The sequence below is a fragment of the Miscanthus floridulus genome, chromosome 9 (assembly GCF_019320115.1).
Source record: "Miscanthus floridulus cultivar M001 chromosome 9, ASM1932011v1, whole genome shotgun sequence".
NCBI lineage: Eukaryota > Viridiplantae > Streptophyta > Magnoliopsida > Poales > Poaceae > Miscanthus > Miscanthus floridulus.
This window is the reverse complement of record NC_089588.1, coordinates 47,601,113-47,673,201: the sequence shown is the minus strand read 5'-3', so window position 1 is coordinate 47,673,201 and position 72,089 is coordinate 47,601,113. Positions and strand designations below refer to the sequence as shown.

Below are 72,089 nucleotides of genomic sequence, written 5' to 3'. Positions count from 1 at the left end.
TCCCCACAAAACACAATGCGGACGAGTGAAAGATACCAACTCCAAATTATATGACGTTTTGGTTTTTCTAGATACATCACTTTTGTTATGTATCTAGATGTACACTATGTCTAGATACATAGTAAAAGTAATGTATCTAAAAAAACAAAATATCTTACGGATTAGAACGGAGGGAGTACATTGTGCAATCAAGCAGGTTACCATGTTTATTGGCCTATACCAAGTATACATTCATATCTATTTAAAAAAAATACTTTAGTAAAAAGATAAACTTGAAAACCGATCGTTGGGCCAGGTTGTGTTCTTTCTATTTGTGGTGAAATAGGGATGTGAAAGATACAATATTTATTTTCTCAGATACTAATATTTATTTTCTCTGCCACAACTAGTTCATTAATTACTACTGCTAGGTGGGCAGATCTTACCCTTTTTGTCTGTGTGCGGCGGTGGCCGGTGTGGGGGGGTGGGATTTCAGACTTGCAGGCGTCGTGACAAATTTGCATTAATGTTCACTTTCATGGAGCGGATGGAGAAATACTAATATGATGTCCAAAAAATGCGATGGAGAAATAATTTCAATCTCTACTACTGAGCAGTCGAGATTACAGTGTGTATTCCTCCAACTTGCCACATCTTTTCCGTCCAAAAAATTTGTTACATTTTGTCATGTCCATCAGCAGGATGCATTCCTGTGCTCTCCTTTTTATTTTCAAAAAGGTAGCTAGGTGGACAGACACATTTTGTATTTATCTAGGACACAACATGTGTATAAGTGTATTATAAAATATGTTTTGCACTAAATCATTTTTTCTAAAAAAATGGCATTGTTCCGTATTTATTTATTTTTTTAGGAGAGTGGAGATGAGTTCTGTTGGAGATCAAAATATGAAGTGGAGGCATGTGACAAAGACATACAATTAGCACAGAAGAATTCGATACTACAGTTTGTCACGTACTATGCAGTGGGCTGGGCCTACATCAGAATTTGATAGCGCTGGATGTGGGCTTCGGCCTACTTCGTCCTCGGTCTCCCTCGCTGATCCCATTCCCTGCTGTTGCTGCTGCCCAGCCCAGTCTCGCCTCTAGTTGCCCTCAGATTTTTTTTTTTTTTTTTGTCTCTTATCTAAGTACAACTGTAGTATCTGTTCGGATACAAACACACCATCACACACACGCACACCTCACACACACACGGTATACAAAAAAACCTACAGCTATACTAGACAACGAACGCAGCTGAAAGATACTCGAAGATCAGCAGACTTCGAGCGTGACAGGCACGTCACTTGACCATTATGGTATATCTGCGAGAAAGGCACCTGAAGAAATTGGGGAAAAACCCCGGTGGAAATCATGCACCGAGCAGCACTCGAACGCATGACCGACGGCTTCCGTAGCTGGAAGACCGACCGACCGAGCTACGGCTCATTCCCAGTTGCCCTCAGATTTTATACCCAAATTGTATCCGAATTTGTACCACAACCTCCATTTGTTATCGAGTTGAGGTGTGAAGGTTCGTAGCAGACCAATTATTGGAAGGGTGGCACATATATATACAACTTGACGGGATGCCTGGCCTGCATTTAATTCCCATCCTATACATACATCGTCAGTAGTACGTTGAATCACAATCATCAAACCCATTATTAGCAACTACTCCTGATAATATTAACAGCAGGACTAGCGCATGGACGTTCGCGGCTGCTCGTGAGCGGACGGTGCCGACTCAGCTTACTGCGAGGCCACCGCGGGCATCACACCACCGTTGGGCCCACCTGAGGCCACCACCTCTGCGGGCGCCTACGCGTTAGTCGGGTATGGTTTTCTTGCTGAGCTCGAACTGCCGCGGCAAGGAGATGGAGGGAAGGGAAGGGAAGAGAGGGGAAGGGAGGGGAGGGGAGGGAGAGGCGGGCGAGGCATGTCGGCGCCATTGCGACATGTGCAACACTAGAGTAAAAAACACGTGCAACACCAATCTATTTTTGAAATATTTAGATAAAACATTTGCAACATACGTCTAAAAGCAGATGAAACACTTGAAACATGCGTGTATAGCTATTGCAACATGTGCAACACCAAGATCTACTTTTGAAACATCTAGATGAAACATTTGCAACATACGTCTGAAATACGTGAAACACTTGAAACATAAGCTTGTAACATGCGTATATGTCATTGCAACATATGCAACATCCTAGATCTACTTTACAATATCCATATGAAACACTTGAAACATAACTTTAAAACGTCTGAGAGACTTGAAACACAGTGTTCGCCACGTGGCCACGCCTACCTGGTATGGATTGGAGTGGCAACGTCGGAGAAGGAGGAGGTTGAGGAGGCCCAGCCGAGCGGGAGGGCCACCTCCTAGAGGGGACCCGCAAGGAGCGCCATCTCCTAGGCCGCCTCCATGTCGTCCGCTGCTGCAGCACCCTCGTCACTGCTGACAGCACGACGGAGCCCACCGGCCAGGCAGCGACGGCGTGGGGACGGACGTGGCCGTGCCTGTGTGGGTGGTGGTGGGGTAAGGGAGGAGACGGGGCCCGTGGCGCAGCACAAGATGGAGCGCGGCGCGGGATGGGGGAACCAAAGCGTTGCGAGCGGCATTGGGCTTGAACGAGTGACGGGTGAAGACAGCAATAGCGTCGCGGGTGAGATGGGGCTTGAGCGAGCGACGAGTGAAGGCAGCAGTAGCTAACATGGAGTGGGGCACGGTGTCCGGGCGGGAACGGGGATGGAGACGCCACAGGGAATATAACGAGCGGACAATGATTTTATTTTAAATTTTTTCGCAGGAGTACGTCTAGACATGAGTCACGGGATGAACGCCCTTCGTATCAATATCGTAATATTAAACCATGTGAATTACAGTACTAGCAGCTGTGCCGATCGGCCTCGCCGGCCGTCTCAATCTGTGTCTCAACAAAGCGCAGTAAACATGTCCAACAACTGCACGGCTCAACAGGCCAACAATCCAATCTTCATAATTATATATCAAACTCTGCCTCTTCTTATTCGCTTGGTAACCAAAATCTCATGTACACGTTTGCTAAGCAAAAGATCCTTGAGTCGAGTGATTTTTTTATTATTTTTAATATTTTTTTAAACTAATTTTAAATCTAACACTGTTTATTTTTTTCCTAAATCTAACACTTTTGACCGCACCTATTGTCATGGCGTGACGAAACACCTGTGTCGCGTCATGTATGGTGGCGCAACAGGAGGATGATATGACGAAAACCAAGGACACTAACGGGTGACTTGATAGAGTCTATCGCGCCACCTATGTTGCCGTGACAATGACGCGCCGCGCGCCGTGCGCTGTGGCGCAGCAAGCAGCTGATTACCACGGGAGGTGCAGTAGGCCTTGCAACGATTAGCGGCTATAGCCCTGGCCTGACGTGACGGACAGAAAGCCGTGCATGTGCAGCGAATACTTATCGGCCGGCCAGTGACATTTGTCCGGTCTATTAGTACGTTCGGTTGGTTGGTTTCTGAACTGATTTGAATTAGCGGGTGTTAGTTTATTATGAGAGAAAAATACTATTGACTGGTTGGTTTGGGCTGACTGAAACCGGAGCGATAAATGTAGTCAATGAGGTGGTACAGCAACAGCAGCCTCCTCAGTGCCTGGACCCACAACAATTGAAGGCTTTGCCGTGCCTGCTCTGCTCCGGATATGTGTATGTGTGTTGGTCTGGTCAGATCCGCGACACAAAAGTAGATTACTCCGCATTCTAGGTACGGTTGCATTGTTTGGATTTTCCGGTTACAATACAACAGCAACGATTCGAGTGGAGACACAACATCGCAACCCCGCCCTAAGTACGACGAGAGACTAAGTTGGGCAAAAATTGCAAGCTTGAGAACTAAAATGCACTTGATAGTTTACCGATGAGATCGATCCCAAAGGAAAAAGTTGAGAACTTATTAAATTACACTTTGAGCCAAACTTTTATAATTGGCAAAAGTTATAAAAAATATTATTAATATTTGCATCACCTATATTTATTATGAAAACATTTTACTATTAATCAAATAATACTTATTATGTATTATAAATATTATTAGTATTTTGTATATATTTGATTAAATCTAAAAAACTTGGCTTCTCAAAAAATAAGATGTACAGTTATTTCGAAACAAATGGAGTACGTTTGCAGTATGCACTGTACTGTGTTAAAGCTGAGGAATCTTGGCTGCGTTAACATGACACTATTTTCAGATTTGTCATCTGAGTACTCCCCGTCCCAAACCTTCGTGCACGCAGAGGATGGGAGAGGGAGTACTCGGATGCAACTCAACAACGAATTGGTGAGACGTGGTTGTGTGTCATGCGCACGTGAACAAGAGGAGAGCGCCGCCTTATGTAGCCCCAGGGACATGAAGAGACAGATGTAGTGATTGATAAATGGTCGTGAACACAATGTAAGTTACCCGTAACTGACAAATAAATTGTCCGTTACTAGTAACCCACTAATCAACCCCGATGATGATGGCACGAAGACCATATTAGTTACTAGTAACTGACAAATCAATTATCCGTTACCAGTAACTCACTAGTCAACCATTAAGTCTCCTTGAAACATCCGCCAATGGTTGTTAACATGTCATGAGTTTCACCTAGCATTAATCCTAGCCATGAAATTTCTTTTAATTTAATTGCTAAATGTAATTGGTTAATTCCAATTAAATCCAACATGTAGCACCCGGTTTTAAGAATAAAACCAGATACACACCATATGTGAGCCCAGGAAGTCAAATCTCACATATAGCTATAAATAAAGGTAATATCAAAAGACAATGCTTAAATACATAGCGTAATAGTATAAAGATTATAACCTCAGAGTATAAACAGCGGAAAGACAACTCCGATCCTCAAGCAAAGACTCCAGTTCCACAGGGACAACTGACTGGTTGATCACAAGCCTAATTCCTCCAAACTCTAGCAATCTGGTATCCATTCGAGATTTTTATCCAAATAATTGAAAAATAAAGCAAGCGTAAGTACATGTCGTACTCAACAAATATAACATGAGGTTCATGAGGCTCAAAAGGTTGACACTGGTTTAACTGCGATTAGCTTTTAATGAGTCATCTTTTAGCAATTGGGTGGCAACAAGTTTATCACAAGCCCATAAACACATGATCAAGTAAACATGAATAATAAATAGCATAAACAATTAACCATTAGTGAGCATCTTCATCATCAGTATCATCTGTGTTCATCATCTATTCTGTAAATGTTCTAAGGCCGCTCATGACCGTGAGCACGGCTGATATACCAGTTTTACACTCTGCAGAGGTTGTACACTTTCATTGTGAGTCATGATTTACCCTTTCGCCTGAGGCGGCCAACCTCTTAATCCACTTCCAAGGAAAGTCGGCAGGGTTCACTATGAAGCCTTTCAAAGGTTCGTCTAACAAGTTAGGGCCGCTAGGTTTCTGTGGCCTGCGAATGTAGGGCTCCCCTTCCGGCAGGCACAATGACGCGCAACCTATACACTGACGGACAGAGGCCGCACTATATCCAATCCGGAACACACCCCTCTTGCGCCATAAAGGTAACCACTAACAAGCTAGAAAAGGTCCTCATACTGAGCTAAAGCCAGAGCCATATAGCCCTCACAGCTGTACTGTAAGTCCCGGATGATCACTTACAGATAAGTCCTTAGGGAGAGGAATCTAGAGCACCATAAAACAGCCCAATGCTCTAGCCCCCTTGTTCCATGTTGCTAAAAACATCTTTTAATGTTTATTGCATATAACATTAGTCAAGTTACAAGATCATGGTCTTTAATTGAGCACTAGCATCATACTACCCAATGCAATACCCCATAGATATCAAGACACAAGGTATAAAGTACTAGGAAATCCTTAGTGGTAGTCAAGGTAGACACATGCAGTATGAATTAAATAATTAAAAGTGTATAGGACAACAAGGAAGATCCCATGCTATACTTGCCTTAAACACCGATCCTTCGGTAAGCTTTAATCTTCAACGTTCTTCTTGTTCTTCTTCATCACCACGTATACTCACCGACTGGACGAAATTATAAAGCACCACACAAGCATCCATACAATCATACACGAAGCAAACAATAGATCTAAATTAGAACAGTACATCAACCATAGAAAAATAAGTCAAAGAGTTTGAAACACGATTCTACGCATCGCTACAAACACACAGACGCAAGAGGTACGCTAATCAGAGCTACGGTTAAAAAGATACAACTACCGAAAGATCTACTCATAAAACTATTAGCTTCATGTGTTTTAATTATATAAAAACATATAAATGATATTGTATAGAGATTATAATTTAAGTCAAATTTAGATTTGATTTATAAAACTAAAGTGAAACAAATCATATTCTATTTATAAAATTCAGTTGCATAATTATTAATCAAGATATGATTTAAACATGAAATTTCAAAAATAGTAATATGGTAACCACTGTTACTAACATGTAGATCTCATCGATATGAATCTAACGCAACTTGAATGGGTCAAAATGGATCTAAAACGCAAAAGATATGAAATAAACAAGATTTCCTTTATTAAAATAATAGATTAAATCTAACCTCGAATTTTAGAAGTTGAAAACCTGCTCAACAGCAGTATGAACATGTAGATTATGAAATTATGAACCTAACGCAATTTGAACGGGTCAAATTGGAGTTAAAACGAAGAAGTTATGGCTAAAACAAAATCAGTGGCAATTCTGTAAATAGCTGAAAACGTACTTTGGATCTAAACCGACGAAACTACGCTTTTCAAAGAAGAAAACAGATTCTGAAAAAGTGCTATGGGCTGCGGGTTTGAAAATAGAAAACTGGAGGGGCTCTTTTAAAACAAACCAGCGACGACGGCGACGGCAACGGCGACGGCGAGAGAAAGAGGAGAAAAATATAATTTACTATACGAGGAATTTCCCAAACTAGGGGCTCCCCATACGGTAGTTTTGGTGTGCTTTTCCCAAGGGGTTGGTTGATATATATAGGAAGAAAAACTCCCCACATCTCCGTCAACTAGCGATATGGTACTAATTGACATTGCACCATCCGCCTGTACTAATGGGCCTAAATAAACATTAAGGCCCGTTAGTAAATAAATGCATGGGCCTTTGAGATTTACTAGGATTATTGCACATGGGCTTTGAGCATTGGGAAAAAAGAGAGATTTATTATTTTCGGAATTAATTAATTTAATGGATAAAATAATTCTAGAAAAGTCCAAAATTAATAATTAAGCCACGAAAAATACTCCGAGACCTCTGAAAATTTGAGGAAAATTTCCAGAGATACTTTGGAACATGATGAACCCAAATAAAGTATTTGGAGCTCATAAAAAGATTGTTGAAAACTTAGAACATAAAGATTAAGGTGAAGGAGGTAGGAATTAAATTCCAAAAAGAAGCTGAAAAATTCCTAGAGAGGTAGATATTCGTCTCCTAAACGTATAAAAAACACACATTTTGCACATAGAAACACGAGGTGCGACCAGCATGAATGCAACAAACACGTTTCTACCTTATGATAAATTTTAAAATAATGAAAAATTTGATTTTCCTATATTTTCATGTGCACAAAAATTCACAAATAAATTATTTTAGCTCTATTTTCAAAAGTGGCAAATTTTGGGGTGTTACACAACAGGATATGGATGGAAATAGATTTAGAAATAGAAATAGAAATGGAAATATAATAATGGATATGGATTATGCTATGCGCCACCAACACCATATCGGGCGCGCAGGACTCTACGTAACCTGCTGCTAGTATCTCTTAAGTAGTATAATCCCTGTTAATCGTGTAGGCATGGTTTTTTCGATAAAGAAAACTTTATTAAAGTCAAGATCGCGAGTTGATACGAGGACCTTATAAAAATTTTGAAAAGATCAGACTCACCAATAACACTCAATTCGAGAACTGACTGTCACCCAAATGTAAGTAAAGAATTTCTTGTCAAAAATAAGGCTTTAGTTGTAACTTGTAACGGTGCGCCGTCTGCACAAGGATGGGGAGGAGAGGGCAAGCAGCGTGTGTGCGTGTTGGCGGAAGCAGAAAAGAAAAGAGTAAACATTGCAGAAGAAGAGCAGAATGAACTTGTTCCTGGAGCCCAATGCAAGAGGGCCAAGTTGTATGATGGCAGTCGTATAAGAAAGCGAAAGAAAAAGACGCTTTATACAGGTCGCCTGGTTGAAGAATTCAAATGCTGTTCACAAAAAGAAGAAGAAGAAGAAGAATTCAGATGCAGATGCTCCTTAGATAAGGAAACATTTGTGGCTTCTAGTGATGAAATGGATCGGAGGTTTATACCTATACGGGTGCAAGAGGCGGAAGAAGGATGGATACCGAAGAGTCAGTCGCCCGTAGCCCATCTACTATCTATGTGGACTGTGTGTGGAGTGGAGGTTTGCTTGATAAATAAATTTATAAGATTATCTTAAATTAGTATTTTAATTTTGATCGAATTTTATAAAAAAGAAGAGAGCCAAGACTTAGAACACAAAATCAATATTATTAAATACATCATAAAATATGTTTTTATAATATGTTCATTTGATGTAATAAATATTTTTTATAAATTCAATCAAACATAAGAAGCTTGACTTAAGATAACTCTAGAAATTAATTTGTTGAGAGACAGAGAAAGTATTTGTTTTGAATGTTGATGTGAGATATAGAAGGGCTGCTAAAATCCTCATGTCGCCTGCCCGCCGTCAACTTTTGTCGTTGCCCCTTTTAATTTACTTTAGAGATTAATTAACTTTATTAAAATTAATTAAAAATGGTGGCGGCGTGAACTTTGGCTAGAGGTTAAGCTTGCTTTCCGCCGGGTAACTTGAAAGGCCAATGCAAGTTGTTATTGTTGTTGTTTTGATAAGGCCAAGGTGTTGTTGAATTACTAAAAGCAGAGCAGACCTGTCATTGATTCGATCATAACTAAAGGATTTGACGAGTAATGCGACATTAAATGGGGGATGCATGCGGTCAAAGTTTGAGATACATAGGTCAAGGATTATAAATTACATGCGCATGTTCGCTTGATCGTTTATGTGGCTTATAAGCTGGTTAATGTTGTTTTATTGTGAGAGAAAAATACTATATCATGACTGATATGACGATGGCCGCACATATATAATAGTGATGTCGCATCGTCCATGTGATTTGATCCTATTTAGAATCAATTAAATAAACTAGGGTATACTCCAACTTTAGCAGTAGCAAGTAATAACAGATTATATTTTAATAATCTGTGATCCTATTTAGAATCAATTAATAAATAAACTAGTAGCAATAATAATAATTTATAGATATGTAAAATTAAACGGAGGATCGTAGAAGGTTTACGTACGATGAATGAATAATTAAGCAGGCAATATACGGAACACAATAATAATGATACTAGTGTTTTATTGGAGTACAATAATACTAGTGGGTTGCAGTAGTACAAGCCGAATAATAACTGTACATACACGTATCCGGACCAACACACATACACATATCCGGAGCAGAGCCGGCACGGCAAAGCCTTCAATTGTTGTGGGTCCAGGCACTACCACCTCATTGACTGCACTGGTACTATTGACCGCACCACATCTAGTTACGTTCGGCTGGTAGAATTTTAACTAAAATTGACTGGTTTTATAAGAGAGAAATATTACTTGACGGGATGATTAAACAGTGAAATGTGTGGGGAACCAGCCGGCTGGTCTGAACTTTTCAGACCAGCGAACGCCATGATAGACCGGACAAATGTCACTGGCCGGCCGGTAAGTATTCGCTGCTGCACATGCACGGCTTCCTGCCTGTCACGTCAGGCCAGGGCTATAGCCGTTAATCGTTGCAAGGCCTGCTGCACCTCCCGCGGTGATCAGCTGCTTGCCGCGCCTGCTCAACGGGTTGGTCTTCGTCACGTCATCCTTCAGCATATATGGCATATTATAGATGTTTTACCACGCCATAACAATAAGCGTAGCCAAAAGTGTTAGATTTAAAAAAGAAAAATAATATTAAATTTAAAATTAGTTTAAAAAAATGTTAAAAAATCAATCGAGTGACAGAAAACCCAAATCCTTTAAAAATAAATAAGAGGTGTGCCTCTTCAGAGGGAATCAAGTCAGGTGTGCTTCACCTAATCACTATAATTTACTTCTGCTACTAAACATAACAACTTCCGGATCGACACGGGGTTCATAAAAGAATTGAACTTCCACAAACGCTGTGTGTGGCCTTAATTAAATTTGTTGCCAGCGACTTTCTAGTTTTGCAATGTGGAGTCCTTTCGTTTAACACAAATTCCATCCTGTTTAATTAACTCATTTTCGTTTGAGGAACCACCAGAGACATAACCTCAACTTAGCGTGCCTTCTACAAAGTTTTACGGCGTGCAATATATGTATGTTATTTATGAGAGCAAGATTGTCTCATGATACCATCATTTAAGACCAACCCTAAATCTCCATCTGATATATACTCCTACACAAAATAGTTGACTAATCAAATTGATTTGCTACGGAAACCGGGATGAGTGAGATATACTCCTGGTTAATTAGACACAACTACAAAAACGATTTGTGGCAACTTCTCCCTTTCTTTGTAGGGGCGGCTCTATATTGAGTCGCCCCTACAAATGGTTATCAAATGAGCCGCCCTTACAAATCAGATTTGTAGGGGTGGCTCTATTTTCAGCTGTCCCTACAAATAGACGCCGAGTATTAAAAATTAAGCACTAAAATTTAAATTTTGTAAACGACCTTGGATGGAGAAACAACCAAAACGAAAGTTGTAGATCCCGAAAAGTTATGAAACTTTGTAGTTGACAACTTTTTTATTTGAAATCATCTTGTCAAGGAAAACTACGTTTGAATTTCTAAAAATTTAAAATTTTAATTTTTTAAACAACCTCGTATGGATAAACAGTAAAAATGAAAGTTGTAGATATTGAAAAGTTATAAAACTTTGTAGTTAATAACTTTCTCATTTGAAATCATCTTGTCATAGAAAGCTACGTTCGAATTTCTCAAATTTGAAATTCAAATTTTATAAGTGACTTCAGATGGAGAAACTACCAAAATGAAAGTTGTAGATCTCAAAAAGTTATAAAACTTTATAGTTGATAACTTTTTTATTTGAATTAGTTTAGGGCCTCAAACAATCAATTTATGCGTTTTGTATAATATGTAGAGAACCAAAATGGATTGTTTGGTAGAGGAGTTTGCGCGCGAGGGAGATGTTGCTGTTTTGAATCCCGACCGACACAAAGTGTGCAAAAATTATGAAAAAATGCTACAACCATAGAGTGGGGTGTGTGGCTGCCGGTGGGGACCTCCTCCGATTAAAAAAAATTATTATTTTTTGCCCTTTTTTTCATAATTTCTTATAATTAATTTATAGGGGAGGCTGATAACACCAGCCGCCTCTACAAATCGATTTATAGGAGTGATCTAGAAACCACCCCTATAAATACATGATTTATAGAGCCGCTTGGGTAAGGACGGTTGGGCAAACCGCTCCTATAAAGCCTCTAGAGCCGCCCCTCCAAATACTATATGACGTAGCGAGACTAACTGGTTCTAAAGCTAGTTGTTTTACAAAACGTATTAAAGCAAGCGTACAAACCGATTGTGATGGCCATTTTTATATACTTCTTTCATCCAAAAAGAATGTAAATCTCGTTTTACCAGGAGACGAAGGATCGTAAGTTTGACTAAATTTATAGAATATATTATCAATATTTGAATCTCTAATTAGCTGGTTTATGTTATGAAAATATATTATGTGGTTAATTTAATAATACTTATCACGTATTTTAAACATCAATGTTTATTTATATATATTTGGTCAAAATTAAGATTCTATGACCCCTCGAGAAGTGAGATTTACATTCTTTTTAGTAGTATTATAGTATATTGTTGCGTCCGCACAGCTGTATCAAAAGATAGTTCTCTCATAACAAAACTGCTTTATAAAAGATCAACGTCTTTCATAAACAGTGCTAAACTGCAAAACCTATAACTACTGTATGCTAAAATATCAGTAGTTTCTTCCTCCGATGCTCAGGTGGCACTGACCTGATGATCAAATCTAGCTAGGTAGTAGGTTTCTGATCTCGTACGAGAAAGAACAAAACCAAATGGTTGGGAGTGTCAGATCTTAGATTCCATTTGGTTTTTCAACCAGCCAATAGTATTTTTCTCTCATAATAAATCAGTATTAATTAGTTCAAATTAGCCCAGAAATCAACCAGCGAACAGACCGATTATAAGATCACGTACTACCGAAAATTGAACACTCGAATAGACAAACTCAAACGGAAGGGTATGTACAACAACAACAGTACTGCAATGACTGGTTCGTACAACAAAAAGATCTGTGCAAATTCTCCGTTTTAAGTCTTGTATCACAAGTACACAGACCATTGTACCGATAGTTAAGGCTTGTTTCGAATGCGCGGCAGAATTTTTCCATTTCTGCATAAAATTCCTATAAAATTCTTGTAGTTCAAATAGAGGCATACTAGCGGCCGGACGCCCGGATGCACATGCGCGTCTGGATACCTGCACGCACACCCGCGTGCTTCGCGCCCCGCTCTAGCTGCTGTTGGGTCCGTGCATGCTGCTGCTGCACCTAGTGGCTTGCCGCATGTGCTGCTGCTATGCCTACCCGCGTGCTTCGTGGTCTGCTCCTGCTGTTGCTGCGTTCGCGCGTGCTGCTACTTCGGGAGAGCATGTGCGTGGAGCCCGCCCAGCTGCATGCGAGAGAGGGGGGTGGGAGCACAGTGGGCGTACCCGTGTTGACCCCAGTTGTATGCTCCACTGTGGGGGACTAGGCCTGGTGTTGTAGGGGCGTCTGGTTCTGCTTTTGTTGGGTGCAGACCCACTCTGGCGCTCTGCATATGCGCATGCACTTTGACCAGGGAGTGCTCGGCCATTTGGCCACTGGCCCTTATGACAGAGATAGGCAGTGCTGAATGGGTGCGTGTAGCGCGTGCATGCCTGCAAATCAAAGCGCGTGGGGAACAGCACCCGCTGCAACATACTGAAACCAGGTGAAACAATTGAAAACATACGTTTGTAACATATGTGTATAACCACTGCAACATATAATAACATCCAGATAAAACACTTACAATACGTCTAAAATAGGTTAAACATTTGAAACATACATTTGCAACATATGCATATACCCACTGCAACATATGCAGCATCCAGATGAAAACATGCAACATCACATTTGGAAAACACACTTGCAACATACGTGCATAGCCACTAAAACATATGCAACGTCCAGAAGAAACACTTACAACATATGCTTGAAACAGCTGAAACATTTTAAACATACACTTGCAACACACATCTATAGCCATTGTAACATATGCAACACCAGATCTACTTTTGTAACATCCAGATGAAATATATGCAACATATATCTGAAACGCATGAAACATACGGTTGCAACATATGCTTATCTACTTGCCGCCGCCCATTTAAGGTTGACGTAGGTGCGGGGGTGCGCAGCGCGAGGCATGGGCGGCGCGTTGCGCGAGGCACGAGGCGCTGGCGGCGTGCATGAGGCACTAGGTGCGGATGACACGTGGCGCGAGGCACGGGCGAGGTACGCGGCACAAGGCGGGTCCAACATGAGGCGTAGGGGCCCACAGCGCAAAGCAGGTCTAGCATGAGGCGCAGGGGCACGCGGCACGAGGTGGTTTCCGTCCCTGTGGAAGCATCCAGTTTTTTTTAATAATGGGCCGGTCAGACCTGGTCCGCAGGCTGAGTGAAGCCGTGTGTCTAGCCGGCCGGACGCTCGGTCGAGAGTATCACTGTTTCAAATAGGCTCTCTTAAAATGGATTTCTACTAGCGGCGGTATTGGCCAAATGACAGTACAAATTTAGCATTTTCATTAATGGTTTGGTTAAGCCGATAAACAAAATTTTCACTGACAGTTCTCTTTACAACTGCAATAGAAACTAATTCTAAAATGACATCACAGAAAAATAAGAAACAAATTAGCGCCCAGGAAGCACCACTGAAGAATCCCACACACCACACGCTTCATGATTTTCTATCCGAAAATATGCACTTGAGTGTTTTCTGATACTTAAATAAAACACAAACTAACTGTTAAACTCCAACTGTTGGGGGACGCCCTGTGCGCAACACCCCACCCTCGCTTTGTAGAGGTGGCTCTAGAAACTTGACTTCTAGATGTGGCTTTTGTTTCTAGCCGTCTCTACCAATTAATTTGTAGAGGTGGCTAGAAAATCACATCAACAAATCGTTGATTTGTAGAGACGAGCAAATAGAGACGTCTAGGCCAACTGCCTCTACAAGTGTTTTATATAATAGTGAGGGGTTTCGGTAGGGAGTGATGCAATGGGAGGGGAACTTGTGGCAAGTGGGGAGGTGCTCGACAGGCGGCGATAGGGGGTGCCACGACAAGGAGGGCGGCGGTAGCAAGGAAAAGTATCCTGCGCACTGACGAAAGACAACCAACCCCGAATAGGTGCTACAGTCGACGCCCACGGGAATGAGGGTCGAGGGGTGGGTTGAGGGCCTGCCTACTTTGAGGGACTGGACAGGGATTCTACTGGACCTTTGTTTTTGGCATAAGCTTTGATATTTGGATTTCGGGACTTATTTGGGGATCTTGCTAGAGTTGCTCTAAAGCAAAGTATCTGACAATCCAAATGAAATCGACACAAAAATAAGTGACTCGATTTAAAATCGATGCAACTTTATCATGTTTATGATTTGAACCAGAAGAATAAGAAATTTGTTACTATATTTATCTTGTATATATGATAAAAGTATTCAGTGTACCTCTTTGATGAATCAAGAAACCCAGAAAACATACACTGAATACTTAGAATAATGCACATCTATAGTGTATCCAGATGTGCATTGTTGCAAAAGTTGACATCCAAACTCCTGTTGTATGTTCATATGTTATTTTCATATATTTTCTACACTATGTTTGCATCTTACCTTTTTTTTTGACAAAGTATATATACATAGACACATTGTGAATATACATCGCTTTATTAAAAAATTCTACATTTGCTTTTGTGTGTTTACGTTTTCACCGAAGAGATGGATTTGTGTGTGTGTGTGTGTGTGTGTGTGTGTGTGTGTGTGTGTGTGTGTGTGATGATATTCAATACAAATCCATCTCGCTTGAAGATTAGTACGACGATGGAAAGTGGAGGCATGTGCTTATAGGTGGAAAAGATATGCACACACTCGGCTCAAACCAACAATATTTTTCTCTCACAACAAATCAGCATAAACATCAGTATAAACCAAATTTCAGCGAAACGAATAGGGCTAAGATTTTTTTTCAACAAATCACAACAAAGTAGCAAAGGATCAGAGTCGCATCCCAATTATTGACACGGATTAAACACAGGAGTCGGTACACTAAGCGCATTTCGTGTGATCCTCCTCATCATGAGGAGTGTTAAATCCTTGAATTAGCATGATGATGTTGCTTATTAGACGGGTAGTTGAGCCGAGGGCATCATATGGTATCGCCGGCCGTCGCAATCACCCCTGAAAGCAGCCGTGACCAGGAGCATATCGATGACATGCGCATCAGCAAGTTGCACTTGCGAACAATTCAGATCAGTCTTGCTAACCATTTGTCGTTTGGTCAGATGGTCCCCGAAACTAGACGTCACAATGCAACAGCTTTTGGTCAAGTATCTTGGCATGGTCTTTAAAGCTAATTTCTTTTTCTTTTGAGACAAATGATCCTTTCCTTGATCAATAACAATAACAATGGTACCAGGGGCGGATCTAGGGGGGCTGGGGGGCTCCAGACCCCCTATAGCTGGTGCATCAATGGAAATATGGAGATGGTAAGGGAGAAGAAGAGGTGGAGGAAAGAAAAAAAATGGAGAGAGAGAAAGAAGAAGAGACCAGCCCTTCCTTCAATCATGTTCTGTATCCGCCAGTATACGTACTGCAGTGATGACTTGCTGTGGCAATCTTTCGTGCATTGAAAATGACACCGCAACGATCTGTGCCAATTCCCAGTCGGGTCACCGGAAAAAGGCACTAATTAAACATGGTACTGTACTTGCATGTGCCATTTCTCCGTTGACTCATCGGGTGACATGACAATCCTGTACTCAATACTCAATACTAGTGCAGAACAACAACGTCGCCTCGCCCATTTTCTTGGAGCTGTTTTTCGTTTGATCGTATCTAACAAAGCTGCACACGTGATCCACTATGACAATAGTTAGTCTGACTGAAATGATTTGAATTTAGCAACAAGAAAACAACACAATTGGTTTTTTTTTACCTCTAAGGCTGCTTTCTTATATATATTCATCATATTTTCAACTTAAACAAAATTGGAGCCGTTCCGTTATATTTTCCATAGTCTGCTCCTTTTTCCTTACTAGGCATAGTGTTAGGAATTTAGGCATTTTCATGTTAAATTTAATCCAAAAAATCCATAGCAAATTGGGGACAACATGTATGTGCAGCCGTGCACATGTGTGATATTACTACTTGCACTAGTAGCAGATATGAACATGAACGACATACATATCATAGCGGAAAAGATATTGAATTTAACAAATTCAAGAATAGAATTATACCCAGCGGAGGGACCCATGCTCAAGGCACCGGCGGCTCCATGCACACTAGTCGACATAGTGTGTTGCTCTATGTCGCGGACCACAGTTGATACAGGACGATGTTCGCAGTGCAGTCCCTCGAACGTTCTCTGGGAAGTAGATAATCCGAGAAAGAAGAAGACGTTGACAATCACCAGGAAGATGCGAGCAGTCGTGAAGATGCTCCCTAAAAACCTGATCACCCGCACACCCGAGCAGGTGTCACAGATGAAGACGGCGGATCCGGAGGCTGCTCTCCCAACTCTCTGTACGCGCAGAGGATCGGGACGGGGAAACTTAGAAGGCAGCATAGTAGTGAGAAGTGAAAAACACTAATTGACTATCGTAGGATTTTCCAAACTAGGAACTTCCAATGATAGTTCTATTATTGTTGTATCTTTTCCCAGGAGGAATAGTACATATATACAGGGAGGAGAACTCCCTACCTTCACATCAACTAGCAATATGGTACTAATTGATGTCGCACCATCCACCCCTACTCATGGGCTTAGAGAACATATATATTGGGTCTTTGAGATTTATTAGAATTTCTTCGTATGAATTTAGAGAATTTTATCCATATAAATTCTAACAATCCCCACCAGGTCTCAAAAGCCCAGTATAGATATTTTCCTTCTCCCACTATTGTTTACCAGTGTTTTTCAGCAGAGACTGTTAAGTTGAACGTCCGCATAGAGCTTCAAGCTACACCCATCCACAACTTGAATAATACACTATGCCTTGAATTGCAAGTTTCGTGTGAATGAGTTTCACCTAAACTCTTTACTCATACTAGGTTGCCAAAAGCATCTCCTCTGCTTGGAGCATATAAGTCATACTCCTGGGCCTTTCATGAGCATCTAGAGATCACCCAAATCTTATAGACTTTGACTAGTAGTCGAACTCATATAGGTGTATTCCTTAGAAGATGTTATGTAGGACAACATCTTTGCTTCAGTATGCCACTTGGAACATATTAAGGCAAAAACCAACCTGCCTTACATCAAAGGAAAGACGTGTATCTAACATGGGCCAAGTTAAGGGTCTTTCCTCACAGTCGACCACTGGCTTGTTTCACCATCCTACATCACGGGATTTCTGATCACATAGAACATGTTACCACCATGATAGACTTTATGTGGGTCTCAAGCCCATCTCACTCGATGCACTATCTATCACATTACATGATAGCCCCTTAGTGAATTGATCTGTCAGATTTTTAGACGTATGGACATAATCCAACGCTATCACTCTAGAGTTTCTTAATTTTCTAACAGATTTTAACCACCTCTTTACATGTCTTGTAGACTTCATGCTATCCTTAGAACTGTTCACCTTGATTATCACAGTCTGATTATCATAGTTCATAAAAATAGTCGGTATAGGTTTTTCTACTACCGGTAAATCCATAAGAAGTATACGAAGCCACTCGGCCTCAACAGTGGCTGTATCTAATGCTGTGAGTTCTGCTTCTCCATGGTTGACCTTGTTAAGATAGTCTGCTTGCAAGACCTCCATGAAACAACGCCACCTCCAAGTAAGAACACATATCCACTTGTGGTGTGAACCTCATCAGCATCAGATATCCAGTTCGCATCACAATAACCCTCTAGTACCTTTAGATACCCAGTATAGTGAATGCCATAGCTCATAGTACCTTTCAGATAGCACATTACTCTCTTAAGAGCACGCCAATGATTATTTCTAGGATTTGACATAAATCGGCTTAGTTTGCTCATAGCAAGCAAGATATCAAGTCTCATAGCGCTAGCTAAATACATAAGCGAACTAATGATTTGGGAATATCTCAATTGATCCCTTGCTATTCTCTGATTTTTCCTTAATAGCACATTAGGGTCATAAGGCGTAGGAGCAGGCTATCAGTCACTAAATCCAAAGTGACTCAAAACATTTTTCACATAGTGCGATTGTAAAAGTGTAACCCCACTATTGCCTTCTATTAACAGCTTGATATTAAGAATAACATCAGCCTCTCCTAAATCTTTCACCTCAAAATTATTGGACAAAAATTTCTTCACCCCCTTGACCACATCAAGCTAGTTCCTGTGTCGTCAACATACAAACACAAGATTACACCTTCGCCCCCACCATATCGATAGTACACACATTTATCAGCTTCATTCACAACAAAGCCGACAGATGTTAAAGTCATGTTGAACTTTTTATGCCATTGCTTAGGAGCTTGTTTTAGGCCATATAAGGACTTCAACAATCTACACACCTTGCCTTCTTGACCATTTGCTACAGACCTATTTGGTTGATCCATATAGATCTTCTCTTCTGACTCTCTGTTTTGGAAAGCTGTCTTAACGTCCATCTGATGAACGAGAAGACCATGTGAGGCGGCTAGGAAAAGTAACACTCGAATTATAGTTAATCGAGCAACAGGTGAATAAGTATCAAAGAAATCTTCACCTTCTTTTTGGGTATAACCCTTGGCCACAAGCCTTATCTTATACCTCTCAATAGTACCATCATGCCTAAGCTTTTCCTTGTACACCCGTTTGCATCCTATAGGTTTACATCCATAAGGACGTTCAACAACTGCCCAAGTTCTATTAGACATAATTGAATACATCTCACTCCATATTGCTTCCAAAGGTCAGCATCAGAAGAGGAATATGCCCCTTCAATGGTTCTTGGTGTGTTATCCACAAGGTACACAATATAGTCATCACCAGAAGACTTTGCAGTCCTTTGTCTCTTACTCTTTCGAGTAACTATGATGTCATCCTCCTCAGGATTTTGCACATGGGGTTCCTCAATATGTTCTATCGGAATAAATTGCTCATTGGGTATTATAGGTTCATGACTAGATGTGCTAGGTGCATTTTTCATAGAAAATTCTCTTTTAAAAAAATGTAGCATCTCTAGACTCCATTATCGTACAAACATGCATATCGGTTACTCTAGAATTTATTATTAAGAACCTATATCCAACGCTGTGAATAGCATAACCAAGGAATATACAGTCAACAGTTTTAGGCCCAAGTTTGCGCCTCTTGTTAATTGGCATATTCACCTTGGCCAAGCAACTCCTAGTGCGCAAATAAGAGAGATTTAATATTTTCTTCTCCCATTCCTCGAATGGTGTGGTTTCTTTATTCTTTGTAGGAACTCTATTCAGGACATGATCTACTATCAAAATAGCCTCACCCCACCATTCCTTAGATAGTCATGTTGTCTCCAACATGATGTTAACCAACTTAGTTAGAGTGTGGTTCTTTCTCTTGGTAATCCCATTGGATTGCGGTGAGTATGGCGATGTCCTCTCATGAATAATTTCATGTTCTATGCAGAATTCAGAAAACTCACTTGAAAAGTATTCTCCACTACGATCAAACCTTAACCGTTTAATTTTCCTCTCAAGTTGATTTTCTACTTTAGCTTTATAGGTTTTAAAATAATGCAACGCTTCATCTTTTGATTTTAGCAAGTACACATAACAAAATCTAGTACAATGATATATAAATGTCATGAAGTATCTTTTGTCACCTTTAGTCAACTCGCCATTCATCTCGCACAGATAGGAATGAACTAGTTCTAATGGCGCCAAGTTCCTCACCTCCGTAGCCTTGTGAGGCTTGTGAGGTTGCTTAGATTGCACACATATATGGCACTTAGAACCTTTGACTAAATTAAAATTCGGGATTAAATTCAGATTTGCTAGCCGCGATAGACAACCATAATTAATATGACAAAGCCATGAATGCCAAATATTTGACTCATTAGGAATAATAGCATTGTTCACAACCTTATTACACACATCATCATGCAAAGATAAGCGGAATAAGCCTCCACAATCATAACCTTTACCAACAAATATCTCATACTTTGACAGTACACATTTATTTGACTTAAAGATAATTTTATAACAATCTCAACACAATTGATAGCCGCTAACTAGATTCCTTTTGATGGAGAGGACATGCTGCTTGTTCTTCAACAACACCATCTTTTCCGAAGTGAACTTTAGAATGGTCGTACCAACACCAAGAACACGTGCATGGGACCCGTTTTCCATCAGCAAGGCTCCACTTCCACCTACCTGATAAGAAGAAAACAAAGAAGCATCAGCACATACATTTATGTTAGACCCAGTGTCCATCCACCACTTAGGCGAATGATAGACTGGAAGAACAGTAGGTAAAGAATGACCATACCTAGATGTTCCTCCTTCAGCCTCGCTAACAACCATGTTTGCTGATTTCTTTTCTTGCTTAAATTTATGGTCTGGGCACGCACTTGTCCAATGCTCATCGCTCCCGCAAATAAAGCAACCACCTTCTTTGTTATTTTTCTTCTTAAAAGTAATTGTTTGCTTAGGCTTCGAGTTGCTCTCTTGCTTGTTCTTTTTTTTTCTTACGAGATGCATTTGAATTTTCTTTTGCGCCATTATGGCACTATTAGACTCAACTCCTTTTCCACAGTTGTCTTTTGCTCTCGCCCTCTCCTCAACATCAAGAGAACCAATATGCTCAGCTACGCTAAACTCTTTGTCTCTTGTGCTTTAGAGAAGTAGCAAAATCCCTTCAAGAAGGTGGTACCTTAGCCATAATACCGCAGACCACAAATTTGTCGGGTAACACATGGAAACTGTTTGAGTTCCTTAGCCAGTGCCTGTATCTCATGAGCTGGTTCCACTATCGAACTGTTATCAACCATTTTGTAGTCATACAGCTGCTCCATGATGTACTGCTCGCTACCAGCATCAGAAACACCAAAATGAACGTCAAGTGCATCCCATAATTCTTTGGCTATCGTGCATCTTATGTAGTTGTCCTAGTATTTGCTATGCAGAACACTAATCACGGCGCCTCGAAACAGGTTATCGGCAGCCTACCTTTGCTCCTCCTCAGGAGTAAACTGTTCGGGTTTCCCCTATGCGGCGTGATACCAATTCATAGCAGTTAACCATAGGACCATCTTAGCACGCCATCTCTTATAGTTTGTGCCATCGAAATCATCTGGCTTCAATGCAGTAGCGAAACCACTAACAGAAAATTGCCTAATGTCAGGTTTTTGGATTATTAGGAATTTAGGTATTTTCATGTTAAATTTAATCCAAAAAATCAATAGCAAATTGGTGACAACATGTATATGTACGTGTGTGATATTACTACTTGCACTAGTAGCAGATATAAAAGATATTGAATTTAACAAATTCAAGAATTGAATTATACCCAGCGGAGGGACCCATGCTCAAGGCACCGGCGGCTCCACGCACACTAGTCGACATAGCGCGTTGCTCGATATCGTAGACCACAGTCGATGCAGGTCGATGTTCGCAGTGCAGTCCCTCGAACGTCCTCCAGGAAGTAGATGATCCGAGGAAGACGATATTCGTAGTGCAGTCCTTCGAACGTCCTCCGGGAAGTAGATGATCCAAGGAAGATGATGTTCGCAGTGTAGTCCCTCGAACGTCCTCCGGGAAGTAGATGATCCGAGGAAGAAGAAGAAGATATTGACAGTCACCAAGAAGAAGCGAGCAGTCGTGAAGACGCTCCCCAAAAACACAGGTGTCACAGAGGCAGGCGGCGGTTCCGAAGGCCTGCTCTCCCAACTCTCTGTACGCGCAGAGGATCGGAATAGGAAAACTTAGAAGACAACGCAGTAGTGAGAAGTGAAAAACACTAATGGACTATCGTAGGATTTTCCAAACTAGAACCAATCATAGTTCTATTATTGTTGTATCTTTTTCCAGGAGGATTGGTACATATATATATATATATATATATATATATATATATATATATATATATATATATATATATATATAGGGAGGAGAACTTCCTACCTCCACATTAACTAGTAATATGATACTAATTGATGTTGCACCTTCCACCTCTACTTATGGACTTAAACAATAAAACCCATAGAGACACATATATTGGGCCTTTGAGATTTATTAGAATTTCTTCATATGGATTTAGAGAATTTTATCCATATAAATTCTAAGAGATAGCACCACCAGAGTGGCAATAAAGTGGAGGCACATGAATACATGATACCAGATTGACTGGGATACCTGAACTTTAGCTGCATTTCCATATCGTGTACTAATCCTCATCATGAGAAGTTTATGAATCATTGAGTCCATTAACTAGTAATTAATTAACATAATGATGTTGCTCCGCCGGGTGGTCTAGCCGCCGAGGGCATCGCCGGCCGTCACAATCATCCAAGAAATCGCGCGCAGCCGTGAGCAGATAACCATCATGCCCAACAACTGCACAGGCACGGCCCAACAGTTCATCAGTCTTGCTAATGAGCTGTCGTTTGGTCAGAACTCAGAAGATACATAACATGGATATTGCAACAACCCGATCGAGCTCTTTAGCAAAGGTCACTGAAACTAGGACAAAAAACACCATCACAAAAAAAGGACCAGAGTAACTCTCCTCTACGCTTTAGATATTCTGCAATAACTGCCTTAATTAGAAAGCCTTAGAAAATAGGAAAGATTATTTTATTTTTGGCCATTCAACTATTGCTTAATTAAGTTTCTTTTCGATCATGCAGCTCTAAAATCAGGAATCTTTACCACAGATCTATTAATACCAGATAATTTGGTTATCTAGAATAGGAAAGATTCTATTCTACTACAGTAGTTTCAAAGGTAGTTTTATATTTTCAAACAATTCATAACAAATTCATTTTAAATCGGTAAAATATGAAACTAATATATATTTTCTCCTAAAAAAATTTATCCATTGGTGCTAGATTTTGAGCAATTTAGATTGTATTTATGCTTATTCCTAGTGTTTTATTACTTGTAATCGTGTTCGGTGTTTATTTAAATCATCATTTGTGCTATACTAAACCTAGAGATCGGCAAAAGAATCCATGCTCCGAATAGAGTACCAAATATGTTATAGCCAAATTTTTTTTAGGGCTAATGATGTTAAACTAGTTGCAAGACATAAATATGATCTCTGTTGGGGAAGGCCTCAGTTTGGAGGCCCCTAACTCGCTCTTCTTAGCTAAAATCCGTTTTTTTGATAGGTGACTTCACAAACCGACTTTGGAAGGAACACTTCGAAATGAGATTGACCACTCCAGCTCGGGGCTTCACCAAGAATTTGGGAAGAAGCCAAAGAGACCACTGTAGGCATCCAGCCTCGAAGGTGTCGACGAAGAGAACCCCAAGGATGGTCGACCTCAAAGACAGTGGCGAAAGAACGTAGCACACAAATGGCACCTGGCTAAGTGGGACAGTTGCCAAATTTTACTTGGCTTTGCATTCGTGGATGTTTAAGGACCATTTTAACCCAGTCATGGTGGAATGTTTTAGACATCAAACCCAAGGGGAGCATGGGAAAAATAGTTTGTCAGTTTGTGTGTTGTAAATAGTGCCACTATAAGGAGTGTGCTTCTACGCTATGAAAGCAAACCAATTGGATGGTGCAGACTATCATTTGGTTCTCTTTGCTACTTTTCACCCTGATGTCGGAGACTTTAGGCTCTGAAAATAATCTCTATGTAGTGGAGTTCGGCACATGTGAGGTTGGTATTTACTTCTAGATCCTTAATTTGTTTGCTGATAGTCTACTATGAATTCGCTTGGTCAATCTGAGGAGTGTAGAATTATTATTTAAATATAAATAGTGGACATGACTATAAGCAATAAAAAAATAGGAATAGGAAAATGTAAAATATAAATAACTCTAAATTTTTGTACCAATAGATAAGTTATCTTTTCTGATTAAAAATTAAGTGCTAGGTTCATACCTTTCTATTTAAAACGAATTACTAATGGTTTTAAAAATAAAGTAGTTTCTTTTTTTTCATAAAATACAAACTACAGTAAAACCATCTAGAACATCAGATTTGTTCGATATTGATAGGTCAATGATCAAAGATTCCAAGTTTTAGAGTAGAGAAATCAATATTCTCTTGTAGGCAGTGTGACGATGGGGTGATGACAAAACTCTATTCCATCTAGATCTGGCCTCTTTCATTTTGTCGTCTTTGTCTGTGGATACTTAAACGGCTACCAGATTGTTTGTTTGGACCTGATGATGTGGAATCTAGCTAGCAGGGTAATTAAGATGGTTTTATAGGTCCCGTGTTGTCTGATTGTCGTACGAAATGGAATCTGACGTACACTGCGGCTGTTGAAAGACTACTACTACTAGTCCTACCGTGCATGCATAGCCAATTGACCTATCCACCTCACCCAACAAAGCAAGGAGCCGTCAGTCCGTCACCTTCTCTAGAGACTAGTACAACGTAACCTGACAAGCTAGCTAGGCTGCGGGGTGGTCGGTGGCCCATCAGGCCATCAGGGTCGAGGCCTAGTTAACAGGCCAAGAACAGCGAACCAAACAAGCCCGATATGCCTTCCTAAACACCTAAAAAAACTAAACATGCCCATAACGATCTAGAGTAGACATGTTTGAATTTGAAAAGGTAAGCTCATTTTAAGTGATTATTTAGTTTGGTATATAAGCCAATGCTTTATGCATGCATGATTCTGTTGGTTCGTCGTAGACTCGTCGGCTATGATGACGATATGGTCTACCAAACACGTAGATTAAAGGAGACACTTTTATAAATCAGCGTCATTGCCTTGCCTTTCTGCTTGGCGTGCAGATACGCCCTTCTATTCAAAATCATCCGTACGGTACGTTTGAGCCACGCGTGCCTGTGCCTCGATCGACCGGGTTGCAATATCCGTATCTGACTCTCTGTGCTTCCTTCCGCTACGCCGCATGCGAGTTAATTGACAATTAGGACTGTTAGTTTGGAGCTGCCATTTGAAACATCGGAAGGCTAGTAGGTTAGGGTTCCTGGCATGGCGGGAATGGGGAGAGTTGCCAACAGCCAGGTAGTCAGCCATCGGCTGAGCTGGCCCAACACGTACGTTTCTTGCACGAGTCTCCAACAAATATGGCGTTCGGCTGGTGCACTGCTCGCTTGTTTCAGCTTGTTTCAGCTTATTCTCCCTCACAGAATACTATTAAATCATCCGAAACCATCCGAAATTCACTGTGCTGGGCACCATCCGAACACGGTGAAAGCCTAATTGACCACATTGTCACATACTCCTCCTACACACATCCATGATCCATCCTTCTCTTAACCTGTCACCAACACTAATAATAAACCAACAAGTCCAATCATGCATCCCATTCCATATGTCCGTATATTATATATTTGCCTCCATTGTGTAGAGTGTAGAGCACGTCCACACGCACCTAATTTAATTTAATACCTAGAGTAGCAATTAGCCATGGGCCTAGCTAGCCCATGCCTATGTTATGTACCTGTGTCTACGTTTGATTTTGCTTTGGGTATGGCAGTAGCTATAACTATGCATGCATGCACATATGCTCTTCAAACTCGTGTCACCAAAGCGCACTCTCAAGTCTCAACGACAGAGCAAAAGTTGTACACTGCTTCTGTTTTTCAGTTTGTAAGGTGGGCTAGAAATTTCCCAGGCTAGCTCCTGCTCCCAACTGACGAGAAGAACAGCTTGGGACAAGGAGGTGGTGACGCGGTGATCGAGGAACATGCCATTAGCCTCCAACGAACATGCTTGCTGTGCTCGGTTTTCAAGAAAGGCAAAAGTGACCTAAACAGTGTCGTAGACGATGACCTACTATCTGTGTGCTCGATTTTCGTCCGTGTCATTAAGGCCAACCAACAATCCAACATGATGTGTGCTCGCCCTCGCTTTCTTCTCCTTGATCGTTGTTATTCTTTCTCCCGGCCGGAATATCGGTTACTTCTCTGCTCCATTATTTCATCCCTTGAGAGCTCGTTTGGATGTAAAAAAATTCCTACATTCCAAACAGGATCTGAGTTTATCGGCGGACTGTAGGATTACGAATGCATTACCGGAGACCAAAACGATACTAAATCATGGTAAACAGTTTGAAGCAGTCCTCTGTTCAGGAATACAATTTGCCTTCCGCAAAAAAAAAATGCCTACTCATATTTAAATCTTGGATTTGGTATGAATATTCACAATTCAACGTATTCAAGATTCAATGGCACTATTCTTTCAGTAATAGATGACATGCTCGTCGAAAGTGAAATGTCTACGATGACTTCATTAATGCCAGACATCTGTTGGTTCTTTGGAACGTGTTTATAGCTACGGGTATGGTGTACATTAGTGTTTTTAAATCGTGGGTTATAGTATTTAGCGGAGAGGTCTGCTCAGCCTCTATAGCTCGGCTATATCTTGCTATAGCACGCTATTTAATACAACATTGATCTAGTGGCAACTAGCCGGAGTCGCTATTGGCTATTGCGCCGCTATAGCCCGCTATTTAGAACATTATGCGAAGTGTATATATATATATGTGTGTGTGCGCGCGCGCACGCTATCTGGTTGAATGTCTTTAAGCTAGATATCATGAAGGCTTTTGACTCAGTAGCTAGATGGGATTACTTAAATCACGTTTTACAGAAACTAGGATTTGGCGCACGGTGGCAAGCTTGGGTATCTGCCCTTGTGTACACAACTGTTGTTTTTGTTAATGGTTCAAGAGGTGAATTGTTTGATGTCATAGGAGGGGTTTAAGGCAGGCCGACAATATCACCTTTACTGTTTGTTCTGTCAATTGACCCCTGCAGAGGCTCATTGATAGAGCCATCCAATTCGACATACTACAACCAATTCAACAAAGATCTGTGAAGCTAAGGATGAGCCTATATGCTGATGACGTGGCAAGTTTTTTGAACCCAACGATGCAAAGAGATCAGTGCAACACTGGAGATTTTATCAGACTCCGGTGGGGCTTCTGGTCTGGTAATCAATCTTCATGAATGTGTGTTCTACCTAATTGCTTGTGATCTCTCGTCTCTAGTTTCTCTCCTAGATGGCATTCCGTGTGAGGTCAAAGCCTTTCCATGTAAATATTTGGGCCTGCCTCTAAATGTCATGCCACTGCGGTGGGTTCAGGTCCAGCCGTTGATCGATAAAGTGGCTACAAAATTGCTGAACTGGAAGGCCAAGTTCTTGGATAGGCATGGGCGGCTTACTTTGGTAAACTCGGTGCTATCTTCATTTCTAGTGGACTTCCTCACAGTCCTTCCAATCAAGAAATGAGCAATAAAACTGATCGACGAGACTAAGAGGAGGTTCCTTTGGAAAGGGGAAGCTAATGTGAATGGGAGTTAGTGTCTAGTGCAATGGCCAAAAAGCAGCAAGACCAAAGAACCTTGGACCCTGTTTGGGACTACTCTGCTCCACCTTTTTCAGCTCTGCTCCACCAAGTCCACCACAGAGCAGCTCCACTGTAGAGTTTCTGGAGCAGGTGGACCTGTTTGGCACGCAGTTTAGCTCCAGCTCTGAAAACATGAGGTTTGTATAGGAAAGGTCTACTATGCCCCTGATCGATGTTTGGTGTATGTTCTGTTGTATGCAGAGCATGTGTAATTGAATTTAATTTATTGGAGAATAGTAAAAAAAATATTTCGGCCAAATAATTCCATACTTTTGTCACGTAAATTTCAAAGCGCTTGATCGATAATTGACAAAGTTCATATTTCGGATACAAATAATTGTCCATACATGACTAATGATAAATAAGATAACAAAGTCCATCATTCTAATAGAAATAGTTGTCCATAGATAACTAGAGAATAGTGACTAATACATAATTCTAGTTCCAAGCTAGAGAAAGAGCGGTGGCCAAGTCATAACGGAATTTGTCCATAGTAGGAGCATTCGGTGCATCAGTAGAGCCATTTGATCTAGCCACATATTTGAAGTACCTTTCCAGAATCTCTGGAACATAATTTGGATCACGGTCGCACCGAGCGAAGTCCAAGTCTTCACCGCCATGCTCACGAATGAAGTTGTGAAGGACCATAGTAGCCACAACAATCATTTTTTGCTTGAACATCGGGTAGGACGCCGTTTTATATAGAATCTACCATTTCATTTTTAGCACTCCAAATGATCGCTCAATAACATTGCGGATGGATGAGTGAACACGATTGAACCTTTCTTTAGGAGTCTTTGGTTCCATTCCTCTATGCCACTCCGGCATATGATACCTCTCACCTTTATAAGGACAAAGGTATCCCGGACGATTAGGATATCCCGCATCGACAACATAATATTTGCCTATAATTATTAGAAACAAAATATCAGATCACATTTTTAAGCATTTGATCAAACAATGAAGTGCATGGTCATATTTTTAATGCCTTTTGGAGGGTGTGGAAAAAAGCTCTCGTCCACTCTAATTGCATTGTACAGGACACTAGTATCATGCATAGAGCCCGGCTGTCCCGTCGACACATAAGTGAACCTCATATCAAAGTCACAACTTGCTAGAACGTTTTGAGTAGGTATACCAGACTTTCCAATATATCTTACTTGATCGTCGGGTGGCAACGAAACTCGGATATGAGTACCATCTAGAGCACCAATGCAATCTTTGAAATGTGGATATGCTCTACGGTCATCTCTTATCCTCCTGTGAACAGTTCAGAAGTTGGGGTCCTTTGGTCTAATAAAATCTCTAGACATATCCATGAAAGCATTCAGTACCTCATCAAATTTCCTATGAATAGTTTCACCCGAGTGCTTGAACCGGTTTTGTGCTTTTCTATTAGATTCATTTCCAGATAACACAAATAAGAACACTGCCAACATCTCCTGAGTGTTTATATGTAGGGATGGTTTCAGACCATACCTTCCAACCAATAAATCATGAAGGTCGTAGAACATCTGTGTGCTCATCCGAAGCTGCGAATGACATTCTCCCGGTGTGTTAAGCGTCTCTAGCAACCAGCCCATACCACTATGGAGTGATGTCCTAGGTGGATTTTTGTCACAATATAATTCAACATAAGCTGCAGCAAGTTTAGCACCAGCCAATACAAGATTCCAAAATGCCATGCTCTCATTGTCAGAGGTATCAGTTTCATCATCAGTTTCATCATCACTCTGCATAGAGGTAAGAAAAAAGACAATGCAGGATGCCAATTAGAGACAAAACAGCAACACAGAGAGAAAAAAGGACCAATAGTAGCAACAACAGTAGCATACAGCAAACATGAACATGGTTCCAGGTTCCAGGTTCATACAGCAAACATGATTCCAGGTTCCAGGTTCAACACAGAGAGACAAAATAGCTACCTGTTCAAGCACTACAGAAGTAAAAAAATATGAACATGCACCAGAAGTAAAACATGGTTCCAGGTTCATACAGCAAACATGGTTCCAGGTTCCAGGTTCATACAGGTTCCAGGTTCAAATAGCACCAACAGTAGCATACAGCAAACATGAACATGCACCAGAAGTAAAAAATAGTAGCATACAGCAAACATGAACATGGTTCCAGGTTCCAGGTTCATACAGGTTCCAGGTTCAAATAGAGAAAAAATAGCAATACTTGTTCCAGGTTCAAATAGAGAAAAATAGCAATACATGGTTCCAGGTTCAAATAGAGAAAAAAATCTCATTGTGGCAATGTCATACAGGTTGCCAGAAGTAAAATAATAGCATACAGGTTGCCAAAAAAAACTAACTTCCATATTTGTCATTGTGCCTCTTCCTAAGCCAATTGAGCCTAATTTCTCTAGTAGGCAAGGTCACAAACATTTCTCTATGTTCCTTCTTCACAAACAGCTGGGTGGCAATGTCATGCTCATCTGAACCATACGCCGCACCACAGTCCTTCACATGCTCCATTATTTCCCTGATGGTGATCCCTTCTTGCTTCTTTGCTGTAAATGAACTTGATAGTCAGATATCTTCGAAATTGCTTCAACCATTAGAAGAGCTGTGCTTGACTTTGCCTTTTTCCTATCCACAGCAGCAACACGAGGTTTTTTATTTGGAACCGCACTTGGAGTGACTTCCTAAACCTCCTCATCCCCCTCCTTGTTGGCATCAAATGGGTCACCTGGGGCATTATTCTCTCCATCAACATATTCACTGTCGTCTACATCAAAAGGTTGCTCTTGGCTAGTAGGGATAATAGGATTGTCACTAAAAGGGTTCCAATGATCTGCTTCCTCATTTGTAATATTTCTAAACATTTCCCTAAGCAAATCCTCATTTTGGATAGGCTTTTTCCTGAACTTGCCAGACCCTGGAATATCCTGGAAAAACAAAAACACTAGTGGTCAGGTCTATTCCAAATTAAGCTAGCTCAATCCCACTTCATTCAAACAAGACAGCTATGGTTCTGGAAAGAATAATGTGACAATGTGCCTTCCTGTGATTTTCCAAATGGCACTTGATGCACAAGCTTATAGACAGACAAGCCAGAGGTTTCTAAATGTAACACCTTAACCAAGTTAATTAACTTCAAAATAAGACTGTGATGCAATAAGCAATACAGAAAGACATCTGTAACATCGAGGGACAACTAGATGGTCTTCACACCTTAACCAAGCTAACTTGAAAAAAATGTGACAGACTTGACACTTGTTTATAATTTACATCTTTTACTTTGGTGGACAACCAAAAGTGGTAGAAGCCCAGACAAGATTTATCAATGAAGAATGACAGATAGGTTGATGCCCAATGGTGAGTCTGATAATTGCATACACTGATTGATCTTAACTCTGTATTGTCAATTTCAAATTTGCATTTTTCATTCAACTGGTTGGTATGAGCTGTGGAACTACATTAATAGTGATAAAGCACGTGACTTTGGGGTTATTTGGCATATCTCTAGACCTGGGATCTATACATGATTTGTAGTTTGCAGGATAAAATAGAATGTTTTACAGATATGATCTAAAATAATAACAAAGTTGCTCAATCAAATATGTTCTAATGCCCAGGGCTCTAGATCTAAGATTAACAGCATGTTAATTAACAGCACATCAACTACAGATACATCAACTACAGATAAAATAACCCAGGGCTCTTCATCAGTAAAATTAACAGCAAATCAACTACAGATACAGATAAACATGGAAAATTAAATGCCAAGTTAAATTCTTCAAGAAAAGATCAGAATAAAATTATCAGCTGATAGCACTCACATTTTTTACTTTCTTCCACCACTCATCCTCCATGTCAATTGTTTGGGTTGCATTGTTCCAACCAGTACATGTTTGCCTCCTCTTCAACTTTAGCCAAATGGTCCAATCAGCCTTTAATTTATCCCACTTGTTCTTAATTTGAGTATTTGACAATGAGATACCAGTCATTTGCAAAAACCTAGCTGAGACCTCAGTATAACCTACAGAGTTCAAATGAGTATTTGGGCGATTGCCTCTACTAACTTGTTCAGCCATCAACTCGCAGACTAATTGCAAATGTGCATCGTTCCAGTCCATTTGATCACCCTGATCATGACATTGCAATAGTATGTTCAAGCACTCAGGACAATCTATTGAATTTTGCTACCACTGTTGCACAAATACTATCTATTCAAGGCATCATGAAGCTCATTTTGAAGTTTTACAGCAAGGAGCAATACCTGTTCATCTTTCTTCTTCGCTGGTAGTGGTCGTTTGCGTGAAGCACATGCCAGAGGGCGTTGGTCGGCCGTGGCTTGTGGGGCGACCTGCCCTGATTGGCCAGCAGCTGGTCCTAGACGGCCACCACCCATGTCACAGAACCGACCAATTTATAAGAGCACAAGTACAAAAACAATCGCCGAAACGATCAAATTCTCGCACTTGAGCCCATATAAACCCGGTAGTCAACTGAAACCTCGAAGGATTTCAAACCAACTTGCATACAACCAAGATCACAGTAATTCAACATAACATATCGTACGTTACAACATTTCATAGACGGTTGCAAATAGGTTACAACACCTCAAAGTCATCGTTATTACAAAACAAGTCTTGTAAAGTACGTGGAAGCAAATAGTTTAACTTACACACCCGAGTTCAAATACAAATACTGGTTTACTGATCACGACCCGCAAAAGCATTTAGATAAGAGAAACAGAGATCATGCCCATGATCTAGTCTTCATCACCCGCTGGGTGGAGACAATACTTACAGAATCCCTGATATAGAAGGTCATCTGCAACAAGAGGGAATAAACCTTGAGTACGGGAATGTACTCAGCTAGACTTACCCGTCGGAAACCAAAACAAATGACACCAAGGATTATGCATAGCTTAATTTAGTGGATCTGGCTGACACTTTCTTTTTGCGAAAAAGCATAAGTAATAAAGATCAACTCTTAACCTGAACTAGCAGTGACTTTTAGCCATTAACCTGTCATCTATATTAGCACCTGTACTAAGCAATCATTTGATTAAGATGCAAACATTAATAACCATATCAGGTATAAATTGTGGCAACACTATCATCATCATCCATTTAACCATATCATTAAATTAATTGAATCTACGTTGCCGCTGCTTAGTCAAGTTCTCACTATCCGGGAGAGATGGCGATTCGAATCGATTCCTATCCAACTGGAGGGGTATTCCTAACACAAACCTTGCTTCCCCCGTCAGGGTCGCAAACAAGTCACCGTTGGTACAATTCAGAAGTCGTGAGTCCGAACAGTGCCGCAAAATCAGAGAACCACTCTGCCATGAGTGCTCGGTGACTTAACCCGCCCTTGGGCTTACGCCAATGGCTCCCTGCACATCCTTACTTCCATCCAGATTGCGGACCCCTACTCGCGTCCTCGGCCTGAATCGAGCTACTAGGCTTCGCAGTCGGAACGACTTATCCGGCCAGCTAAGTGTTAGGCTACGTTCAACATGACATAAGGACGTACAGCGTATCGGTCCTTAAACGACTTAGACGGAGTCACTATGTCCACCTACACAAGACTCCGCTCGGTCTTAATTCATTATTAACATGGTTCTTTTCCACGATAGCAAATATAGCCAACCGTGATCCACCTCATCCTAAAGCTCGCAGGTGACAGGAAATCACCTGACTTCTACCGTACTAAGCATGACTAAGCATTTAACCCGTTCCTGAACTTAAATAGGATTCCAGTATGATATCTGGACAAAGAGGGATATATAATGCAACAATTGGTTCCAACCAATTCCTATACTTAATGCATCATCAACGAATAAAAGATACTCAATGTATTTGTAAAAACATGGGAGGCTTAATATGCTCTAGGGCTTGCCTTTTAGGAAAGAGGACGGTTGGTGGTCAGGGCACTCGGGCAATTCCTCCTTGGCGGCTGCTTCGTCGATTTCCTGCACCTCGGGCTCCTCCTCCTGGTTGGCTCTCTCGAATTCCAGCAGCGTCACTCCCTCCGGCACACCTATTGCATGTATGCGCACGATAAATATCATGGATGCATATGAATGAAGTTAGGGATGCTCGGGGAATGCACATGCTCACTGCAGTCCGCATATTCCAACTTAAGCTCTATTCAAATCACTTTAACTTACCAAGTTTATACAACCTAATGTATAATTCCTCATTTTTAGTTAAGGACCTAGCACCTGCACCTAAGCATGTTCTCAAGTTAGGCTAGCCCCTAAACAATCAACGAGAACATTGCAACAAAGCATACACACAAGCATTTGTATTTCAGCAAAATAGAGACTATATAGCGGTACGGTAAATTGACCATAACTGAAGATCTACAATTCCAAATGACATGCAACAAGACAATCTGAAAAGATTATGAAATTGTCTACAATTCATTTTCAGACCTCAAGGCATGATTCTAACCTTTACCAGGTCAAATTCTTTAATCAACAGAAATCTGTCTTCACAAGACAGAGAGTAGGCAAAACTGGAACCTAACTTTGAACAGCTGTAGTTCATAAACTACTGGGTCAAATGCCATCAAATTTTGACAGGAGCTAGATACATAAATTATCTACAACTTTTGTATTCACCACCTTCACAGCAAACCAAATTATCATGGGAAACTTTATAAAGTCCCCAGAACTGTCCAGAAGGACATAATGCAAACAAAATAATTATTAACTTATGATGTAAACACATAATTAGACAAAACTAACTTTACTCACTCATTACACATATCACAAGAACACCAGAAAGTAAGGTGTTTATCACCAAATCATTTCTTTTAATACATTTCTTAATTTATTTAATTAATTAGGGGAAATGGTAAACATATATGAAACCTACACCATTAAATCTACAAACATTACAGTAGGTACTACATACTCTAAGTAGACCACTATAAAAATTTCACACCATTTGAGCAAGTACAACAGCCTACACAAAAATGATAAGGCATAATGGCTTAAAATGACATAATTAGGAAACCTTAGTGAAAAGTGTTAAGCAACAGATTTTATATTTTTCCTAGCATCCCTTAGGTACTGGGATACTCCCCACAAAATTTCATGGTCATAGGATTCCTAGATAATTTACAAAAATTCACACAAGTATCAATCAATGATAAAAGGAAAATTTATAACTCAAAAAACATACATGCAATGACTCTCAAATTTTTACCAGAGCTTCTACTAAGCAAGAATAGCTTACCCACAAAATTGCATAATTTTTGGAGCACCAAAACTCAAGATATAATTTAAACAAGTTTGCATGCATTTAAAAACACATTTCAAGTTCCTATTTAATTCATCCAAAATTTCCACTTCAAGTGTTCATGGCATATTTTTCCTAAATACTAGACTTCACTGTGATTCTACCAAAATTAGAATCACTCCATTTGGATCTACCAATTTGGAGATACAAAATTCACAAAACAGCATTCAAATCTGCAAATTTGAACTATCCTACAGTTAAACAGTCACTGACGCGTGGGACCCTCGTGTCAGCCAACCCCACTTGTCATCGACACCAGAACAGGGGAGGCGGCTTACGACGGCGCGGCAGTGGCCTAGCTCATCGACGGCGAGGATTCCGGCAACACCGAGGGCACCTACATGATCTACGTGACGAGCCGCGTCGGATGATGCTACCGGCAAGACCTAAAGCTAACCGGAGGTAGCTCATCATCGGCGAAGGCGGCACGGTGGAGCTCCGGTGCGAGGTACAGACGACGGCGAGCCCCCAATGCCTCATCCGAGCTCGGTACGAGCTTCACGAGGTCACCACGGAGCTAACCAAGCAGAGAAAGGAGGACGAGAGGGTCCCGGTGGTGGTTGGCCGCGGTGAGCTCCACTCCGGCGAGGTACGACCATGGAGACGGCGTTGGAAAAATGGCTAATGGCCCTCACCTACGGTTCGGCTGGCTCGGCTAGAAGGGCGACGAGGTAGAGGAGGACATGGTGAAGCTGTGGGCTAGCTAGAGGTCGCGTTTTTGCAGCGGCGAGTGAGCTAGGCGACGGCAGAGCTCGCTCGGCAATGGCGGAGCGGTGGTGCGCTACTGCTGTGAGCGAGGAAGGCGAAGGAAAACGAGAAATGGAATGGCGAGCAAGTCGGGCAGACGGGCGTGGGTTCAAGCAGTGGCCAGCAGCGCCAGGACGGTCGCGGCGCATGGCCTACGCGGTCAGGCGGCCGGCGACGGGTGGCCTCCACGCGACGTTCATTTTCTGAAATCGGTCAGGCACTATAGCTGTGTTTCAGCGTTGCCGATCGAGCCTGATAGCAAAGATTGACAGAGCTTGATCTCCTAAACCGCGAAGAATCAGTGGAAATAATATACATGAAAGTTATAGAGCTATGATAGGGCTGCAACAATGTTTTAGAAATCATCAGCTAATTCTCAACGGATCACGAGTTATATCAAGCCAAAGTCAGCTCAATCAAACTGGAATTGCAATTCAGACTTAGAAAATTTTCTAAGTGTTGAATCAGCCCTCAACACTGACTTGTGGGCCCTTTTTGAGCATGTTGTGCACATTTTCATGACTTGGCTTCTAAACAAAGTTTGTTCCTTATAAAATTTGCTACAACTTTGCTTTAGATTGCTCAGACATGCAAATACTCTAAGTTGTACTTTTTAAATAGTCAAACAAAAGAGTTCAGGGGTCAAAACAAGTCAAACTACTATTTGAATTCATAATTAGACAACATGGTCAACATGAACAATGTTCCAAATGACACTCTAAGTATAACTAAGTTACTTAAGAGGATTATTTGCCACACCACACATTGGTCACACAAAAATCAAGCATTGCAAGTACTGAAACAAGGAAAAACCAATGAAATGTTACCTTTGTTTCATAGTGATGTTTCACATGTTTCATGATTTTGTTGCATAGTACTAACTAACCATGTTTCACTAAAGTGAGTTGCACATGTTGCACTTGGGTGTTGCACACTATTCATTTCATAAAAACAACACACATGAAATATCACAATATGTTGCAATGTTTCAAAAACATGTTTCATTCAATATAAGCTCATGAATGGATGAATGATGCTCATGTTCATGAAATGCAAGTGCAAATGTGGAAGCCAAACACCTGGGGTGTTACAACCCATCCCGACCCTAGGCGCCGGCGAGCTTCCTCGACCCACGGACACGCCGGCAGCAGCTTCATGCGAAGTTGGGGGAGGAAAGACGGAGGGGATTTGGGGGTAAGAAAAGAGAGGATCTAGTTCAGGATCAACGGATCTATCTTCTCCGTCCATCACCTGGCCGGATTTCTTGCCGTGTTGTCCGGAATGAGCGGCGGCGTCGATAGGGTTTGGGGAGGACGGGCTGGAGCAGAGGAGAGAGGCGACGGGAGTAGAGGAGGATGAAACGGTTTTTGCTGCGTCGGGTGGGGGCGACGGAAGGAATAGAACGAAACAACGAAACGGTATTTGTGTAACGAGTGGCAATTGCGGGTAATTACCTCCAACTCCACGAGGACATACGAAACGCTGGTTTGTGGAGTACCCTCTGAGGAGCTCCGCGAAAAACATGGAGTTGGACCAAAACTCCATCTTTTTTGGGAGCAGAGTTTGTGGAGTTGGACCTGTTTGGCAGGAAAGTTTGGAGGCAGAGCTACAAAAGTTGGAGCAGAGCAGTCCCAAACAGGCCCTTGGTGTGCTAGGGATTCTTGACCTGGAAAGATTTGAAAGGGCTTTGAGACTTCGATGGCTTTGGTATGAGTAGGTCGATCCTAAAAGATTGTGGGTGGGAACTGTTCCGCACTACGATCAAGTGAACAAAGCTCTTTTCCATGCCTCGACGGTAGTGAGTAGTGACTATTGGGCGAGGAGGCAAAGCAAGTTTTGGCAATCATCATGCCTAAATGGTGCCACCAATTGACATAGCACCAAATCTGTATCCCGTTGATTTGGAGGAAGAACCAAAAAGTGAATGATGAGCTTCTGAATATGAACTGGACACGAGGTTTATGGAGGATTGAATGTATACAACAATGGTGCAGTCTGTGGAGCTTTGGGCAATCCGCTTTGCGCAATAACAACAACAACAACAATACTCATGTACACGACATGGAATATATGGAAAGAGCGAAATCAAAGAACTTTCTAAGAAACAGCGAGATCACCTTTACAACTGATGGGATTAATAAAGGAGGAGCGGAGGCTTATTAACGAAGGCTGTGAACACCTAGATGTTCCCTAATGTTTTTTCTGTTTTTGTATTGTGTTTGTGTCCATGTTTTTCCATGTAATTTTCTTATGTAAGACTTTGACCTACTTTCTTCTTATATAGTATGACAGAGCTCTTGCTTTTTTTTTTTCAGAAAAGAAATATAGGTATGGTATAAACATTGACAATAAATTTTCTAGCATTATATGTCAGTATAACGGTACATTATATAAATGCTCCTTTTTCAGATTACATCTAAAAAATCACATTAATATGATTTTCATTGTGTGAAAAATGTTAACAGTTTAATCCTGAATTATATTAGTGGCCAAAACTCAACAATTTTTGGCCATTGAGATACAAAATGATCCTGATTGACACGCCATTTTACATCGGTGCCCTCAAGTTGTTCCCAACCCAAGTATCTGTCCAAGCACATAACCACACAACACACCGAATATATACTATATAAGAACATATAAACAATAAAAAATTGGTAAAGTGGTCAGCGTAAATCACGCAAAGTTGTTTTCCGGAGATGTGGATCCAAAGATAAAGTTAAGAATAAGAGGGGGTGAGGAGAATGTACTTATTGGACTTTATAAATTGAGTCTAATGAGTGGCCATGGGCATGTGAGCAAAAAAAAAAAAAGAAAAAAAAAGAATGGAATGTACTTGTTGGTAGATAATCACCGGTAAGCCGGCATGCGTGAGCAGACGAGCGAACCAGCTCATCTGTCACTTTGCTTCTACAGTCAATCCGTTCAGTAAGCTGGCACTGTCAGCCGTCCAAAACCGGATTAAAATTAAACTTGGCGTGCACAGGGAAGTAACTAACGCCAGGTAAAGTAATCTGTCGCCGACGAGGTTGCATCAGACTGGTAGTCGGTAGCTTTCCTTCCCAGCCAGATTCGCATCCACAGAGAGTCGAGGAAACAACCATGATCCTCTTGCCACATGCGTCGCCAGTGCTCCCCTGACAACGCAATCTTGTCCTGCTCCTGAGTCCTGACACTGCACCTGCCAGGAGACAAGAATTAGTTAAATTTTACCGACTCTAATCATCACCTTGATCATCGTCCAACCCACTAACGAGCGATGGAGATGGTCGATGGACGCCAAGCATGCCCGCCGCGGCCAATGAGAGTGAGCTGAGCTGAGAGCAGTTGAGGTGAGTGCCAGAGCAGAGCGCGCAGGCAGAAGCAGGATTAGCCACCAAATTCACCACCTGACGCGGCCGGACACACCCGCTCACACCTCGGCCTCGGCTGCCTTACCATGTCCTCCCGCCTGCCGTTCCCCCTCCCCCTTCTCCCCACACGCTGCCGCGCACTCTCATGCCGCCGCCGCGCCAGCTCCGGCTCCATCCCTTCTTCCTCTTCCTGCTGCCCGTCTTCTCGCTGCTCGCGACGCGGCGGCCCGGGGCGGCGGCGTCGGCGCTCTCCCCCTTCGCGCTGGCCAAGGCGGACGCCACCACCATAGTGTGCGCGCTGCTGCCGTCCGCGGCGTCGCCGCTGCTGGTCGACCTCAACTGCACGGCGGCCGGCGGCGACCACGCGCGCCAGGAGACGTACCCGTCCTCGCACCCCTTCGCCGCGCTGGCCGGGGGGGAGGACTTCCTCTGCGCCGTGGGGCCCTCCGGCGAGCGCGCGGGCGACGTCGACATGCGCTGGTGGGACCTGTCCGCCGACGGCGACAGCAGGTCCAAGCGGGTCTACATGGGCCCGCCGCTCCGGGCGCTGTCCTCGGGGGAGTACCGCGTCTGCGGGGTGCTCGACAGCGGGGAGCTCCACTGCTGGCGCTGGCGCGGCCTCAAAATCTCCCGGGACCTCCGCTTCGTCGCCGCCGCCGTCGGGGACGGCTTCGTGTGCGGCATCCTGAGAGGGACGCCGGCCTCCATCCGCTGCTTCGGCAACGACACGGCGGCCGTCGCTGGCGCGCCGGCGGACGGGAGCTTCGACGTCGTGGCCGCGTGCCGCCACCGCGCGTGCGCGCTGTCCACGACGGGGGCGCTCAAGTGCTGGGGCCGCGACCCACCGAGGGTCGACGCGGCGGCCACCGGGGGGTACGCGGCGCTGGCATTGGGGGAGTCGGGCGTCTGCGGCCTGCGCACCAATTTCACCATCCGCTGCTTCGGCGACGGCGTCGCCCACCCGCCGGCCGGCCTCACGCGCGCTCAGTTCCTCGACGTGCGCGCGCAAGGCGAGGCCTTCTGCGGCGTGCTCATGGCCAACTACTCCCTCGTCTGCTGGGGCGGCGCCGAGTTCAACGCCACCAACCGCCTCGTCTTCGGCCGCGTCATGCCGGGCCCCTGCGTGCCCATGTCCTCGTGCCAATGCGGCGTCTTGCCGGGCTCCGCCAACCTCTGCGACGCCGGCAGCTGCGTCTGCGTCGACTGCGCGTTCGAGCTCAATGTCGCCAAGCCCAGCGCGTCGCTCGTTCCCGGGAAGGGCGGCAGGAGCAGGAGGACCATGTGGATTGCAATCGCCGCGGCGGCCGCCGCTTTCCTCGTGTTCTTCGCTGCATTGCAGTTCGCGCTGTTCCTGTGGTGTCTCCGGCGCCGGCGCCGCCGCCGCGGGAACGAACAGGATACCTCCGGTGGCGCGCAGCAATCGCTGATGCCGGCGAGGCTCGGGTCCAGCAGGAGCAGGGGCCCGGGCAGCGTGGTGGAGCACTTCACGCTGGACATGCTCTACGCCGCGACGGACGGGTTCTCCGACGACAGCCGGATTGGGACCGGGAGCTTCGGGTCCGTGTACCGCGGCACCCTCCCCGACGGGCGCGAGGTCGCGATCAAGCGCGCCGAGGAGTCGGCCAAGGCGTCGAGCTCGGCGGCGCGCCCGGCCCGGCGGCGCGACCGCGAGACGGCGTTCAACTCGGAGCTGACGGCACTGGCGCGCGCCAACCACAAGAACATCGTGTGCCTGCTGGGCTGCTGCGCCGACTCCGGCGAGCGCGTGCTGGTGTACGAGTACATGGCCAACGGCACGCTGCACGACCAGCTGCACAGCCGGAGCCCCATGGCGGCGGCCGTGTCGTCGTGGCGCGGCCGGCTCACCATCGCGCTGGGCGCGGCGCGGGGCATGGAGTACATGCACGTCTACGCCGTGCCGCCCATCATGCACCGCGACGTCAAGTCCGCCAACATCCTGCTCGACGACGCGTGGACGGCCAAGATCGCCGACTTCGGGCTGTCCTCCGTGCTCGACCCCAGCGCCGGCGGCGACGACGGCTCGCCGCAGGAGCCGCTCTACACGGGGGGCACGGTGGGGTACATGGACCCGGAGTACTACCGTCTGCAGCACCTGACGGACAAGAGCGACGTGTACAGCTTCGGCGTGGTGCTCCTGGAGCTCATGTCCGGCTGCCGCGTCGTGCAGCGCTACGCCGAGAGCGTGACGCCCAAGAACGTGGTGGAGTTCGCGGTGCCGCACATCCTCGCCGACGACGTCGCGCGCGTGCTGGACCCGCGCCTGCCCGCGCCCACGCCCGACGAGGCAGAGGCGCTGGCCTACGTGGGCTACCTCGCCGCCGACTGCGTGGGCCCCGTGGGGTGCGACCGCCCGTCCATGACCGAGGTCGTCGACGCCCTGGAGCGCGCCCTCGCCGCCTGCGGGGCGGCGCCGCTCTCCCGCGCCGGCACCGGCCGCCGACCCGTGCTCTCCCGCTCCGGTACCGACCAGTTCGACCTCACCGACACCGACTAGCCGCCGTCGCCATCGCCGTCCCAAACTCTACAGCTGCTGACGAAACGTAGCCATTCGCATTGCGTCATCGGCCACTTCCATGGACCATTGTGCGGGTGCTTGCCAACAGCAAGCCGCCGCACGCGCGTCGCCATTGGGGACACCCCTGCCCCTGGGCCATGGTTTTCCGTTGAAAAAGGCGATCGAGCAGGAGCGGGATCAGAAGGCACTCGACGCCGACATCTCCGATGCCGCCGCTGCTGCTGCTGCTGCGTGATCAACGGTTTGATTTATTGGTGAGGTAACCTTCGATTGACTTGCGAACAACCCCCACAGCGACAGGGCAGCGTGCACACATGGCCCGTCCGTCCTGCAGGTGAAAGATTGACGAGACCAGCACGACGGAAAAAGATCATTCATTCTTTCTTTCTCTCTCTTTCTCCTCACTTTCTTCTTGCTTGCTGTATTCGTTGTATACTTGTATCTTTGCTTTCGGCTTTTCCTTGTTGGAAGGCTTCCATATTCTTTTGCCAATGTGCATAGATAGATCAGTGACAAAGATTGAGAAGAAAAGGATCACGATTTGCATTTGCTTTCAATTTTCTAGTGAGGATTGTGGCATGTGTATTATTCATCATCCTGTTGCAACGCCAACAACTGGAGCTATAGAAAAAAAAAACTAAATTGCTGAGACCTACTCTGGTAGTTTGAGGGCTTGGATCTGTTGTAATAGGTGCCGGCCTGCACAGGATGCACGGATGTTTAATTTGAAGTGAATCAGGGGGTGTTTGGATCCACGGTTTAAAGTTTGGTCCCATCACATCGGATGTGTTGGATGCTAATTAATAGAATTAAATATGAGCTTATATAAAACTGACTGTACACATAGAGGCAAATCTATTAAGCCTAATTAATTTATTACTAACACATATTTAGTGTAACACTACACTGTTAAATTATAAATTAATTAAACTTAATAAATTTGTCTCGCATATTAGTCTCGATGGCCCCGTTCGCTTCGCTGAAAAAATAAGCTAAAACACTATTATCGTCGATTTGTTGTCAGAAAAATACTGTTCCGACTGACAAAATAAGCTGAAAAGTACGGATTATAAGACACGCGAATAAGGCCTATGTCGGTGCGAAATTTGACCAAGAAGTAAATATTTATAGTTTTGTCGTGCGTTGAGATCGGATGTGGCCTAACACTCAATGACACATGATTTATACTGGTTCAGGCAACGCGCCCTACATCTAGTTTCAGTCGGTCGGTGACTTTATTCCTAAGCCTAGGTGCTCGAAGTTTGTTGTGGGGTTACAAACGAGTGAGGAATAAGAAGGGGGTGTTAGAGACCTGATCGGACTCTGAGCCGAATGGAAGAGAGTGCGAGTGCTCTAACGTGCGCTAAGTATTGGAGCGTATGCTCTGTGTAGCTGTCGAGTTCTAGAGCTGTTGAACTATTCGAGTCCTCAGGTTGTTGAGTCCTCGAGTCGTCTAGCCTCATTTTTTCCGAGAGACACCGGGGTTTTTTAGAGAGAGCTCACCCCTTTTTATAGTTGAAGGAGATGGACTTACAAGTCAGAAAGAGAGAGTGTGTGTATACATGTGCTACCTAGTCTTGTTGTCCGCGCTGTCGGCTATGAGACGGCTATTGGCACCCACAATACTGGTTATGTTCAGACGCATCTAGCAGGCTCTACCGTGTTCGCCTGGTACGGTAAACGTCGACGCCTACAATACTGTTTGTGCTCTGACGCATCTGGAAGGTTGTATAGTGCCCATCTAGCATGGCCTGGTGGCACCGTCACGCAGGTGCGTAGGGCATGGCAGGGTACGGTCCCTGGTATTACGGTTGACTTGAGCGCCTTATCTTATCTTCTTCGCCTGATCCCCAGGCCCTCACTGAGCGAGCGTCCCCGGTCAGTCGTTCTCAGTCGATTCTGACCGTGTTGGTTGGAAAAGACCAGCGAGCAGAGGTCTGGCGTATTCTCGGTCAAAGAAAGAGGTCGGAGCCAGACCACGGTCCCACCTTGGCTAGGCCTTCCGATCGGGAATGGGATCGTTGTCCTGGCCTGTCATTATGTATCTGGGCCGACCTAGGTACGCGTTGTCGCTGTGCCGCCTCTAGGGCCGGGTTTTGCAGGGAAGCAGGTCCATTGGGGACCCATGTTTATGAACCCGACAGGAGCCCCCGAGCCCCTTTGGGACTTTTGTGAAGTCGTGAAGGAGTTGTTTACACTCGTTTCATGAGCGCACTCGGTGGGTGTAAGGTTGTGGGTCGTCGTCGGACGAGACGGAGTGCGAACCCGAGGCGTTGGGCGAGACAGAGCCCACGGCGTGGCCTTGGGGGTCGGGCGAGACGGAGCGCGAACCCAAGGGTCAGGCGTGGCCGAGGGTCGGGCGAGACAGAGAGCGAACCCAAGGGTCAGACGAGATAGAGCGTGAACCCAAGAGTCAGGCACGGCCGAGGGGTCGAGCAAGACAGAGCACGAACCCAAGGGTTGGCGCGAGATGGAGGTGGGTGTAGCCCTTGAGCCTACAGCCGGCTGGAGAGTCAGTCGGAGGCTGAGCACCTTGGTACTTTTCTAGGGCTGCGGACTCCTGTGTTCTTTCCGGTCGGGGCGTTCGCCCATGTCCATTCCGACCGCAACCTACGCAGTCGGTTGGGTTCCTAAGTAGGGACCTGGCAGCTCAAGCCCCATAGGGTCGGCTGAGTTTTATGCGTCATCCTGTTCGTGATTTCTGCAACCAGATGGCTCGAGTGTCGCGCTTGGCGAGCTCGCTAACGGGCATGTTCGAGTATAATCTAGGTCTGTCGTTCATGATGAGGTCGGCATAGCCCTCATGTGGCATTCCATTGCTCCTTAACCCTCCTCCCAGCAGATTCCTGAGTCGTTCTAGAGACCGACTCAGGTGGCCCGCTAGCCTCCCCTCGATGGAGATTCTATGGGCTTGGCTTGAGGTTAGGATCAAATGAGAAGGTCCAGATGACTCTGTCTGCTTCTGAGTGGATTAGACAAGGGCCGTTGGGGCTCATATATGTTTTCTCCCCTGGCTCTATTTAACGCAAGGTGGCCTCGAGCCCTTTGCGGGCCAGCCTTCAAACCCCAGTCGGTCGTCGCTCGTATCGAATGAGACGACTACCGCTTTGTGACATGAAGCAAAGCGTTGTGATGTAATAATTGCACATGCAATGCTTGGATGTATGGGATGAATGTATGAGGATGGATGAATAAATGCTCATGCATTGGAAAAGTAGAATGGGGGTTGGTAAAGTTACCTTGATGGCTCGAGTGATGGATCTAGGGAGCTCCTATTGGATATGTCCGAGTGGGATCCGTATCCCTTGTTCATGGCGGGGTTGGCATAACCCACATGGTGCATCTCACTGCTCCTTACTTGTCTCTCGGCAGCCACCCGAGCCATGCGATCGACTTGGGTGACCTATTGGTCTCTCCTCAATGGAGACTCTATCGGTGGACCCCTCCAGACCCTGCCTGGAAAGGCGGAGGGTCATTTGCGTGCGGTTGCGCCTTGTTTCCCATGCCTGGGTTGCGGTAGTGGTGGGCCCTACCCAGACCACGTCCCATTAGCCAAGCGATGTTCTGTCGGCAGGCCGCATCCCATCAGCCAAGGCCATGCCCCGCCGTACTCTTTCCGCCTTTAATAGGGGGAAGGGAGAGGGTTTTCCTCCCATTCTTTCGCCTTTCTTCAACCGCTGTCGTTTCTACTTCCTTCATTTCACCAAGCCTGTTCATGTGTCGCGGCGGTTTCTAAGAGAGAGGAGAGCAGAGCCAGGGAGAGAAAAAAACTCACAAATTTGTTTGCAAGTCGGAGGTGCGATGTCGAACTAGAGGCCTTCCAACGTGGATGAGGAGGTGCTGGCCGCCTTCACTGAGAAAGGGTTGCTCCCGTTGAAGGAGGTGGCACATTGGAGTGCTCCTGCACTAGGGGAGGTTGTTCCACAACCCTAGGGCGATGAGGTCGTATCCTTCCTGGCCTTCCACGAGGGCGGGCTTGGGTATCCCATGCACTTGTTCCTACGCGGACTCCTCAATGAGTGGGGCCTGGAGTTGTAGCAACTCAACCCGACTGGGGTACTGCATATCACTAGTTTTGTCACCATCTGCGAGGCCTTCCTTAGGATGGAGCCGCACATGGATCTCTTCTGGCAGATTTTCAGCGGGCGAGCCCTTTCTGAATGGAAGCCGCCTAGGATCGCACCAGTTGGGGGGGTTTGCCCTACAGAAGAGGCCGAAGCCGTTGGTCCCCTACCCTACGGACTCCTTCTGTGACTCCAACTAGGGGTGGCATGGTGAGTGGTTCTACATTAGGAACCCGGTGGAGGTGCCATTCTCGACATTCACCGTGGAGAGGCTGGAGAGGAGGGAAAGCTGGTCGTGAGGTCCCGCCCATCAGCAGAATAAGCTAGAGATTATTGAGGCAGAGCTTTGGAGGCTTAGGTGACATGGCCTCGACGGGTTGCGAGTCTTCCATACCTTCTTCCACCGTTGGGTCACCCCATTGGTGGAGAGAACGCGACCGATGTGGGAATACTCCGGCCCAATGGATCCCAACCGTGCATCCCCAGAGGAGTTGCCAAAGGATGAAGTCTGGAGTCATCTCGATCGGGTGCTATAGTTGAGGGATGAAGACTCCCTCGAAGGGACGCTCGGTCCCCTTCACACCACAAAGCTGTCCAATTTGGTATGCTTTTTACCCATGACCTTTTTCTTCTTGTTTTGATGTTTTGATTGACTTTGAGTTGCCCGTTTCAAAGGGACTCGTGGTCTATAAATTTCGGCCACATCTTCCGAGAGGGCCGAAAGGCGCGGTTCGGCAAGCTACCCAGAGGGAGGCCACGCTTGTCAAGAAAAAGAAGAAAACCAAGAAGGCCTGGAGGAGGTTTGATAAGGAGAAGGAGATCAACCGGCGGGTCCATGGTGGCAAAAGTCAGAGCGACGTGCAGGCGGAGCTTGAGTCGGAGGAACCCACAGAGATGGGTGATGATGCGAGTTCCTCAGAGAACGAGGAAGATAAGGGTGTTGCCGGGACCTTGGTGGAGTGTCATGAGTCCACGGTTGAGCCCATCAGTGGCAGGCATGGTATAGAGGTGCGCGACAATGTTCCTGAGTTGAGGAAGCGTGCCACGATTAAAGACGCCACCCTCGAACGAGAGGCGAAGCGGGCGCGATCACCGTGCCCTTCGGAGATGTCATCGGCTTTGCGCCCCCCTGCTCTAAGTGTGGCCATAGTCGTTCCCCTATGTCTCTAGGGTCGACGTGTGTGCGTGACCCCTAATGGGGAGATGCCCCGCCAGTTGCTCCGGTGGTTTCACCATGAGCTGGCGGTCGTAGTCGTTCGTGGGCTGATCGGAGACTGGCCGGGTCGCCTTCTCCCTCTGTTGATGCGAGGGGGCATGGGTCATGACCCCTGAGTGATCCTCATTCGGTTGGCTCATCGTAAGCCAGTTAGGGATTCAAGGTTCTGTTGCTTTTGTCTAGGTACGCATTCATGCTCCCATTTATTCTCATAGTTGAGTTTTTGAGTGTGACTCACCTGCGCTTGTTTGACAGTGGCCAAGGACTAGTAGGACTGGGGATCTCCCCACCTCCTATGCGAGAAGAGTGGAGACCTAGCCTACAGCGGGTCGTGATGAGCGGGGGAAGCAAGTTGGCGACGACGCAACCTTCCTTAATGGGGGTTGCGTCTTCCTGGCCAGTTGTGAGCATGGTGGTGATCCCCGTGGTGACAGCAGAGGTTGGGTTGGAGGTGACTCTTGTGGTCCCTCCCCTGATGGTTGCAGAGGAGGAGAGGAGGGAAACTGGGCTCCCTATCTCGCCCAATGAAGGAGTGCACGGTTCGCCCGCCTGGTCAAAGCTAGAGGGGTTTGGAGGAGCCGTGGCTAGGCTAGAGGTAGAGCAGCCACCAGCGAGCTATGGAGTCCTAGTGGCAGACATCCCCTTTGATGGCGAGGAGGACATCGGGGTGGAGCCACTAGCCATCCCACCGTCCTGAGAGTTGGTGATGATCCAGTCATCGTTTGATACTATGATGGCTGGATCTTCCAGCTAGTCGGGGGTGATCCGTGAGCTAGTGTGGCTTTTCCCCAGTGAGCCAGGAAAGGCTCAGTTCGTCCTTCGTGATGAGGAGGAGGTGAAGCTTTGGCACCTACTCGGGGAGAGGACTGTCGATGGAGTCTGATCTAGCCCTTACCAAGGCAAGGCTCAAGGAGGCCTTAGAGAGGGTTGAGCTCATCCATTAGGCCATGACTATGGACCTGCCACGTGTTCTAGAGGTAAGTTTTCTGTGTTCCTAGTATTGTCTTTGATTCCTTGGCATTTAAATGGTTGTCTCAGCATGCCTGCTTGTTGTCTCGCAGGACCTAGAGATGATGTCGATTCGCCAGTTCCGGTTTCTCCAGGAGGAGCACAGTCAGATGGAGCAAGAAGTGGTGGCATCATAGCGGGTTGATGAGCTTAGGCACCAACTAGAGTCCACCTACCATGAGTCCCAAGACTGGGTGGCCGAGGCGACGGCAGCACGGGCAACGGAGCTACATGCGGTCGAGCGAGCGACTACTGCCGACCGAGAACTTGACGTGGTGAAGGCCCACTTGGCAAAGACCGAGGCAGTGTAGAAGTCCTTGGAGGCTATGGAGGTGGAGCGGAAGGCCCGGTCGGACGCCGAGCAAGAAGTGGTCGTGTTCCAAGGGCAGATGCTTGGGGGTAGAGGAGTCGAACGCTCGACTGCTTGAGAGGGTGACCTGGCAAGAGAAAGGGCTCTCCATTCTCGAAAGTGCCCACCTTGGTACGTACATGTTCTGCCCTTGGTTGATGCCTTGAATTTGTCTTTCCTTTCATCCTGAATTTGTCGTCCGTTTCTAGAACTGGGTGGAAAAATCAGCTCTCTGGAGCAGGAGCTAGAGGCGGTCCAAGCGACGGTCGGTCGGAGCATGTAGGCGCTAGCTTAGTCCATTGAGGAGCGACGCGATCTCAAGGGAGAGCTTGAACAGCTTTGCAAAATTGCACAGGTGGTCGTCTCTAAGGTGTTTGGGTCGAGATCGAGCACTAGTACACTCGCCGTCCAGCTAGCCGAGATCCCGAATGAAGTTTGGGCACTCATCTCCAACGGCATGTTCTACGGGACGTTGGGGGTGCTGACCTCGGTGGTGACCCACCACCCTGATTTGGACTTCACGGCCATCTGCCGAGGATACGCCGATTGGTGGAGCGCACACAAAATCCATGCGCCGGGGGAGAGTTTAGTGCCACATGCACAGATGGTCGCTGAGCAGGTCACCGCGCAGTGGGTGATGGAGGCTCGCTGTTCGACCGTGGCCGCAGACATGCACCGGGAAGATGTCGTCCAGCCTGCAGATGGAGCGAAGGCCGGGTTGGAGGCGAGCGTCGTCCTGACCGTAGCCGTGCTGGCTTCGTCCTCGCCAACCGCACCATCAATCGATGCCGCCGGGGGGCCACAATAGAGTTAGAGTAGAAATTGTCAGTTTATATAAAACATAAATACATGGGGGAGCCCCGTGTGAACAGTTTATATTCATAAATATTTTAAGTTCATTTTGTGATGAAATCACTCGTGAGGGGAGGCTTGTCCCGTCCGCCCTTGTTTTTATCCTTGCGTAATTTTGTCTTTTGTCCTTTCTTTTTCGCACCTGTCCATTGACCCATAGGCTGCAACCTTAAGAACCCGAGCGTGGCCCGAGAGGCTCAGCTGCTCGTAACCATAGGTCGTGGCAGGGTATGATTAGTCGGGAGGTTAAAGCGCAAGCTACGTAGGATAATCAAAGGAACGGAATGCCCTTTCGTTTGGGCGAAAAGTATTACTACATGATAGTAAAAAAGGAGGGTGGTATCGCACCCCCGTGGAGCCCCCAAGCGACCCAAGCCAAGAGTGTTTGGGCTGGGGCGCTGTAGGAGCGAACATTGAATGAAAATAAGTGGTAAGACCGAGCTTTAGGTAAAGAAACTACGTAACTGTTCGATGTTCCATATGTTGGTGAGAACGTTGCGTTGTCGTCCTTTAGACGATAGGCACCCCGTCGGATCACCTCAGCCACCGTGTACGGTCCTTCCCATGGTGGACTGGGTCCTCCTAAATACGAGATCATCGACCTTGAGGGTCCTCCCCCTAATTTTTCTTTCATGGTACCTGCAGAGAGTTTGCTGGTAACGAGCGGAGCGGATGACGGACATCTCATGAGCCTCCTTGAGTAGGTTGACCATGTTGTGCAGAGCCTCCATGGCTTGGTCTCAGTCGAAGGCCATTACTCTTGGGGCACCTTGATCGAGGTCGTAGGGCAACACTGCTTTGGCTCCATATGCGAGGATAAAGGGGTGAACCATGTGGACCGGTTTGGGGTCGTTTTTAGGCTCTAGAGGATCGCTGGGACCACTACAACCCATTGCTCGACATACTTTTTGAGTCAATCAAAGATGCGAGGCTTGAATCCTTGGAGGGCCATGCCATTGGCCTGCTTGACCTGACCGTTGGTATGGGGGTGTCCAACCGAGGCCCAATCGATCCTGATGCCGTATCCATCATAGAAGTCCAGGAACTTCTTCCTGGTGAAGTTTGTCCCATGGTCGGTGATGATACAGTTAGGAACACCAAACTAATAGATGATGTCGAGGAAGAAATTGACTGCCTCTTTCAAGCGGATATTGGTGATGGGTTTTGCCTCTATCCACTTGGTGTCCACCGCCACGAGTAGGTGAGTGAAGCCACCCAAGGCCTTTTTGAGGGATTCGACCATGTCGAGGTCCTAGACCGCAAATGGCCATGTGATGGGGATGGTCTAAAGTTTTTGCACCGACAGATGAGTCTACCGAGCATAGAACTGGCATCCTTCACACCTACGGACCACCTGCTCTACATCTCGCAGCATAGTGGGCCAGTAAAAACCTTAGCGAAAGGCTTTCTCGACCAGTGACCTTGGGGCCACATGATGTCCATAGATTCTGGCATGGACTTCGAGGAGAAGTTTTTTCCCCTAGTCGGTCGGGATGCACTTCATGAGCACTCCCAACGGACTTTGCTTGTAAAGTTCATAACTAAAGGTAACGAACATCTTGACACGTCGAGCGATTCATCATGCTTCAGCCCTTTCCAGTGGGAGAACCTCCTCGAGGAGGTAGGCGAGCAGTGGTGCTCTCTAGTCGACCGTATTGAGTGCCATCACAATGATGTCGGTGGGCAACATTTCCATGGAGGCATCACGGTTGGATCCCCCGCGCACTTGGTCGGGGTCAGGGCATGTCGGGGGGGGGGGGGGCAAAGCCCCTTAGTACCAGATTGGTGTTGGAGTGGGTTTGGGTCGGATCCTATAGAACGTGGGCAGATGGCTCATGGAGATCGTTGATGAAGACCCCATCTATAGACAAAACCCGCCTGACAGCCAATTTTGCGAGGAAGTCGGCGGCATCGTTGTCCTTTTGGGGGACATGATGCAGTTTAGTCCCTCAGAACTTGTCCTTGAGCTTGCGCACCTCCTGGCAGTATGCTGCCATGAGAGGGCTCTTGCAGGAAGACTCCTTCATGACTTGGTAGACAACCAACTCTGAATTGCCATAGACATACAACCACATGGCGCCGAGCTCGATGATGATGCGCAGTCCATTGATGAGGGCTTTGTACTCTGTGGCATTGTTCAAGGCTAAAAAATGGAGACGGATCACGTAGCAGAGCGTGCTCTCACCTAAGGAGATCAGAACCACTCCAGCCCCTGAGCCGGGTGCCATGACCGACCCGTCGAAGTACATCATCCAGTACTCGTGGGTGACATCCGGGGTCAGGAGCTGGACTTCCATCCATTTAGCGATGAAGTTGGCAAGAGCCTGAGACTTAATAGTGGTGCGGGGGATGTACCTGATGTCATAGCCCATGAGCTTGAGAGCCCATTTGGAGATTCATCCCGCGGTGTCACAGTTGTGGATGATGTCTCCCAGCGGGTACAAAGTGATGACGATGACTTCATGATCGGTGAAGTAGTGTAGGAGCTCTCGAGTCGCCATCAATACAACGTATAGAAGCTTCTAGGCCTAGGGGGTAGCGAACCTTGGCATCAATGAGTACCTCACCGACAAAGTACATTGGTCATTGAACCTTTAGGGGGTGTCCTGGCTCCTCCCTCTCGACGACGAGGGCAGTGCTTACAACATGGTTGCTTGCCACAATGTAGAGGAGAAGGGATTCTCCCCTCTCAAGAGCAACGAGGATTGGGGCCAACATCAGTGATGCTTTGAGGCTTTCCAAAGCCTGATGTGCCTCCTTTGTCTAGACGAATGCATCTATCTTTTTGAGAAGTTTGTAGAGAGGCATCCACCATTCGCCTAGTCGGGAGATGAACCGGCTAAGGCGGCCAGATAGCCGGTGAGCCTCTATACGCCCTTGACATTGCGTATCAGGCCCATGTTGGAGATGGTCATGATTTTTTGGGGTTGGCTTCAATGCCGCGTTTGGGCACTATGTATCCGAGCAGCTTCCCCTTCAAAACCCCAAAAACATATTTTTTGGGATTCAATTTGACGCTGAACCTTCGGAGATTCGCGAATGTTGCAGCCAAGTTTGCGATTAGGTTGCTGGCTTGAGCCATTTTAACCACTACATCATCAACATAGACGGCGATTGTTGGTTTCGACCACTCAACTTGGTCAGGTTGGTCGGGCGGGTCGATTTGGTTGGTGAAGCATCGCTGCATGCACTGTTGATAGGTGGCACCAGTGTTCTTCAGACCGAAAGGCATGGTTATGTAGCAGTACGAACCATATGGGGTGATTAATGAAGTCACGACCTGGTCAGACTCTTTCATCATGATCTGGTGGTAGCCTGAGTAGGCATGCAGGAAGGAGAGGATTTCACACCCTGAGGTGGAGTCGACTATCTGATCTATGCGTGGTAAAGGGAAGTGGTCCTTTGGGCACACCTTGTTGAGACCAGTATAGTCAACACACATTCTCCATTTCCCATTCTTCTTTTTCACAAGAATAGGATTAGCTAGCCAGTCAGAGTGGTATACCTCTTTGATGAATTCGGCTGCTAGGATTTTAGCGATCTTCTCGCCTATGGCCCTGCGTCTTTCGTCGTCAAAGCGACATAGGCGTTGCTTGGAGGGTTTCGAGCCTAGGACAACGCGTAGTGCATGCTCGACGACCTCCCTTGGTATGCCCGGCATGTCAAAAGGTTTCCACATGAAGGCATCACGATTGGCACGTAGGAAGTTCGTGAGCTCACTTTCCTATTTGGCCAGGAGCTTGGTCCCGATCCACACCTTCTTGGTTGGGTTGGTGGGATCGATCCCCACTGCCTTGGTTTCCTTAGTTGGATGGAAGGCACTTGAGGAGGTTGGCTTTGTTGCAGTCAGGGGCTGCTGGAGTCACCGGCTTCCTGAGTTCTAGGAGCTCGGGGGAGTTGATGATGGCAGTGGCAAGCTCGTAATGCTCGCCATCGCACGTGTAGGCGTGCAAAAAGGTGCTACCCATGATGATGACACCTTTTGGTCCTAGCATTCTTCAACTTGAGGTAGGTGTAGTTGGGGGTCGCCATGAACTTGGCGTAACATGGCCACCCTAAGATGGCATGGTAGGACCCTAGAAAGTCCACCACCTCGAAGATCAAGACCTCCGAGCAGAAGTTGGCTCGGTCGCCAAACATGATGGGCAGGTTGATCTGTCAGAGTGGGTATGCCTATGTCCCTGGAATCATGCTATGGAAGGGAGAGCTCACTGGGTGGAGCTTCGACTAAGGGATGCGCATGGGGTCGAGGGTGTTGACGTAGAGAATGTTGAGGCCACTGCCTCCGTCCATCAACACCTTGGTGAGGCGCTTCTTGCGGACGATGGGGTCGACGACGAGCGTGTAGCGACCCGGTCGGGCGATGTGGGAAGGATGGTCTCTTTGATCAAAGGTGGTTGGGGAGTCTGACTAGCTAAGGAAAGAGGGGACAGACGACTCAGCGACGCATGCCTCTCTATTACGTACCTTGTCCTGGTGTTTGGAGTGGGTGGTGTCAGATCCCCCAAAGATCATGAGGCATTCCTCGGTGTCGAGGAAGCCATCATCATCCTTGCCTGCCATGCCTCCTTTCTTAGCCGCCTCCTCCTTGCCTTTTCCCTTCCTTTGACTTGGCTGCTTGCTGCAGGAAGCGCTTAAGGAGCTCACAGTCCTTGTAGAGCTGTTTGACGGGATAGGCGTGGTTGGTGCATGAACTCTCCATGAGCTTGTCGAAGTGGTTGGGCCAGCTCTGCTGGGGCTGCTTCCCCGCTCGGTCGGTCGCATCGACCAAAGCTGGGTTGGTCGGTCGGTGCCGATCCTTCTTTTTATTCTTGCCCCTTTGTATGGAGGGGCACTCGCCTTGGTCTTCATGCTTGGCCTTGCCCCTGTCCCGACCATCGCTGAAGACCGCGCCGACAGCCTCTTTGCCGAAGGTGTGGTTCGTGGCGATGTCGAGCAGGTCACGGGTGGTATGGGGCTTCACACAAGAGAGCTTGTGGATCAAGGACTCACAAGTTGTCCCAGAGAGGAACATGTTGATGACGTTCGCATCGATGACATTAGGGAGGGAGTTGCACTGCTTTGAGAACCTACGGATGTAATCCTGTAGGGACTCGTTGGGCTCTTGCTGGCATCTCTTGAGGTCCTAGGAATTCCTAGGACAGACATACGTCCCCTGGAAATTTTTGACGAAGACTCTCTTGAGATCCGCCTAGTCGTGGATGCTGTTGGGTGGAAGGAATTCGAGCCATGATCGAACATGCTCTTCCACGTAGATGGGGAGGTACTGGATGATGAAGTAGTTATCATCCACTCCTCTGGCTCGGTAGGCGAGCTAGAAGTCTTCGAGCCATATACCGAGGTTTGTCTCCCCAGTGTACCTGGCAATGTTGGTGGGCGGTCGGAAAAGTTGTGGGAACATCGCTTTCTAGATGCGACGACCAAAGGCTCATGGCCCTGGGCCATCCAGGCTAGGGCTTTGGTCATTTGGTTAGCCACCATGCCTGGGGTGCGTGTCCCTGCACTTCTCAATGGTCAGGTCGGGGCCTGCGCCGCATGCTCTCGCCGCCACTCGATAGACGTCATCATCGTGTCGGACGTGGCGTCGATTGTTGATGACATTGCGAGCGTCATGGTTCAATCTGAGCCATTCGCGCATAGGTGGTTGGCATGGAGTGGGCAGCGGGTCATGCTGCGGTGCAGCTGTGGCTTCCTACCCCATGCCTGAAAACTACAGTGGCGAGTGGACGGAGCGATTCGACTAGTGCGGCTCTAGTCCCCCGATGGGGCAAGAGGCTACGAGCCGATGTCATGACATGGAGCTCTCTGCCTACTGAATGGCGGCGGTCTCCACAGCACCTGGAGTTTCCAGTGGATTGCCTGTTTCTAGGGTTTGGCATGCTAAAGGAGGCCGCACAGAAGCATTGCCATAGCAGTGATGTTCTGACCAGCCCAAGCAAGCTGAGGGGGGTTGTTCCCTTCACCCTAGGATGTTACATTAGACCTAACAGGCATGACCACGAGTGCCACTCGCTGGGTTACGCGCATGTGGCGCAGTGTGCTGCACTGAGCGCGCCAGCGCAGGTGGCGGCTGGCTCTACCGTCTTTGTCGTAACTCCTCGCCATGCTCCTATGCACGCACCAGGGCCTTTGCATGGGGGTCCAGAGGGGTGTGAGTCTGCAGAGACTCTGCTACCACCGGTGGTTGTCCTAGGGCATCCGCCATAGCGCACTCCCAGGACAAAGGGTGGCTAGGTGCCACAACATCGCCGATGCTGGAGCCATCGCTTTCGACCTCGTCGTCGACGAGGTCATGGAAGGAGGCGGTAGCATAGCCTGCCATCCCCACAAACTCAGACGTGAGAGGGGGCGGTGTCAACATCCTTCAAAGCACTCATGCGGACGCGTCCATGGTGGATGTGAAGCCATAGGGGAACCAGTCACATGGCGGTCATGGTGGGGACAACGAGGTCCCTCCACAGAGTCAGCAGAAGGTGTTACATAGTTAGTAAAGAACAATATGTACATGACTCACCATGGGGTTTGATCCCAGCATGGGCTCGAGGTGAAGCGCGAGTGTCTCGATGTTGGGGTCATCGAGTGGCCCAGGGCTGGTGGAGAGCGCTCCTCCTCCAGTGGATGCCAGGACAAGCACCTCGTCGCGAAGGCAGAGTACGTCGAGCCAGTCGATGATGAAGTCTAGACTCCCGAAGAGGAAGGTCTGGAGTGGCATGAAGACGGGAGGAACCCACATCCCAACAGGTGGGGCGTGGAAAACTTCAGTGAACCAAAGTGAATCATATCGCTGGAGCCCGCCATGTCAAAGATGGTGGAAAGGTGGGCCATCCGAAGACCAAAAGCGTGAACACACGGCATTCTCCCCACGGACGACGCCAACTATCGGTGCAAAATTTGACCAACAAGTAAATATTTGTAGTTTTGTCGTGCGTTGTGATCGGATGTGGCCTGATATGGCCTAACACTCAATGACATAGGATTTATACTGGTTCAGGCAACGCGCCTTACGTCCAGTTTTAGTCGATCGGTGACTTTATTCCTGAGCCCAGGTGCTCGAAGTTTGCTGTGGGGTTACAAACGAGTGAGGAATGAGAAGAGAGTGTTAGAGGCTTGGTCGGACTCTGAGCCGAATGGAAGAGAGTGATGGGTGCTCTAACGTGTGCTAAGTATTGGAGTGTATGCTCTATGTAGCTGTCGAGTTCTAGAGCTGTCAAACTGTTCGAGTCCTCAGGTCGTCGAGTCCTTGAGTCGTCTAGCCTCTTTTTTCCCGAGAGAGACCGGTGTTTTTTTAAGGAGAGAGCTCACCTCCTTTTATAGTTGAAGGGGATGGCCTTACAAGTCAGAAAGAGAGAGAGAGAGTGTGTGTACATGTGCTACCTAGTGTTGTTGCCCACGCTGTCGGGTATGAGACGATTATTGGCGTCCACAATACTGTTTATGTTCAGACGCAGGCTCTACCGTGTTCGACTAGTACGGTAAACGTCGGCGCCTACAATACTGTTTGTGCTCTGACGTGTCTGGAAGGTTGTATAGTGTATGTGTGGCATGGCCTGGTGGCACCGTCCTGCAGGTGCGTAGGGCATGGCAGGGTATAGTCCTCGGTATTGCGGTTGACTTGAGCGCCTTACCTTATCTGCTCCGCTTGATCTCCGGACCCTCACCGAGCGGGCGTCCCCGGTCAGTCGTTCCCAGTCGGTCCCGTTTGTGTTAGTCGGAAAAAAGCAGCAAGCAAAGGTCTGGCGTATCCTCGGTCGGAGAAGAAGGTCGGAGCCAGACCGCGGTTCCACCTTGGCTAGGCCTTCCGGTCGGGAACCGGATCATTGTCCTAGCCTATCATTTTGTATCTGGGCCGGCCCAGGTGCACGTTGTCGCTGCGCCGCCTGCTGGGTCGGGTTTTGCAGGTAAGCAGGTCTATTGGGGACTCCGGGTTTATGAACCCGACAACCTATATGTGCAATTAGTTTTGGTGTCCAAACATCCGATGTGGTAGAACTAAAGATTAGTCCCCGAAAATCAAACAGCGCCTCGATCATTACATAGTTGAAAGATTTTAGTTTCTGAAGTTGACATGGTTCGTCATGTGCATTGCTGAGGTCAAAAGGATCAAAAGGGAAACTTTTTTTTTCCTGCAGTGCTGCCTCATCTTTCTTCGCTTTTCTCCAAAACGTTTCACTAGGGCAGATCTGAAGTTGTTAAGCTCCTTTTGTCAGCTAACTGTGTTGCATGCCTGCTGCATCCATCACCTTTTGGGCATGCACATGAAGGGCTGTTCCTTTTTGGAACAATGGCATCAGGTAGGCAGTAGGTAGCACCGATTTCCAATTCAGAACGAAGGATCCTTTGGTGTTCTTTTATAGCCCTCGCTCCTATAGAACAACTAGGGTTCTAGAGTCATGTGTGTCGAAGGTATGGTCGGATGGACTATCTTACTATTAACTAGAGTCACTAATGGAGTCTCTACATATACTAATTATAATGAAACATGTCGTTACTATTTTATAAGGTGCTCTAGAAAAAAATCCTAAAAAAATCTCAGAGAAAAAAACACCCAACCATCAGCATAGTTGCTAGACTACAATTATCATCGACAATGATAACCATTAGGCATAAAATGTTTCTAAGGAATTGTCCACATTTGTCATTAAACATAATCTAAAGTAACCATGTAGATTGCATCAAATTACTCGTATATGTCATTGTAATAGATAATATAAGTAAAAAATTTAAATTTGCATATAAACTACCTACTCCACTGCTATAAAAATAAATTATAACAAATCCTCAAATTTACTTTTAAATTCCCAGCGTATGCTACTATGAAAAATATTAAATAATCATAAAGTATGCATATATATGTTTTGAAATTACCATTTTTAGGCCCTATTTGGAACGTAGAAACTAAAATAGTGTAGGGAAAAAACACATGAATATATATGATGTAGTATAAGTAAAAAAACCACTGGAATCCGAATCAGAAGAATGTTTAAAATTTGCTGTTTGGATTATAGGAAGGAAGAGAGCAACGAAGATGTGTTCATATATGCTTTATTTCCTGTAAATTGCACATGGCCTGTTGACTTACCAAAGGAATGGAAACCAGAGTTCCTCTGTTCTTAACGGTATCACATGAATCCTTTCCAAAAGGAACGGAAGACTCCAAAATTCCTAAGGAAAAAACTCTGTTCCAAACATGCACAAATTAGCTCTAAGTAAATCCAGAATCCATTATATTTCAACTTTTCAAGAAATAGTTAGTATATAAAGCTGCTACTCAAGATAAAATTTTACATTGTGATCAGAAAATTGCAATATAGTTTAATTGTAATTGCCCTATTTTTAAAAAGAATAGTAGGATACATACCTAATTCTTTGATAGAGTAAAGTCATCAATAGCTAGAGCACCAACTTGACTATTTATGCCATTGCAAAAACTAAGAATACAATCTAGGATCTTGAATCATCTTTTAATAAGAAATACATTCAGTTCACAAGATACAAGGATGAACATGAGTTATGCTTAGGTGGAGATCAAGCAATGAACACCTAAAATGATGATCAAAGACAGAGTCGTACAAATAGACGCAAAGAAATACATTTAGAACACCACCAGTAACACCATCAGTGTTACACCATTAATCATCTATTAAAACATGTCATGAGCATCATATTTGTGTGTTAATGCATGTGGTGAAATGAGTAGGTGAAGTGTGGTAACGTAATCGGAAGGTTATTCCATGATTCGCGTAATTATCAAGTAGGGTTGTAAACCAATTTTTATTGAACAAAAATAATATAGAACACATATGCAACACTTAAATAAAGTTGGAAGTACAAACTTTGTAGATGACAATGAAATACTTGGTGTTGATAAATAATGTTGCTAGCTTATATTTCTAAGGGTTTGGAAAGGCAACTAGGAATAGAAAGTCATTCAACACTTAGAAGATTTCATAAACTTTTGGTGAGCTAGACATTGCGATGTTTGGTAATTTTGTAAGGCAATCAAGTTAAGAAGTAGGGTAGTGTTATGGGTTGTTTTAGTGACCTAATGTACCCTCTAGGTGATGGCATAGCTGGTTTTGGAATGGGATCAACGGTTTAGTTTTTGTGATTCTTTAAAAAGCGTGCACGACGCGTCTTCAGTCGCTTCCCAAGCGTGGGCATGATCACCGCATTCCCAAGCTACGACATCGCCGCGTCGGACGCCCGTGCGCGTGCACTAGCTGTGCTCGGTTGTCCGCCATGGCCGGTTGGCCGGCCCGCTGAAAGGTCCTAGTATGGCTAGAGGGGGTGGGGTGAATAGCCTATTTAAAAATCTACAAATCAACTAGAGCAATTTGATTAGTATGACAAAAGGCTAAATGCAAACTTACTCTAGCTCTACAAGGGTTGTAAGCCACCTATCCAACAATTCTAGTTGCAATGATTACTAAGCACACAACTTGCAATGTTACTACTCACCAAGAGCTCTCAAACTTACTACTCTAAAGAGCTCCACTAAGCAAACTTAAATAGCAAAGCAAGCTCTCAAATCTAATTACACTAAAGAGCTTGCTACAACTAGTTTGCAAGAATATAAACGAGTGAGTAGGATGGCTATACCGCTGTGTAGAGGAATGAACCAATCACAAGATTAATATGAAACAAATCACCGGGAGAATATCAAATGGCAAGAGACAACTGATTTTTCTCCCGAGGTTCATGTGCTTGCCAACACGCTAGTCCCCGTTGTGTCAACCAACACTTGGTGGTTCGGCGGCTAAGAGGTGTTTCACAAACCTCGTCCACATGATTGGACACCGCAAGAACCTACCCACAAGTGAGGTAACTCAATGACACGAGCAATTTACTAGAGTTACCTTTCGGCACTCCGCCGGGGAAGGTACAACTCCCCTCACAATCACCGGAGACGGCCACGAACAATCACCAACTCGTGCCGATCCTCCACCGCTGCGCCGAGCTATCTAGGTGGTGGCAACCACCAAGAGTAACAAGTGAAATCCACAGCGTAACACGAATACCAAGTGCCTCTAGATGCAATCACTCAAGCAATGCACTTGGATTCTCTCCCAATCTCACAAAGATGATGGATCAATGATGGAGATGAGTGGGAGGACTTTGGCTAAGCTCGCAAGGTTGCTATGTCAATGAAAATGCACAAGAGGGTGAGCTTGAGCTGGCCATGGGGCTTAAATAGAGGCCCCCATGAAATAGAGCCGTTGGCTCAATTATTTGGCTGACTGCGCATCAATCGGACGCTCCGGTCAGAATGCACCGGACGCTCCTATCGTGAATACCAGATGCGTCCGGTCAGCCTACTGGACGTGTTCGGTAGCTCCTAGACTGCCATGTGTCCAGTTCAAACCAACATAGCCATTGCTGCCCATTCTGCCGACGACCGGATGCTCAAACACAAATGACCGGACGCTGAGCCGCTGCGTTCGGTCGAGTCTAGTAAGCCCCAGGGCCGACCAGACGTGTCTGTTAGAAACTAACCGGACGCTGAGCCTCAGCGTCCGGTCGAGTACAGTAAGCATCGACGCTCGACCAGACACGTTCGGTCACACCAGACCGAACGCTGCCAGTGTCCGATCAACTGTTATGCCGAACACTATGTTTGTTGATTCATACCGGACGTGTCCGGTGTGGCGACTAGACTCGTCCGATCGCTGAGTTCGTCGCCAAATACTGGACGTGTCCGGTCACCATACCGGACGCGTCCGGTCACTCTGTAACTAGCTTGAGCCGGCCATGGGGCTTAAATAGAAGCCCCCATGAAATAGAGCCGTTGGCTCAATTATTTGGCTGACTGCGCATCGACCGGATGCTCTGGTTAGAATGCACCGGACGCAGCACCGGACGCTCCGATCGTGAATACCAGACATGTCCGGTCAGCCTACCGGACGTGTCCGGTAGCTCCTAGACTGCCACGTATACAGTTCAAACCAACATAGCCGTTGCTACCCATTCTGCCGACGACCAGACACTCAAACACAAATGACCGGACGCTGAGCCGCTGCGTCCGGTCGAGTCCAGTAAGCCCCAGGGCCGACCGGACATGTCAGTTAGAAACGGACCGGATGCTGAGCCTCAGCGTCCGGTCGAGTACAGTAAGCATCCACGCTCGACCGGACGCGTCCGGTCACACCGGACCAGACGCTGCCAGCGTCCGATCAACTATTCTGCCGAACACCGTGTTTGCTAATTCATACCGGACGTGTCCGGTGTGGCAACCGGACGCGTCCGGTCGCTGAGTTCGTCGCCAAATACTGGACGTGTCCGGTCACCATACCGGATGCGTCCGGTCACTCTGTAACCAGCGCGACTAACTCCTTTTCAACTCTATCTTCTTCACCCTTGCTCAAATGTGCCAACCACCAAGTGTATCACCTTGTGCACATGTGTTAGCATATTTTCACAAACATTTTCAAGGGTGTTAGCACTCCACTAGATCCTAAATGCATATGCAATGAATTAGAGCATCTAGTGGCACTTTGATAACCGCATTTCAATACGAGTTTCACTCCTCTTAATAGTACGGCTATCTATCCTAAATGTGATCACACTCACTAAGTGTCTTGATCACTAAAACAAAATGGCTCCTACATTTTATACCTTTGCCTCGAGCCTTTTGTTTTTTCTCTTTCTTCTTTTCCAAGTTCAAGCATTTGATCATCACTATGACCCCATCATCATCATGATCTTCGTCATTGCTTCATCACTTGGAGTAGTGCTACCTATCTCATAATCACTTTGATAAACTAGGTTAGCACTTAGGGTTTCATCAATTAACCAAAACCAAACTAGAGCTTTCAATCTTCCCCTTTTTGGTAATTGATGACAACCCTTACACAAAGATATGAAATAAGATTCAATTGAATTCATGTTGCTTGCCCAAGCATATTTACCATGTGTAAAGGATATGGACAAGTTTCATGAACTCCATATGGTAGCAATTGCTCCGCCTACATATGTGCTAAGAGTTTGGATTGTAGCTTTGCACATATGCTTAAATAGGAAATATAGGAGACAATGTCTATCAAATGATGCTAAGGTATAAGAGATGGACCTTTGAAGCGTGATACCAATCAGAGTGCACTAATATACCATCCTTAGCACCATTAGTAACTAGACATACACAAAAACTAGAATACCCCATGAGATCAACATTACAAGTAGGGGTCTAGTTTCCATATGATGAACATAAGGCTAGTTACTTTAGCTAGATACCATTTGATAGCTAGATACCACTTGTAAATACATGGGAATGAAATCATTAGATGTCCTGTGCATACTAGATTTTCATTTCATCATGCCAATTTACAATTAGCATACATCACACAAGCATGGATGTTGAAATTTAGAACTTGTGCCATGCAAGCAAACACATGAAATGCACATTCAAATGCACCATACAAGTTTATGAGCTTGCTCCCCCTACTTGTGTGCTCAAAATTTTAATTGATCCCTTTCTTTTATCATATCTCTCCCCCTATGTCAAATACTCCCCTATATCTTTGTTTCTCCCCCCCTTTGTCATCAATGACCACAAAGGCTTGAAGTAGAGATAGGTTCAAATTATAGATAGATTGGGGTGAAACCATGTGAAATGCGGATCATTTTTCAATTTGGTTCAATCTAGTTTACTTGCAAAAGATATTTAACTCGGTTTGATCCAAGGACAAGCTTCTTCACACCTCCAAATAAGGGTTATCTTGTACCATGTTGAGTTAAACACTTATAGCTCATTTTTCTAGATCAAACACTAGGTTTACAAGCCCACAAACATGTCATATGCTACCACTAGATCATTTCAAACATACAAGCAATAGTGGTACCATACAAGCATCAAATTCATTTGATTTTCATGAATGAGCCTATTCAAGTGTGAAATATGTCTAGATGCACTAATCATGTCCTTAGCAAGGATGTATGCCATGCCAATCAACTTTTACCTTGGATTGCTCGAAGGAGAGGCATGTCATATAAGTTAGAGGGGTGCATCAACACATATTGGAGAAGTCAAGTATGTTCAATTCATTCCTTAGCTTGCAAAACCTCTTTTCATCAAGTGGCTTAGTGAATATGTCGGCAAGTTGATCTTCGGTGCCCACACTCTCTATGCAAATGTCCCCTTTTTGTTGGTGATCTCTTATGAAATGATGACGAACATCTATATGCTTTGTTCTTGAGTGTTGAACCGGGTTGTTGGTGAGCTTTACGGCACTTTCATTGTCACATAGCAATGGCACTTGCTTGAACTTGATTCCAAAATCACTAAAAGTAGCCTTCATCCAAAGTAATTGAGCACAACAACTACCAGCCGAAATGTATTCCGCTTTGGCGGTTGAAAGTGCTATACTATTTTGCTTCTTTGATGACCAAAATATAAGTGATCTTCCCAATAGTTGACATATGCCCGATGTGCTCTTTCTCTCAACTTTGCATCCCGCGTAATCGGAGTCCGAATATCCAATCAACTCAAATCTTGCTCCTTTGGGATACCATAATCCAACATGTTGTGTATGCTTCAAGTACCTCAATATTCTCTTAGTTGCCTTCAAATGACTTTCTCTTGGTGAGGCTTGAAATCTAGCACACATGCATACACTAAACATCACATCCGTCCTTGATGCGGTCACATAGAGTAAACTTCCAATCATGGACCGATACATCTTTTGATCCACCATGTTGCCACTAGCATCACTATCCAAGCTTCCACTTGTCCCCATTGGTGCACTAATAGCTTTACTATCATCCATTCCAAACTTCTTGAGCATGTCCTTGATATACTTGCCTTGACTCACAAATGTGTCATTCTTCATTTGCTTGATTTGAAGACCAAGGAAGTAACTAAGCTCTCCAATCATGGACATCTCAAACTCACTTGCCATCATCTTGCCAAACTTCTCACAAAAATCTTGATTTGTTGACACAAAAATGATATCATCAACATAGATTTTTATTACAAACAAGTCATTTCCAAGCTTCTTGGTGAAGAGAGTGGTGTCAACCTTTCCCATCTTGAATCCCTTAGAGAGTAGGAAATCCCTCAATCTCTCATACCATGCTCTAGGTGCTTGTTTCAATCCATACAAAGCCTTTCTCAACTTGTAAACATGGTTGGGTTTCTTTTCATATTCAAAACTAGGAGGTTGCTCAACATACACAAGCTCATTGATGTACCCATTGAGAAATGCACTTTTTACATCCATTTGGTACAACTTGATGTTGTGGGCATAAGCATAAGCTAGCAAGATCCTAATTGCTTCCAATCTTGCAACTGGGGCATATGTTTCTCCAAAGTCAAGACCTTCAACTTGAGTGTAACCTTGAGCCACTAATCTTGCTTTGTTCCTCATTACTATCCCATCTTGATCTTGCTTATTCTGAAAGACCCACTTGATTCCAATCACATTATGATCCTTAGGCCTCTCAACTAAATCCCATACTTGGTTTCTTGTGAAGTTGTTTAGCTCTTCATGCATAGCATTGACCCAATCAACATCCCTCAAAGCTTCATCTATCTTCTTAGGTTCAATGGATGACATAAATGAGAAATACTCACAAAATGAAGCCAATCTTGATCTTGTTTGCACACCTCTTGAAATATCACCAATGATAGTGTCCAATGGATGATCTCTTGCAACATTGGTTGGTTGAAGCACTTGCACTTGATTGCTAGCATTTGATTGATCACTTGGTTGAGATGATGAACTAGCCATTTGTTGATCTTGCACATTGCCGTCACTAGTGCTTGCTTGGATTTAATCATGAGAACCACTAGCTTGCATATTTGAGTTAGAGAGCACTTGATTCTTGTCATCTTCAATATCAATCACCTTTCTAGGCCTTAACTCACCAATGTCCATGTTTCTCATTGCCTTGATCAATTGAGTGCCTTTCACATCATCTAGATTCTCATCTTCCGCTTGGGAACCATTTGTTTCATCAAACTCCACATCATGAACCTCCTCAAGAGTACCACTAGCCAAATTCCAAACTCTATAAGCTTTGCTAGTAGTGGAGTAACCAAGCAAGAAACCTTCATCACATTTCTTTTTAAACTTGCTTAATCTAGTGCCTTTCTTCAATATGTAGCATTTACAACCAAAGACCCAAAAGTATGCTATGTTGGGCTTTCTTCCATTCAAAAGCTCATAAGGTGTCTTCTCCATCATGGGGTGACAATAGAGTCGGTTGCTATAATACCAAGCCGTGTTGATTGCTTCGGCCCAAAATGAATGACTCACATTGTACTCACTCAACATTGATCTTGCCATGTCAATCAAAGTTCTATTCTTCCTTTCAACTAAGCCATTTGATTAAGGAGTGTACTTGGCCGAGAATTGATGTCTAATTCCAAATTCATCACACAACTCATCAATTCTAGTGTTCTTGAATTCACTATCATTGTCACTTCTAACTTTCTTGATGGTTGTTTCAAACTCATTGTGAATGCCTTTGACAAAAGATTTGAATGTTGCAAACACATCACTCTTGTCAACAAGAAAGAAGACCCATGCATATCTAGTGAAATCATCCACAATCACAAATCTATATTTGTTTCCTCCAATGCTAGTGTATGTGGTTGGTCCAAACAAGTCCATATGCATTAGCTCAAATGCCTTAGATGTGCTCATCATACTCTTCTTAGGATGTGTATTACCAACTTGCTCTCTGGCTTGACATGCACTACATAGCTTATCTTTCTCAAAAGTGACATCTTTCAAGCCTCTAACTAAATCATGCTTGATCAACTTGTTCAATTGTTTCATTCCAACATGACCAAGCCTTCTATGCCATAACCAACCCATGCTAGACTTAGTGATCAAACATGTTGACAATTGAGCTTCTCTAGCATTGAAATCAACTAAGTATAGATTCTCATATCTAAATCCTTTGAATATCAAGTTAGAGCCATCTACACTTATGATCTCTACATCATCCACACCAAATATGCACTTGAAACCAAGATCACACAATTGAGCTACCAACAATAAGTTGAAGTTCAAGCTCTCTACTAGTAGCACATTGAAAATGCTCAAGTCATTGGATATTGCAATCTTACCAAGCCCTTTGACCTTGCCTTTGCCATTGTCACCAAATGTGATACTATCAATCCCATTTCTCTTGTTTTCATTGATTGAATTGAACATTCTTGGATCACCGGTCATGTGTTGTGTGCACCCACTATCAAGCACCCAATGCCTTCCTCTGGCTTTATAATTGACCTACAAAAGAGGATCAATTCTTTTTAGGTACCCAAACTTGCTTGGGTCCTTGTAGGTAAGTCACCAAGGTCTTTGGTATCCAAATGGCCTTCTTCTTTGGGCCCACAATTGGTATACCAATGAACTTAGCCTTCACACCATTGGCACCCTTAAAAAGCATGTAACAAGAATCAAATTTAATTGATGATACATTAGGTAGCTTGTTCTTATTAGTCTTGCAATTTTGCTCTATATGCCCAATTTGCTTGCATCTATTGCAAAACTGACCATTGCCCTTCGCAAAGCTAGCTTTGGGAGTGACAAAGGCCGCCTTGCCTTTCTTGGAGGTATAGCCTAATCCCTCTTTGTTGAGAGAAAACCTTTGGCTACCCAAGCACTTTAGCAAGCGGGCATCTCCACCATAGGCGTTGCCTAAGGCACGAGTGAGCTCATTCACCTCCTTCTTGAGGGTCTCATTTTCCACTTTTAGTGAGTTTTCACAAGTGAGACCATCACTCAAGGGTGAAGTGGAAGTGGTAGTGCTACAAGAAGTGTTGGTGGGAGAAACAAAAATAGATTCATTAATAAGATCACATGTTAGTCTCACATCACATGATATGATCACTTGCTCCTTCTTGGCTTCCTCCACTTTGACTTGCTCAATGAGAGAGGAGTGAGTCTTTTCAAGCTTAGAGTGAGCTTTTCCAAGCTTCTCATGGGCTTCCATTAGCCTCTCATGAGTAGCATTGAGCTCATCAAAGGATTGCTCAAGAAATTTTACTTTCTTGCACAATTCTTTGCACTCCTTTCTCTTCATCTCATTGCAAGCGTGCACATGCTCACACATGTCCAAGAGCTCCTCCTTGGTGTACTCCTCATCCTCATCATCATCATTATCATTCCTACAAGAGTCGCTTTCACATTCATCATCATCACTCTCATCATATTTTACCTTGGTAGGCTTTGCCATGAGACATGTCGATGGAGTGTCAAAGATGGAGAGCTTCTTGTTGATGGCGATGCTTGCTAGTGCTCTCTTAATAGATTTCTTGTCATCATCACTAGAGCTATCACCATCCGAGGAACCATCACTATCCCAAGTGACTACATAGCCTCCACCCTTCTTCTTCTTTTGGAAGGTCATTCTCTTCTCCTTCTTTTCATTCTTATCTTTCTTGTGCTTCTTCTTCTCATCTTCATCATTATCACTATTGTAGGGACAATTTGCTACAACATGATTAGGGCTCTTGCAATTATAGCATCTTCTCACATACTCTTTGCTCTTGGTGTGATCTCTTCTCTTTCTTGCACCATAGCCCTTCTTATTCATGAATTTTCTCATCTTGCGGACAAAGAGGGCCATAGCTTCATTATCAATATCACTAAGATCATCATCATCGCTTCATTCTTTCTTGGACTTGCCCTTGTTCTTGGATGATGATGAGCTAGCCTTGAATGCTATACTCTTCTTCTTCTTGTCTTCTTCTTCCTTCTTGTCATCCTTGTCATCCCCCTCCCTTTCCACATGGTATATCTCTTGGGTCATGACATCACCTAGTACTTGGTTGGGGGTAATCTCCTTCAATCCTCCTCTTATGATGAGCAATCTCAACATCTCAAATCTTGGAGGTAGGCACATCAAGAACCGATGAGAGATATCATCATCCTTGATCTTCTCTCCCAATGCCTTCAAATCATTGACAATCACTTGCAATCGATGGAACATCTCCAGAATGCTCTCATCTTCCTTCATCTTGAAGCTTGTCAATTTATCCTTGAGGATATACAACTTGGCACTCTTCACCGCCGGTGTGCCCTCATAAGTTTCTTCCAATCTTTTCCACACTTCATTTGCTCTTTCACAATCCTTGATTTGCTCAAACACCTTGGAATCAATGGCATTGTATATGGTGTTGAGAGCCATTGTATTGCATTACTTGTTGATCTTATCTTGGTTGGTGGGATCATCGGGATCAATGATAGCATAGTCATTTTTAGTCACTTCCCATACTTGATCATTGATTCAACCAAGATACATCCTCATCTTTCTCTTCCAATAATCATAGCATGTGCCATCAAAGAACGGTGGTTTGCCCCCGACATGGTTGAACACAACTTGAGCCATAATTTGACACCGAGGTTGTTAAGCCTTTAATCAAACGGTGACCACAGTTCTGATACCACTTGAAAGGTTCTAGTATGGCTAGAGAGGGGGTGAATAGCCTATTTAAAAATCTACAAATCAACTAGAGCAATTTGATTAGTATGACAAAAGGCTAAATGCAAACTTGCTCTAGCTCTACAAGGGTTGCAAGCCACCTATCCAATAATTCTAGTTGCAATGATTACTAAGCACACAACTTACAATGTTACTACTCACCAAGAGCTCTCAAACTTACTACTCTAAAGAGCTCCACTAAGCAAACTTAAATAGCAAAGCAAGCTCTCAAATCTAATTACACTAAAGAGCTTGCTACAACTAGTTTGCAAGAATATAAATGAGTGAGTAGGATGGCTATACCGCCATGTAGAGGAATGAACCAATCACAAGATGAATATGAAACCAATCATCGGGAGAATATCAAATGGTAAGAGACAACTGATTTTTCTCCCGAGGTTCACGTGCTTGCCAACATGCTAGTCCTTGTTGTGTCGATCAACACTTGGTGGTTCGGCGGCTAAGAGGTGTTTCACAAACCTCATCGACACGATTGGACATCGCAAGAACCTACCCACAAGTGAGGTAACTCAATGACATGAGCAATTTACTAGAGTTACCTTTCGGCACTCCACTAGGGAAGGTACAACTCCCCTCACAATCACCGAAGACGGCCACGAACAATCACCAACTCATGTCGATCCTCCACCGCTGCGCCAAGCCATCTAGGTGGTGGCAACCACCAAGAGTAACAAGCGAAATCCGCTGCGCAACACGAATACCAAGTGCCTCTAGATGCAATCACTCAATCAATGCACTTGGATTCTCTCCCAATCTCACAAAGATGATGGATCAATGATGGAGATGAGTAGGAGGACTTTTGCTAAGCTCACAAGGTTGCTATGTCAATGAAAATGTGCAAGAGGGTGAGCTTGAGCTGGCCATGGGGCTTAAATAGAAGCCCCCATGAAATAGAGCCGTTGGCTCAATTATTTGGCTAACTGCGCATCAACCGGACGCTCCGGTCAGAATGCACCGGATGCTCCTATCGTGAATACCAGATGCGTCCGGTCAGCCTACTGGACGTGTTCGGTAGCTCCCAGACTGCCATGTGTCCAGTTCAAACCAACATAGCCATTGCTGCCCATTCTGCCGACGACCGGATGCTCAAACACAAATGACCGAACGCTGAGCCGCTGCGTTCGGTCGAGTCTAGTAAGCCCCAGGGCCGACCGGACGTGTCTGTTAGAAACTAACTGGACGCTGAGCCTCAGCGTCCGGTCGAGTACAGTAAGCATCGACGCTCGACCAGACACGTTCGGTCACACCGGACTGGACACTGCTAGTGTCCGATCAACTGTTATGCCGAACACTATGTTTGCTGATTCATACCGGACGTGTCCGGTGTGGCGACCAGACTCGTCCGATCACTGAGTTCGTCGCCAAATACTAGACGTGTCCGGTCACCATACCGGACGCGTCCGGTCACTCTGTAACTAGCGTGACTAACTCCTTTTCAAATCTATCTTCTTCACCCTTGCTCAAATGTGCCAACCACCAAGTGTATCACCTTGTGCACATGTGTTAGCATATTTTTACAAACATTTTCAAGGGTGTTAGCACTCCACTAGATCCTAAATGCATATGCAATGAATTAGAGCATCTAGTGGCACTTTGATAACCGCATTTGGATACGAGTTTCACTCCTCTTAATAGTATGGCTCTCTATCCTAAATGTGATCACACTCACTAAGTGTCTTGATCACTAAAACAAAATAGCTCCTACATTTTATACTTTTACCTTGAGCCTTTTGTTTTTCTCTTTCTTCTTTTCCAAGTTCAAGCATTTGATCATCACTATGCCACCATCATCATCATGATCTTCATCATTGCTTCATCACTTAGAGTAGTGCTACCTATCTCATAATCACTTTGATAAACTAGGTTAGCACTTAGGGTTTCATCAATTAACCAAAACCAAACTAGAGCTTTCACCCGTGTAGTGCCACCGCTACGTAAGTCCCCTGCCCTGGCCACCGTGCTGCCCCACTGCGGCCGCTCTGCCTTGCTGCCGCTCATCATGTCACATTGTGGGCCGCCTCATCACTGCTTGCTGTGCTGCTACCACCCGTTGCCCACGTGCACGTGGGGTGCCCCCATTGCGCTCACGTCTTCGCCTTGCCTTAATGGCGTTGTGGCCGTGCTGGCCATGCCACGCCTACCCATCTCGCGCACGCATGTGGCTGATTGTGGAGGGCGTGCTCGTCATTTGCGCCTTGGACAGAAGCACTCGGTCATGACATACGGGTCCCGCCAGGGCGCACAGCCGCGCCACTGCTACCGCCGTATTTTCAGCTGCTGCACCTCTGCTCACCATGGTCACATTGCGGCCACCGAGGGCCCTCGTGCGGGCATCAGCCATCAATTCTTTGTGCTCATGGGTGCGCCCAGTCACCAGAGTCTCAACAGCCACCTCACTGCTTTGATTTGCATCGCGACGAGCCCCAATTTGGGAGCTTCCTCTCCGCCGTGCCATTTTAGGCCGTGTAAGGCCGCGGCCAGGGGCAGCCTCTAGCTCACCTTTCAAGGCCAATCCAGCTACGCCTCTAGTTTAGCCTCCATCCCTACTTCACCTTGCGCCCCCATGTACACCTCTCCGCCTCACCGTAGCCACTGACGTGGTCGCGTCGCCGTATCCCACCACCTGCACTTGGCCAACCCTGTTCGGGGAACCACTGGCCAAACCATCACCGCAGCCGCAACCAAGGTAAGATAGTGATGCTATAGCGCTAGCTAGTTCACCCCATGGTGGCTTAGGGTGGCCGGCATGGCCGCGCATCGTGGTCACCACTTCCGTGAGCTCCGCCGCTCCTGTAACCTAAGCTAGTGTAGGCGCTAGGGTTGTAGACGGGTGTCAGCCCGTTAGTGGAGCCAGCGCGGGTGCCAGCTAGCCGGTGTGGCCGTCCAATGCCATCGCCACCACACTGGTGCGGGCGGGGGTGGCCGAAGGACCGGGCCATTGTAAAGGATAGAAAGGGGAAGGGCTTATTTGCATAGGAGCAGTCTGTAGGAATAGTGTTGTGGACCTCGGGTTGAATTATCGGAAGCTCAAGTGTGTTTTTGTGAAGATGCCGATGTGCGCGGGCTTCCCCGTCGTGGGATGATTTTGTGCGCAGGCCGCGCTGGGCCAGAATTGGTTTATCTTTTTCATAGAGAAATAGCAATAACTTTTGATTTTAGTTCTGAGCTAAACTTTGGAAATTGATATCAATTCACTTGGGTGTCAAAAAATTGTGAGATAAATTTTGGTAGGCTCCTAAAAATATTGTCTATCACATGGTATGATTAGATTATGCAGGTCTGGGTTGATGCTAAGGCCTATTAAATCAATTGCAAGTGTTTAGTATTATTTAGATTAGTATTTATAGGAATTTTTGTGGCAAATGGGTAATAATTTTGTCCATAAAATTTTTACAGTAGGTTCATTGT

At 45.2% G+C, this 72,089-nt stretch overlaps 2 protein-coding genes across 2 annotated transcripts; one reads left to right on the top strand and one right to left on the bottom strand.

The window, feature by feature from the left end:
- Nucleotides 1–39,235: 39,235 nt before the first annotated feature.
- LOC136481867 (serine/threonine-protein kinase-like protein CCR4) lies at nt 39,236–42,452 on the top strand. Its single transcript, XM_066479145.1, has one exon. It carries the CDS (start codon nt 39,353–39,355, stop codon nt 41,720–41,722), a length of 2,370 nt encoding a protein of 789 aa, XP_066335242.1. The 5' UTR covers nt 39,236–39,352; the 3' UTR covers nt 41,723–42,452.
- An 8,729-nt stretch (nt 42,453–51,181) lies between these two features.
- On the bottom strand, nt 51,182–51,604 carry LOC136479826 (uncharacterized). The gene has a single exon (XM_066477563.1). The coding sequence runs from the start codon at nt 51,602–51,604 to the stop codon at nt 51,182–51,184; it is 423 nt and encodes a 140-aa protein (XP_066333660.1).
- Between the last annotated feature and the right edge of the window lie 20,485 nt (nt 51,605–72,089).

Excerpts from the sequence above, each read along its gene's own strand:
- LOC136481867 (XM_066479145.1), top strand. The coding sequence starts at position 39,353 with ATGCCGCCGCCGCGCCAGCTCCGGCTCCATCCCTTCTTCCTCTTCCTG.
- LOC136479826 (XM_066477563.1), bottom strand. The coding sequence starts at position 51,604 with ATGGGCTATGACATCAGGTACATCCCCCGCACCACTATTAAGTCTCAG.